The sequence below is a fragment of the Elgaria multicarinata genome, chromosome 23 (assembly GCF_023053635.1).
Source record: "Elgaria multicarinata webbii isolate HBS135686 ecotype San Diego chromosome 23, rElgMul1.1.pri, whole genome shotgun sequence".
NCBI lineage: Eukaryota > Metazoa > Chordata > Lepidosauria > Squamata > Anguidae > Elgaria > Elgaria multicarinata.
In genome coordinates, this window is record NC_086193.1 from 12,850,582 (window position 1) to 12,910,316 (window position 59,735).

At 48.7% G+C, this 59,735-nt stretch overlaps 2 protein-coding genes across 4 annotated transcripts; one reads left to right on the top strand and one right to left on the bottom strand.

The window, feature by feature from the left end:
- Positions 1 to 217: 217 nt before the first annotated feature.
- On the top strand, positions 218 to 12,617 carry REX1BD (required for excision 1-B domain containing). 2 transcript variants are annotated; one of them, XM_063146986.1, is made up of 5 exons: positions 218 to 275; positions 5,633 to 5,715; positions 8,293 to 8,497; positions 10,632 to 10,720; positions 12,180 to 12,333. In XM_063146986.1, exons 1-5 carry the CDS (start codon positions 273 to 275, stop codon positions 12,250 to 12,252), a joined length of 453 nt encoding a protein of 150 aa, XP_063003056.1. In that variant the 5' UTR covers positions 218 to 272; the 3' UTR covers positions 12,253 to 12,333. The 2 variants fall into 2 exon arrangements, with proteins under 2 accessions (XP_063003056.1, XP_063003055.1); XM_063146985.1 differs by lacking the exon at positions 10,632 to 10,720 and having other exon boundaries at positions 12,180 to 12,617.
- Positions 12,618 to 14,600: 1,983 nt separating this feature from the next.
- CRLF1 (cytokine receptor like factor 1) lies at positions 14,601 to 41,549 on the bottom strand. Of its 2 annotated transcripts, none has more exons than XM_063146960.1 (8): positions 41,492 to 41,549; positions 25,379 to 25,660; positions 23,152 to 23,281; positions 21,672 to 21,841; positions 19,595 to 19,752; positions 17,541 to 17,709; positions 15,637 to 15,821; positions 14,601 to 14,890 (listed from the first exon to the last, which is right to left on the bottom strand). In XM_063146960.1, exons 1-8 carry the CDS (start codon positions 41,544 to 41,546, stop codon positions 14,867 to 14,869), a joined length of 1,173 nt encoding a protein of 390 aa, XP_063003030.1. In that variant the 5' UTR covers positions 41,547 to 41,549; the 3' UTR covers positions 14,601 to 14,866. The 2 variants fall into 2 exon arrangements, with proteins under 2 accessions (XP_063003030.1, XP_063003031.1); XM_063146961.1 differs by having other exon boundaries at positions 15,633 to 15,821.
- Between the last annotated feature and the right edge of the window lie 18,186 nt (positions 41,550 to 59,735).

Here is a 59,735-nt window from a genome sequence, read left to right on the forward strand (position 1 = left end):
TGCTGCAGCTGAAGGAGACCCCTCTGTGGGGGTAACTCAGAAGGGTTTGGAGGCTAGGAAGCCATCAAGCCCGGTACGGTAGCCTACACCGCAGGGGTGGCGTAAGCTTGCCTCACCACCACCGCTTCCATTCAAATGGAAATACCATTCTAAATGGTATTTTTTTTAGGCTGAACCAGGAAATGCCGTATCTCGACAATGGGCGGAGTCACTCTACCCTTTTTGTAGCTCTGTGGTGAAGAGTCTGGGAATTGCAAGTCAGTTCTGCTGCAATGGTGAGCCAAGAGCGGGGGATAATGGGTCTGGGGGTTTTCTCTGCTCAGCCTTTCCTTGCACGGGAGGCTGCAGCATCTGCAAGGGTGGGCGTTGCAAAAAGTTAAAAGTGGGAGAGAGAACAGAAAAAAGGAGAGACCAAAAAACCCCCTCCAAATCAAGAGGCCTGTTGCAACAGCAAAACACATTTTTCCGTGTTGTGCAGCGCCTGGCAAGATCAGCAGTGGCCACGAGAGGGCGCGCGAACGCAGGCGGTCTAGCCCAGGGAAAGATGGAGAGTGCAAGACCATGCAGGTCTACTCGTCGGTGAGCCGGATGGAGCTTACCCCAGGGTAAATGGCTGCAGGGTTGCAGTCCTGTTCAGTACAATCCTGTGTGCATGTCTACTCGGGAGTAGCCCCCCTTGAGTCCAATGGACCTTACTCCCAGGTAAAAGGGTGCAGTGTAGTCCTGTGCATGTCTACTCGGGAGGTAAGCCCCCGTGAGTCCAATGGACCTTACTCCCAGGGAAATGGGTTACATGCCTGTAGCCCTGATAGTGCAGTTTTGTACATGTCTACTTGGAAGTAAGTGTTCAGTGGAGCTTATTCCCAGCTAAGTGAATACAGGATTATTATTATTATTATTGTGTAATTTATTATTATTATTATTGTGTAATATTTATAAGCATATAGGTAGCATTTTTGAGTGGAGCAGTACGACGATTTGTTTCCTGGCCGGCACTTAGATGGCTTTTTAGCAAATAAGGCAGCATATCAACGGTTATGAAATGAGTCCGTATGTTGCTGGCGGTGGGCATCGTCGCCACTGGACTGGCGAAGAAAGCCGGGATTCTAGATGGACCCACTCGGATACTGATCCAACAGGGATTCTCTTACGGCCTGCTCAAAGAGGATTTTAAAAAGAGAGATGAATTCACTGATGCCGTTCAGACAACACGCAAAGTGAGCCTCGCAGTTAAGCGTTTGGACCTAAATACGATGGCTTAGCGTGTCGTGTGAACCATGGTTTAGCCTGCTGTGTGAACCCTTCCTAACCATGGCTTAGCGTGTCGTGTGAACCGTGGTTTAGCCTGCTGTGTGAACCCTTCCTAACCATGGCTTAGCGTGTCGTGTGAACCATGGTTTAGCCTGCTGTGTGAACCCCTCCTAACCATGGCTTAGCGTGTCGTGTGAACCATGGCTTAGCCTGCTGTGTGAACCCTTCCTAACCATGGCTTAGCGTGTCATGTGAACCATGGTTTAGCCTGCTGTATGAACCCCTCCTAACCATGGCTTAGCGTGTCGTGTGAACCATGGCTTAGCCTGCTGTGTGAACCCTTCCTAAACATGGCTTAGCGTGTCGTGTGAACCATGGTTTAGCCTGCTGTATGAATCCTTCCTAACCATGGCTTAGCGTGTCGTGTGAACCATAGTTTAGCCTGCTGTGTGAACCCTTCCTAACCATGGCTTAGCGTGTCGTGTGAACCATGGTTTAGCCTGCTGTGTGAACCCTTCCTAACCATGGCTTAGTGTGTCGTGTGAACCATGGTTTAGCCTGCTGTGTGAACCCTTCCTAACCATGGCTTAGTGTGTCGTGTGAACCATGGTTTAGCCTGCTGTATGAATCCTTCCTAACCATGGCTTAGCGTGTCGTGTGAACCATAGTTTAGCCTGCTGTGTGAACCCTTCCTAACCATGGCTTAGCGTGTCGTGTGAACCATGGTTTAGCCTGCTGTGTGAACCCTTCCTAACCATGGCTTAGCGTGTCATGTGAACCATGGTTTAGCCTGCTGTGTGAACCCCTCCTAACCATGGCTTAGCGTGTCGTGTGAACCATGGCTTAGCCTGCTGTGTGAACCCTTCCTAAACATGGCTTAGCGTGTCGTGTGAACCATGGTTTAGCCTGCTGTATGAATCCTTCCTAACCATGGCTTAGCGTGTCGTGTGAACCATAGTTTAGCCTGCTGTGTGAACCCTTCCTAACCATGGCTTAGCGTGTCGTGTGAACCATGGTTTAGCCTGCTGTGTGAACCCTTCCTAACCATGGCTTAGTGTGTCGTCTGAACAGGCCCACTGATAGGTTTTCGGCAAGATGGAGGAACAGCCCCTCCGTGTTCAAAAGTAGTCTGTCGTGGTCTGACCCAGAATGTCTTCTGTTGCTTCTGGTTCTGTTGCATGGATGGGGAAAAATTCGCGGAAAATCTCGCCGCCGTTAGCTGCCTAAGCGGAACGACGTTTAAGACGATTTCCCTGCGTTTGATGTCCTGATAAATGGGTGTAACGTTTCCTTACATTCCTGTAAAGGCTCGTTCCTGGAAGACAGCGTGATTGGTCCATCAGTATTATGGATAGATGTGCTTATTTCAGGCAGGCTTAGACCTTCCCGGCTTGCTGCCCTCCAGGTGGTCCAGGCTGATTGAGGATTCTTGGAATTGTAGTCCGATCCCCCCCCCTCCCAATAGGAGGGCTGGGGATACACCAGGTTGGGAAAGATAGATTTGAGGGATTTATAACCCCAACCTCCTTCAAAGGCGGCTTAGGAAATGTTCAAATTCAAGTCAAATTTTAAATGGCACCTCGGGCTACCTCTGCTCGATTCTAAATACAAATAACCGGGCTTGTGAGTTTCCTCTGGAGGTCTGTTATGATTGCAAAATGGAACCTCCCCACACAGGCGTCGTCTACCCCAGACGACTAGTTGCCAGAGCCGAGAAATATGGGGAGGGACGTTGCCTTGCTTGCTGGAGACACAAGGCTGCCCACTCTCGGAGGCAGGATACTGGGTTAGATTGACCTTTTTCTCAGGTTCAGCACAGCCCTTCTGGGATGAGAAAGGACAGCTGATTGGAGGTGGAGTCGGGCTCCGTGAAAGATACTTTTGCAAAACCAGAGTTGATATCGTTCGTAAACAAGCTTCTGGCTAAACCTGGGGGGAAGGGTGATGGCAGGGAAACCAATTTATAAGACTGCGAGCATTTCTCACTTCTAGGGCCCCATTTCGGGGAGTCAAAAGTGCTGCCCCCCTCTGTGGCCTTGTGGTCATCTTTGCAGCCCACCCTATCAAGTAGGCCTGTATTATTATGCCCATATCACAGATGGGAAGACTGAGGCTGAGAGAGAGAGAGAGGTTGAGCAGTTTGATTAGATGGACCTAGAGAAACACGGGACTAGGTGGAATGGATCGATGGGTGGGTCAAGATGAGCAGCGAGGTGAAAAGTCATAGAATAGTAGAGTTGGAAGGGGCCTCTAAGGTCATCCAGTCCAACCCATCCAGTCCATCCCCCTGCTCAGTGCAGGAATCCACCCTAAAGCATCCCTGACAGATGGTTGTCCAGCTGCCTCTTGAAGGCCTCTAGTATGGGAGAGCTCACAACCTCCCTAGGTAACTGGTTCCATTGTCGTACTGTTCTAACAGTCAGGAAGTTTTTTCAGATGTTTTGTCGTACTGTTCTAACAGTCAGGAAGTATTTCCTGATGTCCAGCTGGAATCTGGCTTCCTTTAACTTGAGCCCGTTATTCCGTGTCCTGCACTCTGGGAGGATCGAGAAGAGATCCTGGCCCTCCTCTGTGTGACAGCCTTTCAAGTCCTTGAAGAGTGCTATCATGTCTCCCCTCAATCTTTGATGTGCAGCGCAGCGAGATTCGAATAGGGGACTGTGTTTATTTATTTATTTATTTATTACATTTCTATACCGCCCAATAGCCGGAGCTCTCTGGGCGATTCACAAAAATTAATGGTGTTGCCATTAACCACTAAGCCACTCCCAAGAATTTGATGTTAATTCACCGCCCCTCCTCCCTTTAACGTCAGAACTTATGCCATTTGGGTTCTAGACAGCCGAGTGGGTACCCAAACTAAATTCAAACAAGCAAACATCAACTATCTTTTAGGGGGTCCACTGGAGCCCCCCAAGAACTCCAGATCAAATGAGCCACCCGCAATTTAAAGTAGCTTCTTCGGATTTGTGTTAGCAAGTTCCTTTCGGAGCGAGATTCACAGCCAAGGCCTGCTCCTCCTGACCCCGGCTTGTCCTGAGATGGGAACGCTGGCCCATGTGGGGTTGGTTGTGTGTGTCAGAGGAGACTGAGGCTGGTTTTGTAACGGGTGATTAAACCTCCCCATCGCACAGACATGCGAACGCCAGCTGTCCGCTTGGGATCCCGGCCGCCAAGGAGCACCGGCAAAGCCTGGCGCCCACATGGATCTTGTCAGTTTTAATTGGGTGAAATATAGAGGGGGGGAACGCAGCTGCACCCCCCGGGCAGGGGTGTAAGCGCAAGCTGCTGTTACCGTCGGGGGTCCTTTCCCCCCCAATCTCTCTCATCTCCGTCCCGGCTTTGGAGCGCGCCAAGATTGTGCTCTGGGGTGTTCGGGAAAAGATCTCGGCTGTTGGGGGGTCAGGAGGTCACCGCCTTGACGGAGGAAAGCCACGGCCTGCCCGTTGCGCACCAGTGAAATTGGCTTTGGCACGGGATCGGCCGTGTGTGTGTGTGTGAGTGTGGTTGGCCTGAGGGGCAACGGCGCTTCAGTGCTTTTGCGCCCAAGCGAGCCGACGCAGCGGCCGTGGGGCGGGTAGAGGACTGCGGGAACTTTCCCTGCTAGAGCCCAGCGAAGCCCCCTCGGATGGGGGCGCGTCTGCAGGAGGCCCGCGGCCCTGCCAGGCCGTTGCGATCATCAGCCACGTTCAAAGGGCCCGGTGGAAACTTCTTATAGAGTGTGAGAGCGATCGGCTCTTGGCAAGGCAGCCGCGTGGCAAAGGCAGCCAAACCGGACGGCGTCCGTTCCAAGTTTTGCTGCGTTGCGCGTGTGTGTGTGCGCGTTTGCGTGCGAGGCCGGCTGGGTAGAGGGAAAAGGTGCCTGCACTCTGCCTCCCCTCTGTCGAACGCTTTGCACGGATCTGCGATGCATTTTGCCTCTCGGAGCGAAGGCGCCCAGCCGCCCTTCCGCCCCGAGACCTTCTGAGCCCAGGAACGGTTCCAGATTGTGAATTCGTTGTTTTCCAAATAAAAAGACGTTACTGTGCCGAGGAACAAGCGCCAAGTTTCGAAGAGGCGGTTTTCGTTCCCAGAAAAGGAAAAATCAAAACCCCGGCGCGTACAAAACCTGCTCGCTGGATCGGATCCATGGTCCGAAGCCCAGCGCCTGGTTTCTGACGGCGGCCGACTGAGGGCCTCTTCTGGGAAGCTCACAAACCGTTTGACGTCGTTTGTCTTCCCTATCCGGTCATCAGAGGTAGACGACCATGGGAAATGGAGGCTCTGCTTTTGCTACAAAGGAGAACCACCCTTTTGGGCATATGCCTCTCTTCTACCTTCTGTTCGTTTTCCTTCTTTCCCGCCTTTTGTAACCTCTCGCCAACTTCTTTCCCGTTTGCAGTTGGAGGAGGACGCGCAAGTCTTGATCCGCCGCTTCTACGCCCTGCAGAGCGAGCGCGTGGAGGCCTACCACCTCTTCGAGGAGTGAGTGCCCGTAGCCCTCGGGAAACCGGCAAATGATTCACGGTCAGGGGAAACGGGGGCGGAGTCCTCTGGAGAACCTGGCAGCGGAGGGAGAGATTTGGACACACCCACACCCCGCAGGCCACATTTAACTCCCCGGGCCTGAACTTCAACACCTCCGGTATAGGCAATGCGAAGCGAAATGGTTCAGCTTGGAAAAGAAGAAGCTAAGGGGAGACATGATAGAGGTGTACAAAATGATGCCTGGTGTGGAGACGGGGGACAGGGGACGTTTTTCTCCTTCCCCCTTAATACTATCACCCAGTGGGGACAGACCATGAAGCTGATGGGTGGGGGAGATTCAGGCCTTCTTCACACAGCGCAGAGTTAAACTAGGGAACTCACTACCACAAGATGTAGTAGTGATGGCCACCAATCTGGATGGCTTTGAAAGGGGGTTGGATCAATTCCTGGAAGAGGCGAAGGCGATCCGTGGCTACTAGCCCTGATGGCTCTGTGCTATCTCCAGTATTCGAGGCAATAAACCTGTGCGCACCAGTTGCTGGGGAACATGGGCGGGAGGGTGCTGTTGGATCCATCGGCTACTACGTGAACAGAGTGCTGGACTGGATGGACCCGATGTTCTTATAGGTGGAGCTGTTGTTAGAGGCATGAAATTAAAATAGTTCTTTTTAATTTTAATTTAAAAAAAAAACTTTAGGGAGAAGGACTAAAAAAAATGGAGGTGTTTTTCGCAGTCACCCGATTACCGCGTGCACAGGGCACACCGGCGAGACGCAGGTGGACGCTTCGGCCATGGCGGCGTCTTCACCCCGTAGCTCATTCACCCACCGTATTTCCACGCCGATCCGTCCATCTGGGAAAGAGGCCCAGCAGGAGGCCTGCTCCCACACGGCCTTTTTGTACACCCACCCACACAAGGGCTTTTTCTCCGGGTGCTTGATTGAGTCCAGATTTGCCAGACGAAACTCACCACCCCAACACCTGTCTTCTATTTGCGGAGCACGCGGGAGAACCCTGTGTGCGGATAATTTACTTCTGGGGATTGAGAATTGCATGGCCGACCCCAGCAACCCCCCCACGACTCCAACCATGCAGGCTTTTTGCGCTCCAGGGGGTGCGGGGGCAATGCCGCCGCCCCCCCGCCTCGCCCCGTCCCAAGGCGAACGCATCTCCGGGAGGGGAACCGTGGCTAATTCAATCAAGCGTTTCAAAAAAGCCCGGCCCGGGGAGATAATTCCCAAGGTCATGCCAAGGTGGAGTCTGTTTCCCTGTACGTGCAGCGTGTGTAGCTTGGCCGCCTTAATAGGATTCCGCGGCTGTCAGCCGTGGCTCTCGGGGCTTCGTCCGGCCCGTTTCTGGAGAGGACACTTGTGGACGGGTTCGTGAAAGAGTTTTAAAAGTTTCGCCGGAAGTTTGTAGAAGTCAGGGAGGGAACGCTCGAGAGCCTCCCAATCAAACTCACGCCACGCAACGGCTCATTAATATGAGGGACTCCCATGTTCCAGTGTGGTCTAGTGATTAGAGTTGTTGGAATGGGATTCGGGAGTTCTGGGTTCAAATCCTCCCTCAGCCATGAAGCTTATTGGGTAACTTTAGGCTAGTCACTGACTCTCAGCCTGGCCTACCTCACAGGGTTGTTGTGCGGATAAGGAGAGGAGGAGGTTTATGGGTTCCTTGCAAGAGGGAAACACACAGGATATCCGCCAGCTACGTCCCTATCTGGACAGGGACAACCTAGCCACAGTAGCGTATGCACTGGTAACTTCCCGCTTAGACTACTGCAATGCACTCTATGTGGGGCTGCCCTTGAAGACAACACGGAAGTTGCAGCTAGTGCAAAAGGCAGCAGCTAGACTGCTGGTGGGTACATCTTACAAAGCCCACATAACACCGGTCTTAAAGGAACTGCACTGGCTGCCTATACGCTTCCGGTCAGAATTCAAGGTGTCAGTAATGACGTTCAAAGCCCTAAACGGCTTGGGACATTGATACTTGAGGGAGCGCCTCTCCTTATATATGCCTGCCCGAGACTTGAGATCCGTTGGAGGAGCCCTTCTCCGCATCCCACCAACGCAACATATACGCTATGATGGGACAAGGGAGAGGGCCTTCTCTGTGGTGGCCCCCTGACTGTGGAACGCCCTCCCCTTGGAGGCCCGACTGGCGCCAACGCTGATTTCATTTCGACGCCAAGTAAAAACATGGCTTTTTAACAACGCCTTTGATGGTCAAATCCACTAAGATGGCACATTGTTTTAACTGCTTTTACTGCTTTTAAACCATGTTTTAACTTGGTTCATGGAATAATTTGTTTCAGCTGTGCATATTTATTGTTTTATACGGTATGCTTTTATCTGAGATTTTAATGATATAGGGCGGGATATATAGATGTTTTAAATAAATAAATAAGAAATAAATAAAAATATAAATGGAATAATAAATATATAAATACAAATAAGCTCCTTGCTGCCTGTTGTGGTGATAGCTACTAGCTAATGTGGATTATTTTTTAAAATAATAATGTTCCGCACCCCGTGTTTTGCCGTGTCCTGACCCTCTTACCTCCTGCCACAGGGGGCACCGGGCCTACCTGAGAAGCGGGCCCGACTACGACTTCGTCCGCTACCGACAACTGGTGCACGAGATCACCCTGGCCTTCAGCGGCATTTCGCGGGAGATCCTGCAGATCAAGGAGAAGCTGGAAGGGAGCCACCAGCGGCCAGACCTCGCTCAGCACCTGGGCCACATCCAGGAGAAGGAAAAGGAGAAACTGGAGTTGGTGAGACGTTGGGGAGGGGAGAGGCACAGGTGTCGTTATTATTATTATTATTACTGTTATTATTTGCAGTTTTCATCACCGCCATCCTTTATTCAAGGAGCACCGGTAGCTTATATCGCGTGTCGCTGCCACGTTATATTCACAGCAACCCTGCCCAGAATCACCCAGTGAGCTTCATGGCTGAGTGGGGACCGGAACCCGGGTCTCACTGGTCCAACGCTCTAACCGCTTCACCACACTGTCTCTCAGAAGTATGGGCGTTGTTAAGGAAGGGCTCACCTGGGTATGGGCCCCGGAGCTTTTTTAAAAGAATCTAGCAATGCCCCTGGCCCAAGCCAACTTAGTTGCCCTCTAAATGTTTTGGACTACAACTCCCAGGATTCCTGACCACTGACCATGCTGAATGGGGCTCATGGGAGTTGTAGTTCAAAACGTCTGGCGGGCACCAGGTTGTCTGTCTTTGCATTCTTGTTTTCCTACAACTGTGATGTAAGACCATTCTCCCCTCACCTCTTCAACCGCAATACCACACTGGCTGTGGTTAGGATTTCCCAAGCACAAGTGTCAAATAAATAATGCACTGTGGAGTTCAGGTTGCCAGCCAGCCAGCCATGCCCCTTTGTATCATGCACCATTACCCATTGCCCACAATCTTCAGTCACCATTCATTGTGTCCTCAGCCTTTATTCAGGTGTTTTGGGGAGTCCTGCTTCTCCAGCTCTGCAGGTTCCCTCTTGGGTGTGCATGGTAGAGTTTGGGCCACCTAAGTAGCGGCACTCACAGCTGGAACATCAGAAATAGAAGGGATGAATGCGAGAGAGAGCAGTGATAGATGAGGGGAAGGACACGATAGCCTGGAGAAGAGAAGGCTGAGGGGAGACAAGGTAGCACTCTTCAAATACTTGAAAGGTTGTCACGCAGAGGAGGGCCGGGATCTCTTCTCGATCCTCCCAGAGTGCAGGACACGGAATAATGGGCTCAAGTTACAGGAAGCCAGATTCCGGCTGGACATCAGGAAAAACTCCCTGACTGTTAGAGCAGTATGACAAAACAGCAGGAAAAACTCCCTGACTGTTAGAGCAGGACGACAATGGAACCAGTGACCTAGGGAGGTTGTGGGCTCTCCCACACTAGAGGCCTTCAAGAGGCAGCTGGACAACCATCTGTCAGGGATGCTTTAGGGTGGATTCCTGCATGGAGCAAGGGGTTGGACTGGATGGCCTTGTAGGCCCCTTCCAACTCTGCTATTCTATGATTCTATGAAGGAGAGAGAGAAATCAAATTTACTTCATTGGCTTAGTCCAGGGGTGCAGAACTTCCTTCAGTCCAGGGGCCAAATTCTGTCTAGGAAAAGCTCTCGAGAGCCATGTTTCACTTTGGTTGAGGCAAAAGGAATTGGGCCGAGAATACCAGCCTTTTTCTTACTGTTGGTCACTAAGTGTTAAGAGAGGCATTTCAACCTCATAGGGGGCAAAGGTGCACAAGATAGCCAGAATGGCGTAGTGGCTAAAGTGTCGGACTGGGAGTGGGGAGATCCGGGTTCTAGTCCCCACTCGGCCACAGAAACCCACTGGGTGACTTTAGGCCAGTCACAGACTCTCAGCCCAACCTACCTCACAGGGTTGTTGTTGTGAGGATAACATGGCGAGGGGGAGGATTATGTATTGGAGGGAAAAAGGCAGGATATAAATGTAATTAATAATAATAATAATAATAATAATAATAATAATAATAGCTGTGAAGCAGCCCAAGAGAAAGGCCGTGGCATCATCCGAACATGTGACAATACTCAGTTTTGGGGAGCCATTTTGATTTGGGTGTATGTGTGTCCACTGAATACCCTTTGCGTTCGTTTGTTTACTTATTACCTTGATATCCCGCGTACATAATTCTTTCTCTCCCCCACACTCGCTATTTTATCCGTCCCAACTACTCTGCGAGGTTTTATCCTTCCGGATGTTTTAGACTTCAGCTACTATCATCCCCAGCCATTCATCTGGAATGCTGGGAGTTGTCGGCCCAAATATCTGGAGGGCACTAGTTATAGAGAAGGCGGCTCTACCCATTACACCACACTGTCTCTCAAGGCGTGAGGCTCTGAGCTCCTTCTTTTCTGCTTCACTCTCCCTCACAGACGGCGCAGCTGCAGCTGGCCAAGCAAAATGTGCAAGACCACCCTGAGGTGGAGGCACACGCCCAAGAGGTGCGGGAGCTCAAACACAAGTAAGTGAAGCTTTGCGGTGGTAGGTTTGGGGGGTTTGCGGGACTCTTTTCACCAGCGTTCTGTGGTGGGCGGTAAACTCTTGCGCCCAGCCGCTAACAAGCTACAGCAGCTGACTGTAAGACGGCGCCTCCCTCTATTTTGTACGCAAATGTCTTTCAATCTAACTTCAGTGTTGGTGCCGGGACGGCGTTCTCTGCGACACCTGAGGGCCACAGCCTAGCTTAGGGGGCGCAGCGCCCCCTAAGCTGGCCTGTGGCCCTCAGGTGTCGCAGAGAACGCCGTCCCGGCACCAATATTGAAGTTAGATTCAACAACTGCTCACACACCGTTCTGACCTTCCGACACCTCGCCGCCCCTTTGGCGTCTGCCGCCTGAGGTGGTCGCCTCACTCTGCCTCATTGATTTAAATTTATTATTCCATTTATATCCCATCTTGCAAGGATCCCACGTCAGCTCACGTGGTCATCCTCTCCCTTTTATCCTCACAACAACAACCCGGCGAGGTAGGTTAGGCTGAGAGTCAGTGATTGGCCCATCATCACGCACTGAGCTTCAGGGCTGAGTGGGGACTAGAGCCCAGATCTCCGGAGTCCTAGCCCAACACTCTAACCACTACGCCACACTGCCTTTCAGCAGTGGAGGGCGGGATGCAGATATATCTGATTACGAGACGGCAAGTTTCAGCATCCTGTGCTGAGACAGATGGTGTGTCTTTAATGGGGACCTGTCTTGGTTGAAGCCACATCTCTCAGGGTCTCAACACTGCGACCACAGAGGTGTGTGTCTCTGTATTAAAATGGAAATGAGCAATGCACAATTAAATTCTGGGTTGAACCGTGACATCGTCGAGTGCAGCAACGTTCCCGAAAAGGAATGCCCCGTTTTGAGATGGATGTTGCCCCCCATTTTGTTTTGAGGTTCCCCCTCTATTTTGCACTAGCACCCATTTCTTATTCACACCGATCCCAGCACAGCACTTCTGTGTGGTCCAGCAAGGATGTTTCGGGGAATGTTGCCCGAGAATCCCCTTGTGGAGCATTGTTGCTGGATTTCCCACAATGCACAGCTCAGAGGGGCATCCTGGGAAGCTCCCTTGTGCCATAACCCAGGCGTCAGGGAGGGTGTTGGTGAGGGGGGCGTCATGGCAACTGTCAAGAGGGAGGGGCAGGTGTCTGCATGATTCAAACCCCCGCCGTAGAACAGCAGGATTGGGGCAACGATTTGGAGTAAGCACTCATCCATCGCGCCGATGCAGTCGGGTTTTGGGGAAGAAGAGGGCTCATAGGGTGTGCATCGCTGGGACTTTGAAATGGTTGAGTTCTCCCCTCCGCCCCGTCCCGTCGCCAGGCTTGCCTCTCTCGTAGCGTTTCATAAACAAGCGAAGGAGGCGGACGGGGCAGGATCTGCTAATCGGCTCCATATGCTGCTTTATTTATCGTTTCCATCCGGCTCACGCAGGCTAATTCAAACCATCGAGGCAATCAGCGAAATTCTCCAGGATTTCAAGTACGATTCGGAAGAGAGCGGTTGACAGGACGTCCCACGGGGCACGTCTGGGGAAAGATGTGGGGGGAGCTCACACGATCCCCACCGGCAAGGTCCGGCTCTCCCCTGCCCACTTCCCACCCGTCTTTTCGTGCTGACCTGCGGCGTGGCTGCCTCGCACACAGGCCTGACGCCACGGCGAGGGGCTGCGCTGGGTGCCGTTTGGCCGCACGCCCGACACTGAGACAGCCAGGTCTCGCTCTGAGCAACTCCAGTAAAGATGTCTCCTCTCGGAGTCTAGACTCGCATTGCCTGGTTTTGTGGGTCGAAGGGTGGTGATGTGGGGTGGAGGGGAATAGCTTGTTTACATTCTGGAATACAATGAATAAAAAGGCAGCCTCTCTCTCTTTCTTTTTACAAGTTTCCTTCTTGACTGTGCTGATTACGCTCGTACGTTCCCCTTACCCCATAGCTCCAGACCCAAATCCTGTTTCACAGGATGTGCAACCATTGGGGAGTGGGTGTGTTCATGGGGAAGCATTTTGTTGATGCAGATTGTTTTATTGATATTTGTTTGAACGGATGGCCCAGCCTGTCCGGGGGATAAACCCGCCCGGCAAGGGATAACCGCACCGGAACGAGAACATTTCATCCGATTCATTCAAGTTTCCCACCCGTTCCTAATTATAATCCTGAGCCCCAAACATCTAGGTCTAACTGAAAGTCTTTTCTGACCTGACGCCCACCAGACTACATACCCCAGTATCCCCTGACCAGCCAGTGTGATCCGGCGGGGTTCCGCTTACCTTCTTACAGAGGATAAGATTCAACAATGGCTATCCACCACGGGAGCTAGATGAGACCTCTCTGCTCAGAAGGAGTCTATCGCTAAACCTCAGATGCTAGAATAGAATCATAGAATAATAGAGTTGGAAGGGGCCTAGAAGGCCATTGAGTCCAACCCCCTGCTCAATTTATTTATTTATTTATTTATTTATTACACTTATATACCGCTCCCATAGCCAGGGCTCCCTGGGCGGTTTACAGAAATTGCAGTATCCTCAATGCAGGAATCCACCCTACAGCATCCCTGACAGATGGTTATCCAGCTGCTTCTTGAATGCCTCTAGTGTGGGAGAGCCCACAACCTCCCTAGGTAACTGGTTCCACTGTCGTACTGCTCTAACAATCAGGAAGTTTTTCCTGATGTCCAGCCGGAATCTGGCTTCCTGTCACTTGAGCCCGTTATTCCGTGTCCTGCACTCTGGGAGGATCAAGAAGAGATCCTGGCCCTCCTCTGTGTGACAACCTTTTAAGTATTTCATAGAATCATAGAATCATAGAATAGCAGAGTTGGAAGGGGCCTACAAGGCCATCGAGTCCAACCCCCTGCTCAATGCAGGAATCCACCCTAAAGCATCCCTGACAGATGGTTGTCCAGCTGCCTCTTGAAGGCCTCTAGTGTGGGAGAGCCCACAACCTCCCTAGGGCATTGATTCCATCGTCGTACTGCTCTAACTGTCAGGAAGTTTTTCCTGATGTCCAGCCGGAATCTGGCTTCCTTTAACTTGAGCCCGTTATTCTGTGTCCTGCACTCTGGGAGGATCGAGAAGAGATCCTGGCCCTCCTCTGTGGGACAACCTTTGAAGTATTTGAAGTGCTCTCATGTCTCCCCTCCGTCTTCTCTTCTCCAGGCTAAACATGCCCAGTTCTTTCAGTCTCTCTTCAGAGGGCTTTGTTTCCAGACCCCTGGTGACCAACCACGGAAGACTATGGATAGATTTATTACAGGATTTCTAAACCGCTCCCCATGGAGAGGTATCCGAGAAGAGAACAACAAATTTAAATATCCAAAACAACGCTGCAAAGAATAAAAATGGAAACATCAATAAAAGAGCAACTGGACTTTAGTTATCGAGCAGGAAATATCTGCTTGAAAAGTTGTCACCAGTTCTCAAAGTATCCTTGTTCAGGGCTTTATCACCTAGGACCGCAACCTTCAACCTGGCCCGGTAGCAGATGAACTGTTGCATACCCGGGTGTCATCTGAATGGTATGAATCGTTGGCGCGTATATGACAAACCCAGAAAGGATAACTAAAACATACGAATCGAGAATTTATTTTAAAAAGAACACTCGCACACACACACACAGATATATATTAGAAGATTGTGAAACTCTGGGGCCAAATTCGTCCCTTTTTCCTTCTCCCCTTCCAAATTTTGGGAGTGAACTGAAACCTCGTTTCTTATTGTGTTAAGGAGGGGGTCGTTTCTGCTTCGCGCTGGGATGGAGACCCCCGATGCTGACAAGGTTGTGCGTGGGAAATATAACCCCCGGTAGCCGCTGAAACCTCTGGTGGCATTTATAAAGATCGCCATGCAACGAGGTGGGAAAAGCCGGGGATGTTTACGGTTCTCCTCTCGGGGGCTCAAGAAGGAAACGTAGCTAAGATTTATTTGGTGATGGGAAGAGGTCATAGGTGGTAGGCTGGCTCCTTGCCATCTGGCAGAGGGGGCGATGGCACGCAGCACCAGACAGCATTCCTGCTTCTTCCTCTGCCCCCTTCGCTTTGCCTCCTCAGCGCATCCTAAAGGAAAACTGGGCACAGCGACCGCACTGGCTATCGGAAAACTCCGTGTTCCACCATCACAGTTTCGCTACGATTTATCGCCGGATAGGACCTGGGAAGAGAGAGGGCTAGGTCAGAGTGGCCCACAGTGGCCGCAAGCCTCCGGCCCACAGTACCTCATAGAGCCTCAGTTTCAGCCCCACTGTGGCTCGTGGGCTATAGTTTCTGGCCCACAGAGGTTCATGGGACTTTGGTCTTAGGCCCACCATATTCATAGGCCCACAGTTCCAGGCCCACTGTGGCTCATAGAACTACAGTTTCAGGCGCACAGTGGCTCATGGGATTTCTGCCTCAGGCCCACCAGGGCTCATAGGACCACAGTTCTAGGCCCACTGTGGCTCATGGGATTTCAGCCTCAGGCCCACCGTGTTCATAGGTCCACAGTTTCAGGCCCACTGTGACTCATGGGGTCATTAAAAAAATGAGGCGGATCCCTCTAGAACCCCTTTTAACTCAAGTACTGATTTGGGGCAGAGCTCCTGGGTCTGAGTACTTGTTTCTGAGCACCTCCGCCACTTTTTTTTTTTTAGAAACTAGCTCACTCTTGCAAGTATCCACAGTATAAGTTACTACTCCTCAACAGTTCTCACAAAAATGCCCAGGTAAATCCAAGTCAGTTTTTAATCACAGTATAAAGTTGAATCTCCCTTCCCTTCTCCTTTACCGTAGGCAGGTAGCAGAGTGGTCGCCTGGAGGCACTGACCACTTCGCCATAGGTGAGCGGCTTATTTATAGCCCCAACGTAAATGCACAACCCTCCAACCTTCCAAGGAGGAGAACGCGGAAATCCTTACCTACCTGGTTCCGTGTTTTGTGCGACTTCTGCAACGAGACGCGCCACTGGTCGTACATTTTGATGCTCAGGTTGGCACAGCCGTAGGAGCTCCCATGTTTGCGCATCCACCCGAAGAACTGCTTGAGTTCCCGGCGGAGCGTGTTGTTGTGTTCTCCGCTTTTTGGCTCACAGACGCCCGGTGTTCGCCCTAAGAGAGAAAGAAAGGAGGGAGGGAGGGGGAGAGAGGGTTGAAGAAAAGCGGAAGGTATCAATGCTCAAAGCGCGATTCCATGAGAATCCCAGTGTAGAAACTCAATCAACCTTTGTATACTGGAGATGGAGATCGGGGACAAAATACACATTTGATCCCGTCTACAGCACCTAACCCTTGTAGGACACATAGAATAATAGAGTTCAAAGAGGCCTCTAAGGCCATCAAGTCCAACCTCCTGCTCAATGCAGGAATCCACCCTAAAGCCTCCCTGACAGATGGTTGTCCATCTTGAACGCCTCTAGTGTGGGAGAGCCTACCACCTCCCTAGGTCACTGGTTCCATTGTCGTACTGCTCAAACAGTCAGGACGTTTTTCCTGATGTCCAGCCGGAATCTGGCTTCCTGTCGCTTGAGCCCCTTATTCCATCTCCTGCACTCTGGGAGGATCGAGAAGAGATCCCGGCCCTCCTCTGTGTGACAACCTTTTAAATATTTGAAGAGTGCTATCATGTCTCCCCTCAGTCTTCTCTTCTCCAGGCTAAACATGCCCAGTTCTTTCAGTCTCTCTTCATAGGGCTTTGTTTCCAGACCCCTGATCATCCTGGTTGCCCTCCTCTGAACCCAATCCAGCTTGTCTGCATCCTTCTTGAAGTGTGGAGCCCAGAACTGGACGCAATCCTCAAGATCAGACCTAACCAGGACTGAATAGAACGGAACCAGCACCTCTGTTTGGAAGCTATACCACCTCTTAACATGAAGGTCTGGTTTTTTGTTTGGTTTTTTGCTCTCATGGCTAATAGAGAACATTAGACCTCATCTCCATCCATGAATTCATTTGACTGTTGTTTTGCTTTTAGCATCACTACACTCACATCATGTGGTGGTGAGTTCCACAAATTCATGACACGTTTATCATTATTGCCGTCCTCTATATACCGCCACCTTTGCCAAAACGCCATCTAGGCAGCGCTCATCCGTTTAAAACAATTAAAGCTTAACACAATGGGCTAGAAATAAGGCAGGTTATAAAAGTTTAAATGAAAATAAAACAAATACGGATATGTACAACCCTAGAAGTCCTTCACTTTGTTTTTAGGGGGTGGGAAATCCCATTCTTGGGTTGCCTGTTTGACCATTTTTAAAAAGACATTGCCTGCCTGCTGTTGTTTCAACACACACACACCACAAACAAAACTTGTGTGCATTGAAAACGTGGAATTAAATGTGCAAAGAAAAGCTGGCAAATCACATACACACACACACACACACACCCCGACCGCCGCCATTCCCCCCACCCTAGGTCAGGTGTTGCAAAGGATGACGTTATATGCGAAAGCCGACATGGGAGGAGTGAAGGAGTTGTTGCGATGTTCAGGGCCAATCGCTCGTGGACTTCCCTGCTGGGAAATAAGGCCTCTAGCCTGGCTCCAGAACAAGAAATCCAGGTGCCAGGCATTCTTCAAGGTCAGGATCTCTCCAGAGGCTCTCGGTTTCCTTCCCTGAAGACGGCGCAGGTCACGGAATCGCTTTCTCCGGACGTCTGCTCGGATTTCTGAAGGCGACGGCGCAGACCCGGGCTGGAAGGACGCCTGGGGAGCCCGCTGAGAATGGAACCGCGAGTGCAGGCACCTGGCAGGGGGGAGCACGTGAACCCCACTTTCTGGGTCCTTGCTGACAAAGGGAGGGCGCAGATGGCAAACTTTGGCCGGCTCACCGTTCCGAGGCGTGGAGGCCGCTGTGGGGTTGCTCCAGTCGCTCCAGATGCCTGCTTTCTTCGAACCGTAGATGCCAAACGGATTGCAGCGAACCTGGACAAAGTAAACCGTGCCAGGCCTCAGCCCGGCCAGACGGCAGGACGTTTGATTACCCACGTTGTCCACAACCTGCCGAAAGAAAGCAGAAGGGCGTTCATTCCTTGAAGTGAGTTCCCGCCCGTCGATCCAGACCCCAAACGAACAAACCGCGAAGATGAATCTCACAATTCGGTTTACGGGGGCCTGACCGCACCCATGAGCACAGTTACCTGGGAGAAAGCTCCGTTGAATACGGGGCTGCTGACTACAGAGGTTCAACTTGCCAAATGCAGTGAGCTTTAGCCGAAGAGCACCAGCGAGTTGAAACACGGCCTTTAACTTTTAACGTGTCTTGCAAAGCACTGTTCCCATATGTAAACTGCAAGCATGAAGTAGGGGCTCCATCAAAGAAAAGAAAGGAAGCATCCAGGCATTGGATAGCAGTGGCATTAAGGGTAGACATGATTGGGCATCCCCAGACGTCCCTCCTCCCCCCTTGATCATCGCAACCTTCCTTTCGCTCTGAACCAGGCAACTCTGGTGGGGAGGAGGCGTTGGAGGAGACCCCACGACCTACTTGACCCTCTGGCTTTCTACCCGTCAAGCAAGCGAGTGGGATCAATGATGAGTAAGAGGTGGAGCAAAAGCAGCTGGTGATTGTGGTGGTGAGAAGGTAGACTCACTTGCCCCAAAACCTGGAACGGGCACTGCCTCTGTGGAATTGTTTGGGATCCTCCATTCTAAAGTGACACCCCAAAATGATATGACCTCATTCGCTTGTTGGCATCCCACCAAATGACATCATTGCTCCAGTTATTGCAGGGGGAGCCCTGGAACTGCATCCCCCCCAACCTATACATCCCTTTCTTTTTCCTTAGGTTCCTTCTCCCCTGCCTCCCACACTCCAGAATTCTGGTTTAACTAGAATTCCGGAAATAAATTCCAGAAATGGAGCAGGCGTGGCAACTCCGAAATCCTGTCTGTTTGCAAGTTCCTTTCCCTCCTGGTATGGGGGTCTGCCTGGATAAAAGTTTGCTAAAAAGAACCGCCACCAAATTGTGGTGAGATTCCACGTGTGATTTCATGACGGTTCCTTCTGTGTCGTGTCTCACTGTTGCGCAGCTGCGCACCTGCGCGTTGGTAAAACGGCGCACCAGTGAAGCATCTTGAAGTCCCTGCAGTCCACCAAAATACTCTTCTCTCTTTATTTCGTTATGCAATTAAAATGATCCAGGGGGCTGGAGCATCTCCCCTAGGAGGGAAGGTTACAACAGCTGGGATTGTTTAACTTGGAGAAGAGGAGGCTGACGGGAGACAGGACAGAGGTGTTCAAAAAGATACACGGTGAGGAGAACATGGACAGGGAGACATTTTTCTCCCTCTCCCATAATACTAGAACCCAGTGGGGTCATCTCATGAAGCTGATGGGTGGGAGATTCAGGACAGAACGAAGGAACACTTATTTACACAGTTAAATTATGGAACTCACTGCCACAAGATGTAGTGATGGCCACCAATTTGGATGGCTTTCAAAGGGGGTTGGATGAATTCCTGGAGGAGAAGGCTATCCATGGCTGCTAGCCTTGATGGCTCTGTGCTACCTCCAGTATCCGAGGCAGTAAGCCAGTGTGCACCAGTCGCTGGGGAACATGGGCGGGAGGGTGCTGTTGCATTCATGTCCTGCTTTGTGGGTCCCTGGTCGACAGCTGGTTGTCCACTGTGTGAGCAGAGCGCTGGACTAGATGGACCCTTGGTGAGATCCAGCATCAGGGATCTTATGTTCTAATAACAGCTTTAAGCTAAAAGATTCAGATATTTTTTGTTATTTTGGCCTAAGGCTCTCCTGCCTTTGGCCCCACCCACGAAGAAAAGAAAAGAAAAGGGCCAAAGGAATACGAGAAAGAAAAAGGAAGGCGTCACAGAGAGGTTGAACCGCACATGGGAATGAATGTGCACAGCGGCGACGGCATCTCACCTTCCACTCCGAGCTGTCCTCGACCCGGTACTGGATCTGATATTTGGCCTGGAAGAGGAAGTCCTTGAGGGCCGGAGGGGCACTCCACCGGACACTTAGTTGATCCTCTAAGTCTCCAACGCGGCTCACGTGGACATCCGAGGGCGGATCCGTTGTGACTATGGGGAGCAAAATGGGTGGGGAGGTGTGTATAATTTAAAAAGTCAGAATCCTGGAAAACAGTTATTGAAGGAACTGGAGGCATGGTCAAAATGCAGACGGCAGCGCCCTCAGCTCGGAATTGGTTCATGAGTTCTGAGCTCTCTCTGAATCGGGGAAGGAAAAACCTGCCGTGTTTTCGGAGACCCTCTAATGCTCGTGTGCCGTGACGGAGCTGCGCCTTCAACGGGCCAGCCAGGGTGGGCCTCCCAACGGCAGAGGTTCAACCTAAGCCAGTGATGCGTTTTGTAAAGGAGCTGAAAGGGAACCAAACCAGAGCTGGGAATCAAGCAGAGATGCATCGGGCACCCCCGTCTGTGCGGTCAGGCGTGTTGGTGGCCTCCTGATCGCACTTGAATTGTTTCTCCGGCACAGCTCAGGAAAATGCCCGGAGCCCAAGCTGTGATCTTGGCTCAGGGCTTCCGTCACAGAGGTAAGAGGAAACCAAGTTTGCAACTGTCTTCGTTGCCTTATACGGGAGAGATCTTCTTTCTACGGGCATGGGATCCCTCTCTCTCTCTCTGTGTGTCCCTCCACGTGCTATCACTGGCTTGGCCAGCGTGTGCAAGATTTGACCTTGGCAAGGGGCCAGGCTGAAAGGGAAAGGGTTAAGAAGGAACAGATGTCTGGAAGGGGGGGGGGAAGAGAGGAATACAGGAGAAATCCCCTAATTAGATCAAGAGCAATTCCACTTGGGTCTCCTGCTTCCTTCCTCCCCTTCGGGATGCAACGGACAGCCCAGCTCGCCACCACCTCCCACCCCAAACATTCCTTGGCTCTGCAAAGCAGGTCATTCGATCCCCCCTTTGTGTGATGTCACAGGTGCCCGGTGGTGACATCACACGCCAAAGAGCGCAGCTAAGTTCGGAATCGCAACAGCGCAGGTGACAATCTAACTCCAGGGTGATTTTTTGTCTTGCTTGGGGTGACCATAGGAAAAGGAGGACCGGGCGCCTGTATCTTTAAAAGCTGTACTGAAAAGGTCATTTCAGCAGGTGTTATTTGTGCAGCACTGGGAGCAATTCCCTCTTCATCACAACAGTTAAAGCTGCAGGAGCCCTGCCCTCTTTAGCTAGAGTGACCAGATCTTGCAGCTTTAACTGCTTTCATATACTAGAATGAGCAGATGCAAAAGATGGCAGGGCTCCTGCAGCTTTAACTGCTGTCATATACTAGAGTGACCAGATCCAAAAGAGGGCAGGGCTCCTGCAGCTTGAACTGCTCTGATATACTAGAGTGACTGGATCCAAACAAGGGCAAGGCTCCTGCAGCTTGAACTGCTGTCATATACTAGAGTGAGCAGATCCAAAAGAGGGCAAGGCTCCTGCAGCTTAAACTGCTCTGATATACTAAAGTGAGCAGAGCCAAACAAGGGCAAGGCTCCTGCAGCTTAAACTGCTCTGATATACTAGAGTGAGCAGATCCAAAAGAGGGCAAGGCTCCTGCAGCTTAAACTGCTCTGATATACTAGAGTGACCCGATCCAAACAAGGGCAAGGCTCCTGCAGCTTGAACTGCTGTCATATACGAGAGTGACCAGATCCAAAAGAGGGCAGGGCTCCTGCAGCTTCAGTTGCCGTGATATACTAGATATACAAATTTTGGGGGGGGGGATCTGCGCAAATCTCCCGTTTGGTTGCTGCTCAATTTGCGCGATTTTCCTGTTTGCGCAAAGCAAGAGGGGATTGCAGACTCGGGTGCAATTCGGGCATGTTAATGAGCGACGAGCGGAGCTTCGGAGAATCGGCATGGCTGAACCGGCCCTTGATGGCTCCCAGTTGGATGGGAGTGGGGGAATAATAGAGAGAGGAAGAGGAGATTTACAGGGGATTTTTATAGGGGGGTTGTATTTATATAGAAGTGTAGGGGATGCTGCTTACCGACGTCGACGATGTCCAGCATGACTCGTTCAGATATAGCCCATCCAAGCTGATTGGAGGCTTCCACCCAGATCTCGTAGGGCGTGAAGAGCGCCAAGTCCTTGGGGATGTGACAGGAGTACAGTCCGGCGGTGTGATACTCGAGGCAAGTGTTGTCACGGCCGTACCACCTAAAAAGGAAGCACAACCCTATTTCGCAATGCATTCTCAAGGCTACTAGCCATGATGGCTGTAGATGGCCTCCAGTATCGGAGGCAGCGCGCTGGGGGATACGAGCTGGCGAGTCCTGTTTGTGGCTTTCCCATCGGGGCATCTGGTTGGCCAGTGTGCGAACTGAAGAGTGGACTGTGGTCTGATCCAGTGCGGCTCTTCTGGGGTTTTTACGTCCCAGAATTGTGTATGGGGGGGAGGGGAGAATTCTGGGGAGTGGGTGCGAATCTCCACTCCTCACGGTGTTCCAAGGACCGCCATGTTTAAAGCCGCAAAACCCGGCAGCAAACGTTCTGAAGAAACAACCCACACCAGCAGAAAACAAAGCCTACAACTGCAGCTACAATCTTATCCGACAAAACACCGTCAGCGAAGAGCCAACGTGAAACAGTACTTTTTCAGGGCCTTCCTAAAAGCCTGCCCTGATGGAACATGCAGCAACTTCTCCCAGAGGCGAGGGGCCACTGCGGGAAAGGCCCTCTCTCTCATTTTGCTGATTTTAAAGTGCAGGCAGGCTGATGACGTAACTAAGTGACTCTCCTGAGCCTTAGGACAGGCAATCCAACAGAAGTGGGAAAATACCAAATTGTCAGGGGAAAGCCGGGAGAGGAGAAGAGGCCTTATCTAGAACCCCAGATCAGAAGTAGGAAATGTTTTTGGACTACAGCTCCCATCAGCCCCAAGCAGCACAGCCAGCAGTCAGGAATTGTGGGAGTTGTCATCCAAAACAGCTGGAGGTGACCAGGTTGTTTATATGGAACTCACTGCCACAAGATGTAGTGATGGCCACCCATTTGGATGGCTTTAAAAGGGAGCTGGGTAAATTCCTGGAGGAGAAGGCCCTCCATGGCTACTAGCCCTGATGGTTGTGTGCCACCTCCAGTATTCGAGGCAGTCCGCCTGTGTGCACCAGTTTCAGGGGAACATGGGTGGGAGAGTGCTGTTGCACCGTGTCCTGGTTGTGGGTCCCTGGTTGGCGACTGAGTGAACAGAGAACTGAACTAGATGGACCCTTGGTCTGATCCAGCAGGGATCTTCTGATGTTCTTATATTATTCACTCTTAATCTGACGGCCCCTTGGAATGCAGCCTAGATATAGCTCAGCCTTCCTCAGCCTGGTGCCCCCAGATGTGTTCGGACCACAACGCCCAGAATCTCCAGCCAGGATGCTGGGAGTTGTGGTCCAACCCACTTGGAGGGCTCCAGGTCAGGGGAGGGTGCTCTGTCCCGCACTTTCCATATTCCCTCCCACCCTGCCCTTCTGGCCTACCTCAATTTGTACTTAAGGGTATAATTGGTATGCAGGTAAGTTTCGCCTTCCGTTCCCGGGACCCATCGGCAGGTGAGATCTTTCAGGTTCTTGGACCAGCACGAGATGTTGGTTGGCTTCTCTGGTTTCACTGGAGGATGTAAACACACATACATTTATATATCGGTAATCAGAGCGTGCTGTTAAGAGGAAAACACAAACGCCCCCCAAACCACTGAAAACTAAGAGTTAATCTGTTTTTTGCTTTTAATGGCAGTAACGCCTCCCTCATTTGGCAATGCAAAAGAAAACTTCAAGCGTGCCCTGCAGTTTTCCTTTGGGTAGCAACGGCGAGGGCGGTGGATACGGGGCGGGAAGTTTTGCCGTTCCCATCCGAAGTTTCTGAAACTCTCGCCGAGGGGATCTTAAAAATAGCCCGCGATAAACATCTTTACGAATATTGATTCGGACAACTGTAATTTCGCAAAGCCAAAAGGGCTTTCATCTCTTGGAGGACCGTATTCCTCCCATCGAAGGCGATGGAAAGATGGGGCCCGGGAGGGTCTGGTAACCAACTCCCAAGACGAGAGAGAAAAAAGAAGAATTTAGCCTCTAAAGGCCCCAGAGCCCTGGACTGAACAGACAGGGACGTGACCATGCGAAGAATAAATGGATCGTTACAATTAGAAGAATAAATAGTTTGTGTCCGTGTGGAAACGGGGCAAGCAGAGAAGCATTTAACCCCCTCACCTCACGATCGCATCCACTCCGGCCTCCCTTCTTAGAAAGTTACCACCATCACCTACCATATCCTATAAAACAGGGTCAGACAACCTTTTGGGATCTGCGGACACCTTTGACACTTTGAAAAACGGTGCCAGGCACCACCACAAATTGATGCGGACGGCATGACCAGTCACAAAAAGTTGGGAACACCTGCCGCTCTCTTCATTCTGACTTTTCGTGGTCCGCACTACAGATTCTGACTTTTCTTGCCCCCCCCCCTGAACTCTGAACTCTGTTGCCCCCTCCCCACCAACTCCTGGATTCTTTTGGCAGAAGACTTCTTCCCTCACCTTTCTTGAAATCAATGGAGTGATGTAGAATAAATCCCCTGAGTTTGCCTTTTAAGATCATCAGAAGCGCCCTGCTGGATCAGACCGAGGGTCCATCTAGTCCAGCACTTGGTTCACACAGTGGCCAACCAGCTGTCGACCAGAGACCAACAAAGCAGGACACGGTGCAACAGCACCCTCCCGCCCATGTTCCCCAGCAACTGGTGCACGCAAGGCTTACAGCCTCGGATACTGGAGGTGGCACGTAACCATCAGGGCTCGTAGCCATGGATAACCTAAAGCCATCCAAATTGATGGCCATCACCACATCTTGTGGTAGTGAGTTCCATAGTTTAATTCTGCGCTGTGTGAAGAAGTCCTTAATTTGATCTGTCCTGAATCTCCCAGCCATCAGCTTCATGGGATGATGGGTGGGAGATTCAGGACAGATCAAATTAAGGACTTCTTCACACTCTTTCGCTTCTTGTATTTTCAGAGAGGGAGAAAAATGTCTCCCTGTCCATTTTCTCCACTCCATGCAGAAGCAATACATCTATCAACACCTTCATAGTGACCAATATTTAGCCGGTACCGAGAGTATCGGGATTTTGCTCCTGATATACAGCGCTGCTAACGAACCTCGTTGGCATATATTTGATTATTTTGCCTCATTTATCCTGCTTCAGCTTATCACAGGGAGGGGGCTTACGCAGTTTATTGAGGCCCTGCTCCCAAACCCGCCTAGAAAATGTATTTTGCCAGCGTCACTCCCATGCCTTTGCAGTCAGTCATTTTGAAATGTCGGGAAATGTTGCAACAGCTGGGAAACCCTCAAAATAATCAGGAGTTGGGGAAATTAAAAATTGGCCCAGATTTGACTCATCTGTCTGAGGTTCAACAGCCCTAGCAAACCCATTCTCCAAATGTCAAAATGGCTCCCTCCATGCCCAAAAGGGAACAATCAACGCTTTTAGAAGCGCACAAAATATCCTGACCCTCGCAACACAAACAAGCCCGTTGACTGAGCACACTCAGTGTACAAGGAACAGATTGGCCGTTGGAACAGCAAGAGGGGAAGTAATGGAGTCTTTTGGGAAAGGGTATGTCCGGCTGGCCGGCGGCAACCCAAACTGGCGCATTTCGTACTGCCGTTCCGCCTCGTGGGACGGCGAGGCAGTGGGGGACAGACGTACGTCCTACGTAGAGACACGATCCAGCCAAGATTACGCTGCCCTCTTTGCTATGGCAGACGAGATTATCCCCCGACTGTTGCTGAGATCCGTTCAGGTTCGAAAGGGTCACCGTCAAAGTGTTGGCCCCGACGACCTTGTAGGTCTCTGCCGGGAGCCGTCGGCCGTTCAGGGTCCAGTAGAGGTCCTGGGCCTTCAGGCCCGATTCAGCGCTGACAAAACAGCTGGCTGTTAGCGAAGAGCCAATGAGGAGGGTGGGGTCTTGGGGCGTTATAACGGCCGGGTCTGCAGCGGAAAGAAAAAAGAAAGACGGAAAGTCAAACTCTTTCTTTGCTCATCAGCTACATCCCCAAAATCATCTCGGACACGAAGTGTCGGGTCCCCTGTGCGGCCAGTAACGGCACGTGCGTACACCGGGCTGTGTTCCACCCTCTTTCAGCCCGAAATCCAAATTCCATTTCGGAGCTCTCGGGGGCTGCGTTCCAGAGGTGGGCGTGGCCAAAGCAAGGGGGCGGGGCCAGAGACAAAAGGCGGGGCCAAAACGCCAGCATCTTTTGGCTTAAAAGTTTTGGCCAGTGAGCAAGGGAATGCCAGGAGTTGTAGATGTGTTTAATGTACACAAAAAAGGTGTACATTAGGCAAAATTGTGTATAAAAATACATGTAGGTCAGCCTTCCTCAACCTGGGGTGCTCCAGATGTGTTGGACTGCATCTCCCAGAATGCCGCAGCCAGCTGGCTGGGGCATTCTGGGAGTTGTAGTCCAACACATGTGGAGCGCCCCAGGTTGAGGAAGGCTGATGTAGGTGCATCCATTTTCAAGCAAACCAGGAAAAAAAATATTCTGAGTTTCAGGATGAACCAAATCTATGGCTGGAAGAATTCTGAAAGTTTCAAGAAAAATGAGAAACAGAAGTCAAAATGGACATATTTATCTATTCCTAGTTATCATGGGCTCTTATTCCCTGCATTGAGCAGGGGGTTGGACTCCATGGCCTTATAGGCCCCTTCCAACTCTACTATTCTATGATTCATTATTAATGTTATTTTAAGGTGTTTATGGGTTCGTTTGTTTTTAAAAATGTCACTGTTTATATATTGTAACTAGATGGGTTAGATCCAGACTTAGTCCTACGCAGAGTAGACCCATTGAAATCAATGAGATGTAACTTGGGTGTAACTAAGTGAGTCCTAACAATTTCAATGGGGCTACTCTATGTACAGACATGTCTGAATCCAACCTGTTGTATTGGAAGCCACATTGTGAAGGTTTATTTTTATTATTTATGTCATTTCTTCCATTTCTATACCGCTCGAAAGCCAAAGCACTCTGGGAAGTCCACAAAAATTAAAACCTTAAAGTACAGTATAAAATCTAAAGTACGGAAGCTTAAAACCATGATATAAAAACACAACCAGAAAAAAAAGAGCAGAAACGCAGAGATTTAACATACAGATTTAAAACAGCTAAAGGAGTAGGATGCTAAAATACTGGGAAAATAAAAGGTCTTCACCTTGCTCAGGAAAAAATACAATATAGGCGCTAGGTGAACCTCTCCGGGGAGCTCGTTCCACAGCCGGGGTGCCACAGCAGAGAAGGCCCTGCTCCTGGTAGCCACCTGCCTCACTTCCTTTGGCAGGGGCTCACGGAGAAGGACCCCTGAGGATGACCTTAGGGTCCGGGCAGGTACATAGGGGAGGAGGCGTTCCTTCAGGTAACCTGGCCCCAAGCCGTTTAGGGCTTCAGATGTTAATACCAGTACTTTGAATCGGACCTGGACTGGCAGCCAGTGAAGCTGGAAAAGGACTGGCGTCAAATGGACTTATTGGTTTAACCATAGAAGGCGGCTTACAAATATTTTACACGGATAAATGAATCCTTTCATGCCATTTCCTTTCTGAAATCCACGTGCAGCATACTCTTTGCAAGGGAGAGGGATCTAGGGTGTCCTTTGGGCTAGTGCCACCAGATGGCGCTGCCTGACACACTTTCTCTTTGGGGCAGAGTCAAGGTGTTGTCTTGTGGGGGGGGCTCCCACTTTTAGGATGGGCGTAGAGAAACGTGTGTGCAGTAGTAGGGGGCGGGGGAGCAGTTTACGACAAGACTTCGATGCGAGTAACGGAGCGCGGATGTCGAAGGATTCCTGCATGTGTCCCCCCCGACGCTTTTCAAGCGACACTTAACGCGGAAAGATGGACGCATAAAAGCATCATACTCTCGGATTCGTCTTCAGAGGCAGCGTCAAGGGTCGGCACATGCCCAGGGAATGCGCCCCGTCAGGACAAGAGGCCCCTGGAGTTTCTCTTCCTTTTCTCTATGGCAACCTGCTTGTTCACCTTGCCTCTCGCCCAGACAACAGTGGCAGCGAGGAAGAGGAGCAGGAGACACTCTAAGGCCATCGAGTCCAACCCCCTGCTCAATGCAGGAATCCACCTTCAAGCATCCTTGACTGAAGGCTCCAGTGTGGGAGAGCCCACCACCTCCCTAGGTCATGGGTTCCATTGTCATACTGCTCTAACAGTCAGGATATTTTTCCTGATGTTTTGTCATACCGCTCTAACAGTCAGGACGTTTTTCCTGATGTCCAGCGGAATCTGGCTCCCTGTAACTTGAGCCCATTATTCCATGCCCTGCAGGTACGGTGGACACATTCCTCCTGGACAGCAGGTAGTCCTCTCTTTGAAGGCCTCTCCTGTCTGAACAGCTGACCAGCCCAAGTCTGGCTTGAAGATGAAGAACCCAAAAAAGAAAGAGTAAGGGCGACACATGTAAGAACACCTGGACAGAAGACTGAGCAATCATACTTCTCACCTGGTTACCGTCTTCCCTGCTGTGGTGAAATCTTTTGTATTTCTACTTCAAGTATGGCCCCTGTTTCCAAATTTGGATCTATGTCAGGGGTGTCGAACCTTTTTCATCCCCAGGGCTGAATTCCAGGGGGCCGCATTCCAAGGGTAGGCGTGGCCACAGGCAAAAAAGGCGGAGCCAAAAACCCAACAGTGCCAATAGGTTTTAGCTTATACCCCTTACTGAACCTTAAGAGAAACATTTCAGCCTTTTTTTAAATGTGTGTGGGGGGGGAACACCACCAAAACACCAAATGATCAGTGGTCATGGGAAAGGAGGCTGTGAATATTTGGGGTCGGGAGGCCAAATTGGGACCCTGGGAGGGCTGGCCGGCGTTTCTGCACCCCCTCATTTATCCCTTGCAATTGGCCTGGGCACGTTTTGCGCAAATGCTCTTTCGTCCTGTTTGCTGGCGGCGCCAGCAGCAGCCATCTTGGTTCTCTCGCTCTGTCCGAGACAGCCCGAGAGCCCCCCCTTTCCCCCTCTCTCCGTTGAGTAGACCCCATGGCCTTTGCAAACACTAATTGGGCCTTTGGAGGGAAGGGAGCAAGGAGAAAACCCTGAACATCTGGTACCACTCAAGCAAAGGCCAACCCAATATGAAGGTAATTCGTTCGGTCTGCTGGGACATCTGAGAACCCAGGGTCTAAGATTAATTCTACACAGTATGCCCTCGGCTGATCAAGGTTCAAGGGGGCAGGTGTGGGTTGGCTTCCCTACCACCCACCCGTTCGCTTTCCTTTTCGACGTCCCTCTATCTTGCCAGTTCGGACTCACAGCGTCAGAAGCGTCCCTCTGCCAACGTCGGAAAAATACGAGTGTTGGGGAGGGAAACGAAGGAGAAAGAGAGAAGGGTCCTTTCCCCCCCCCCTTCCAAGGGTGAGGAGCAATTGCTGCTTGATCCTGTTATCAGACAGGTGGGGGAGGATTTTTTTCATGGGCAGGACGAATCATTCCTCAACACGGCATTCCGGCACCCCAAAAACGGCACTTGTGCAAGGTGCAGCGGCCAGATTGATAACAGGAACCAGGAGGTTTGAACATATCACACCCATTCTGGCCCGCTCGCGTTGGCTGCCTGTATGTTTCCAACCCCGATTCAAGGTGCTGGTTCTCACCTTGAAAGCCTTCCACGGCTTGGGACCACAATACCTGACGGAACGCCTTCCCCGACTTGAACCTACCTGTACACCACGCTCCACATCTAAGGTCCTCCTCCAAGTGCCTACACCGAGGGAAGCTCGAAAGACAGAAACACAAGGGAGAGGGCCTTTTCGGTGGTGGCCCCCCCAATTATGGAATGATCTTGCTGACAAGGCCCACCTGGCGCCAACGTTGCTATCTTTTTGGCGCCAGGTCAAGACTTTTCCCTTTTCCTGACATTTAGCAGAATGTGCTGAGCTGAACTGATCCCGGATCTGTTTCTAGCTTCGGCTGACAGCTTATAGTTGTTTTTAGAAGTATGTTCTTGTGTATACTGTAAGTTTTTATGGTTTAAAGTTTTGTATATCGCTTTTAATCGTTTTGATCTTATGAAAACTGCCCAGAGAGCTTTGGCTATGGGGCGGTATAGAAGAAGAAGAAGAAGAAGAAGAATCCACAGCCCTGGTACCTTCTCCATAATCTTTTATAGAACTCACTGCATATCGTGACATTATAACATTTCCCCCCCCATGGTAGCTGACCATTGCAGAGGCAGAATATGTGGGTGTTGTATATATTAGAGTTTTTTTGGGGGGTGCAGGGAGATGTTGGCGCAACTTACGTGATTCCCCTCTTTTATTTCTGCATTTACAGTGACGATAAGTTTGTGCCCCGGCAAATGTGTTTGACTACAGGCGATGGTGAGACGAAATAAATGAGTTCGTGGCTTCATTTTCACCTCGCGAAGACCTCCCCCTAGAAAGATGGCAAGCGTTGCTACCCTGCTCAAAGATGTGCCTTCTGTTTGGCGGTCCCAATCCCCGGAGCCAAGGTTTGCAGAGAGACAAGACACGCGCCCCGTCTGAACGCAACCCTGCTAACGCCCGCCGGCCCGCGGTGAAAACAGACGTGCCTTCGGCACAGCGGGGAAAGGACGTGTTTTCGGAGGAATAGGCCTCCCTCTCGCTCCTCTCCCGCCCCACAGGCACAGACCCAAACATGTGTTTTAAAAGCGAAAGGTGTGACATTTTCAAATTGGAAACGTAAAACAGTGGGAGGATGGAGAGAGAAGAGGAGATGCCTGCAAAACACTTATTCCCGTCCTCGTATATATCTGCGAGAGGGGTTATTGCTTTCTCGTTTTAGGGAAGAAAAGGGGGGGGGCATCCATTTACTGATCAGGTGTTAAGGAACGGTGGAAAGTGAAACCACATTTCCGAGGTGTCGGAAACATTTATTCTTTTCGTTTGAAACGGCTGCAGGCTGCAGTTGTGAGTTGTTGATTTTTTACCCTCTTCATTATTGGTGTTTTAAACAGCTGGTGCAGGAGGAGGAGGAAAAGGTGGCAGCAAAGGTGATAAAAATAATTAAAATGGCCAGATTTGGGGCCTTCCCTTGTTATATAATAATAAAATGATGATGATGATGATCATGCCGCCGATGATGCCGGTCAAAGGGGGGCTGGGAATGTGAGACAGACAAATAGGTTTGGCTTTGAAGAAAGTCAGGAAGGAAATGATGTATTTTAATTGTGTGTGTTTTTAATGCGCTTGTTTCATTATCATTTTAATCAAGTTTTATTTGCGATTGCAAGCTGACCATCTGTAATATGGTCAATACCGTGATCCTATAGAAATAGTATGCTGGGATCAGAGATGAGGAATATGCAGATTTTTTAAAACTCAGTTTCATCTGTCTTTTGCGGATTTTGAATTCAGTGGACCGCTCGTTCACAGAATTGGGTTTTTCCTTCATTGCCTGAATTTGCGCAAATTTGCATTTGTTCAGATTCGCTCTTGTGAAAATTCTGAAACCCCTCAAAAGCACAAATCCCCCTAAATGTGCAGCTCTCCCCACCCCAAAAATATGATTTTTCATGCTTATGGTGAAACTGTGCAGTTTCAGCTGGTTTTTTTTAAAAAACAGGTTTTTCTGTGACTAAATTTACGCAAAATTCTGATTTTTTAAATAAAAAGTTTGCAAGTCTACCGAATCCATGCAACTCAGGGGAAACGGGCACGCTGATTAACCCATGGCTCGGATTCATGGAAATCTAAAGTTATTTTGATTTCTCTGACACCACTGTTACGCCGGCAGAATTGACAACATCTCAGATGAGCAGAGAGCAAAAACATACAACCGGGAAATACAAACGCGGCATAAAATGGCAGACGTGACGCACAATGTGTTCATGAAATCCCCCCATAGCCCACCAATCAGGAACTCTGGGGGTGTCACCCACACATACAGAGGCAGCCAATGAACTGACAGCAGTGAGGACACACCCCTTGTGCCCATCCTGGTGCTGCCACAGGCAAAAGGCCGCCACAGCGCTTGCCCACGTCATCATCCCCGATGGCACAGCAAGCAATGGCCCGGTAACACAAGGCCTGAGGCACCCCTACAGACAGGGGTTCGAATCCCCGCACGCCACACGCAACGGCTGTTTGGTGAGCACAACCCGCACAAAAAGGAGGAAGGAGAAGAGGCATGCAACAGAGAACGCACAGAGCTCAGCAGGCAGGATACCTGCTAAGAGCAAACACAGCTCTCCTGGGACAAGGGTTCAAGTCCCACACAGGGGAGGGGAAATCGCTTTTGCTAAGCAGCCAAGGGGAGAAGAGAGGACACGCCACAAGGTGAGCCACAGAGACAGGTTGAGGAAGACAGAGGGCACGCTACGATTCCTGTGCCGCACCGTATCCGGTACTCGGTTGTGATGATGCCAATGGAGCATTATTATTTTTAATAACCGGGGGCACAATATTTTCATTCCAAAGGGACGGATTAGGGATCCAAAGCAAGCCGGATTTCGCCCGTGGCCTGAGTTTCAATGCCCCTGTTTTACATGGACACAAGACCTTGTTGGTTACGTAACTGCCCTTTGGTTTTTCATTTGGGGAACAGGACGAGTGGGTTTCTAGCTGAGCTACCACATGATACTGAACCCACAAATAAACAAAGAACAATCCTACGAATGGCTCAGGAAGGGTGAGCTATTTCCTGAAACAGAAAGATTCCTAATAGCTATACAGGATCAAGTTATAGCAACCAAGAACTACCAAAAACACATCATAAGAGATAACAGTGTAACAACAGATTTATGTAGGAAATGTCATCCAAGCAATAATAGACCATGTAACAAGAGGATGTAACATTCTGGCAGGAATGGACTATACAGACAGGCACAATACAGCTGCAGAAATAATTCATCAACCACTGGCCATCAAATTCAACTTCATCCAACAACCTACACTATACTGTACATACTCATCCGAAACAATCTTGGTAAATGCAGATCATAAAATATACTGGGACAGAACCATTCATACGGACAAGACAATACCCTGCAACCGAGCTGACACAACAGTTATAGACAAAAAGGGAAAACACACGTATCTCATCGACATAGCAATACCTAATAACAAAAATGTTGTAGAAAAGGAAGAGGAAAAGAGAGAAATAGATGCACCACTGGCTATGGAAGTTAAAGAACTATGGCAACAGGAAAAGGTTACAATTATTCTGTTTGTCAGCGGCATCACATAATTATTATTATTATTTTTACAGAACACCTTCAGAAACTGGGCCTACCAAAATACATCCACGCCGACCTCCAGAAAGCCGTCATACTTAAAACAGGCTCAATTAGTCAGTAAATTCCTGAATCAGTAAAAAACAGCAGGACTTGGCAAAAAACTCCACAAATGAGAAAAGAGAGCTAGATGATGATGATGATGATGATGAAGATGATGAAGAAGAAGATGATGACGACAATGGTTTTTCTGTCAGCTGCGATTATTTGAGAGATCAAATTCATAACATTCAAATTTTACACATCTCTCTTTCTCTCTCTCTCTCTCTTTCTCTGACACTCTCAAGAAAAAAGGGGGGAGTCATTACTGTTATTTTACATTTCGGAAGCCGCCTCAAACACTGCAGATGTGGTAGGGGAGAAATCTTCGAGATTAATGAATCTCCGAAAGGGCGGCCACGTGCCTTTTAGCGTTCCTAGTCATAATAAGCATATATTTAACTCCCGTGTTTATTTAAATGGAAACGTCCCCTAATCCCCGGACATTTACAGTTCTGTAAAACATAATGGACATCCCTTCTCATTTGGGCTATCACGACACTCTGGGTCATCTTTAGAAAAGGGAAAGGGGCCAAAATCAACAAACACATAATTTTTTTGGAGTGGGGGGGGGAGGAACGCTGGAAAGAGTGAAGATTGCAGTTTGACTTCAAACTATGTGAATTGTTTGCATTTTTTTTAAAAAAATACTGATTGAGCTTGTTATTTATGGATGCATAATATTTACAGAGAGACGTCTGGTGCAGACGGAAATCAGGGTGGCCGCATGCCCTACTTTAGAGAAGGCTTTTGTGTTTGAATGGCCATCACAAGACAATTCTTTGTATGAAGGTGTCCTCTATTTAAAAAAGTGTCTGGTCCAAATCTAATTTGAAGATAAGGAACCCAAAAAAGAGGGAACAGAGGAAGCACTCTTAGCACCTGGATAGCAGGTGGAACAGATGTGCGGAAAAGTTGGTCAAACCCTTCCCAATTACTGGAAGATGCATTGTATTTATATTTAAATCATATTATATTTTTACTTATTTATTCATTCATTTTATTAGGATCTTGCCACCAAAATGGTGCATTATTGATATTATTGATGATAATAATAAAAATCATTTATTATATAATAATAACCTTGAAACTGACCAGACATAATAGTTATAGAAAAAAAAGAAAAACACACTTATCTCATCGACATAGCAATACATAATGACAAAAATGTAGAAGAGGAAAATATACGCTATTGACTATGGAAGTTAAAGAACTACGGCAAGAGGAAAAGTTCACAGTTATTCCACTAGTCATATCAGTCACTGGCATCACATCAAAAAACTACACAAAAAGCCTTTGGAAACTGAGCCTACCAAAATACATCCACACAGAAAGCAGTCATATTTTAAAAATGCTCAATTGTCAGGAAATTCTTGAATCAGTAAAAGACAGCATGACTTGGCAAAGCCCATCATGTCTGTCTAGAAAAACCACCATGAGAGAGAAAAGAGAAATTAATAATAATAATAATAATAATAATAATAATAATAATAATAATCCAATTTATGAGTCACTTTATAGCTGATGCTCTCAAGGCGACACATGCAATAAAAGCAAAAACGAATGATAAAATTGCATTAAAAAGGATTGCTTTAAAAGCAACAAGTCAGCTAACAGTAAAATGCAAACCTTAATTAAAACATAAAATAAAAACAAATAAATTAAAAGCCCCATTAAAACACAACAGTAAACGAAATAAACAGCACCCAACCCATTAAAACAGCACACACCTCCAATTCTTGCCACTATTTCTAAATTTGAAATGATAATTACCATTTCCACATTTGAATCGCCCTGTAGCAATTAACATAGGGAAATTTTATGCAAATCTACCTCCACTTCTGTCGTCTTCTTTTGGAGACGTGTGAGTGGCATCTGTTTTGGATCTGGTCAAGAGGGCAGGGCTCCTGCAGCTTTAATTGTTGTGATGAAGAGGGGATTGCCACCAGGTGTCACTTGCATACAAATGACAGCTGCTGAAATTCCCTTTTCTATGCAACTGTTAAAGATACAGGAGCCCGGTCCTCTTTTCCATAGGGTCACCTTACCCTCAACAAAGACTCCTGGCTCAATCCTGGACAAGTCTACTCAGAAGCAAGTACCATTGAATTCAGTGGGGCTTATTCCGAGTGGCCTCGTAGGCATCAGCTAAAAGGAAGACATGCCACAGCCTTCCTCACCTGGTGCAAAGTTAACCTGTGGGAATCACTGGGGCAAAAACGCAACAGCAGCCATTAGCTCAGCTTTGAATGGCCTGGGCCAATTTGTTGAAGGGGCGTCTAGCCGTAGCAGCTAAATAGAAGCCCCCTGTTCAGTCTATCTCAAGAGCACCAGTTGCTGGCAAGGATATTCCGCAGGGGTGGCAATGATGTTTCCGTGTCCTGTTGGTGGACGTCATGGAGGTATCCGACTGTCCACGGTTGGAAACAGGATACTGGGGACATCGACCGCCGATCTGACCACAGAGGGCTTTATTTAGTTCTTAGGAAAGGCAACTCACTAGGATTAGAAGCACAGTTAACTTGTCTGGCTGCCTGCCTGTCTGTCTGTCTGTCTCAAAAATGTTGCCTCCCACTTGGGACGGGAAGGCACTCTGCGTGTGCTCAGAGAGTCAACTTGTCTGTCTGTCCGTCTGTCTCAGAAACATTGCCTCCCACATGGGACGGGAAGGCACTCTGCGTGTGCTCAGAGAGGCACTCAGCCAAACGTGCCAGCGTAAGAGGGTGGGGCCTTCCATAAGGTATCTAATTTGCCATCCTTCCTCCAAGGAGTTCAGAGCTCTTGGATTCTCACCACAGTTCTGTGAGGTAGGCTAAGCCGAGTCCTTGGTCGAGAATGCAGACTTTGGTTCCATGCAGCAACACAGCTCAAAGTCTTTGCAGCACCTCTATACAGTTGGGGTGCAGAAGTTCATGCCCCGCCCCCTTTACTTTCAGCTCCGCCCACTACTGGCTCCCGAGAGCGTCTCTGGAATGCAATTCAGCCCTCGCACTTAAAGAGGGTCAATTAATATAATGCCAAGGCAAACCGCCTTTAGGTACTTTCTTATCTCCTCTCAGTGATTGTAGATAAGAGCAAAAGAAGCTTGCTGGTGGATAGGGAATTTCCACACGTGCTATCCTGTCCGTGCGTGCTATCCCTGGGTTAAGAGACCGTGAGTGGGAATTTGAACCCAGGTCTTCCCAAAATAACACTTTAGCCTGACTTTGCCACCCTGGCTGTCACATTTTTCTCGAGGTGTGGCCATGTGACTTTCAGACGAGACAGATCCTTGGGCCGTTTAGGGCCAGCAAATTCTCTCTTCATCACACCCCCCCGCCTCCCTCAACTCAAAGGGGCCTTGGGACTTTTGAAGAAAAGAAACCAGAGGTTTAGATTCCGCCCCCCCCCCCCCAAGAAATCATGTGATCCTACGAGCGGGATGCTGAGAAAGGACACGTCAACATGGTCTAAATGTCACGGGTTCTGACGCCATTCTCGTACCTACATCCTCCCCACTCCTGTGTTTCCCCCCACTTGGATTCTGCAGCGGACCCACGGAGTTATAAGGTACGAGGCCGCTTGATTTAGCGAGGGGGTGGGCCAAGGGAATTAATCGGAGCCTCTTGACCTCAGCGAGTAGAAGGAATTCTCTCGAACCAGCCCAGGTGTTTGGAGATCAGTCCCCGGACCGTGCCAGAACTCTTCAGTGGAATTAAAGAACAGGGAGGGGAGAACCCCTCGGTGTCGTGGTTTCCCGTCCGCTGGCAAATTGCAGCATCACCTGGGAGTGGAAGGAGGAACCTAATCCTGGCAGAAGCTTGTTCAGCATCGAGCAGCTAGACGTTAAATGAGCTTCCGTTGGGATTACGCTCCTGCAATTGCTTCCCGGCAATGGTGCGCTGAAGGCTGGGGCGGGGAGGGGGTGCCCCACGCGGCGTGCGGCCCACGTTTTGCCCACTTTTGATATTGCTAATAATAAATGCTGAAGAAAGGAGAGGTATCTGGGTATCCTAAGCAGTCAGCTTAAAAGGGACTTCCGTCCTACGTGGCAAAGATGGTGGAATGCCTCTTAAGGTGGCAGCTGTGTGGCAAAGATGGCAGAATGCCTCTTTTTAAGGTGGCACCTGTGTGGCAAAGATGGTGGAGTGCCTCTTAAAGTAGTGCCTGTGTAGCAAAGATGGCAGAATGCCTCTTTTTAAGGTGGCACCTATGTGGCAAAGATGGCGGAATGCCTCTTTTTAAGGTGGCACTTGTGTGGCAAAGAAAGATGGCGGAATGCCTCTTAAGGTGGCACTTGTGTGGCAAAGGTAGCGCCATTCCCCAACCTGCAAGAGTGTTCAACTCCAGCTCCCATCATTCTCAGCCAGAGTACTCTTAACTCCCGGGCGGAAAGGCCAGATCGAAATGTCCTTGTGCGCGTGGTCAAAACGGAGACCTTCCAGAAAGGGAGTTTGCATGTTCTCCGTGGGGCATGTTCCTGTGCGGCGATAACAGCAATATTTTTGAGAATTCTACACTCCTTCTCCCGTTGCTTTTGGAGGGAAAGAGGGGAAAGCCATAATCCCTCAGGAAACGGGATGTCTAGGAGGGCTCCTTGGTCAAAATTGCCCAGCCATGCACGACTGTCCTCGAACTCAGGTGTCGTGTCAGGACGGAGCCGACACACTGCCTCAGCATTAGGTTTCCTTCCAGATTCTCGTGGGTAAGTATGAGAAGGAACTGTTTTCCGGGACAATTTGTTCAGCTTAAGGGTGTCCAGCCGTCCCGACAGCGGCAGGAGTTTTTCTTGGCCTGGCTTCGCATCATGCGCTCTCGAAAAACAACGCCTCCTCGGACAAATTTCTCACCCTGAAGAGGAAGTGTAAACTTCCTGTTCTTCGACCAGACTGACAGTCTGTGTGTGTGTGTGTGTGTGTGTGTGTGTTTGCACAAGACGGCGAAGTTACGACCTCTTTCCCAACCATCACCTCTCGTCTTTGGGGAATCCACGAAATTCGCTCCAGGAACGAACGCCTAATTTTGTGTTTACAGCTCTCCGGGGGGGACGGGGACGAGGGAGGCTTGTGAAAGTTCACTCGCTCCTATGCGCGGAAAGGTTCCGTGTCCACTTTCTCCGCGAGATGTTTGCCATGAGTCAGGCAGAGTTCGAACCGAGACGCTCGAGGGGAGAGAGAAAAACCAAGCCGGGGTTCTCCTTCACATGTCAATTTACATTGCCGTACGGCCTGGCTAGTCCTTTAAGAATGCCAACGCATTCTCCTGCCCCTGTTTTGACCTCTTCCCAAATTTAAAAATGCCACCAGAAGAGTGCCTGGCAAAGGCCTGTGCCGTGGATGAGGATACGAAGGTGTTCGTTAATGGGATTAAGAAAGAGGGGAATTTCTTCCCCTCCACACTCACAAAATGTAGATCAAGATTTCTCATTGTTCTGAAGACAAAAGTATAAATGTATGATTTTTAGTGCGCAGCAGGGGGAACGGGACTTTCAAGGTACACATACACACAGAGAGAGAAATGTTCATTGACAACCTCCACAAAGTATATACTCTCTATCCTCACCATCATAGATTGTAACCTCCCGGTGGGCAGAGACCCACTGTTTACTGCTGGAAAACATAGCGGGTGGTGCAGTAGAAGCAAACATTCCTTTCTCCCTCTTCTTTTTTGTTTTCATTTGTTGAAAAGGGGAGAAATGAGATTATTGTTCGTAGTGAAGGAAAATTAGACCGCGTACAGAGTGGGTTTCTTATTGTCTTCTATAGGGGTAAGACTTGATTTTTGACTGAATAATATCTGGAAAGGTATGAGGTCAATTATCTATCATCCATTCCTGGGTAAAACATTGATTCTCTGTTATCCCTTATCTGGAAGCAGATGGAATAGATAATCTGTTTCCTCGTGCAAAATGCATTTCTCTGTAGTCTATTATTCAGGAAGCTGTGGTGTGGATTCTCTGTTGCCTTCCCCCCTTTTTTAAATTAGAAGATTTTAAATCCACTTTTTGGCCCAAAGGATGCACAAGGGTTAGTACTAACCATTTTTTTATTTTTATTTTAAAATGCACTTAAGTTATCTATTGCCCTCTAGGGGGGTAACGTCCTTCCTACCATTTTATCCAGAAAAGCGTAGATTTTCTATTGCCTTTTTTAAAAATAGAATTTATTTATTTTTGTATTCCACTTTTTGACGCGGAAGTTCTACGAGGTTGGTTACAGATCTGCTTCACAAATACACACTTTAAAAACGCCGTTCAGATGCAATACGACAAATCGGAGTGAAAGGCAGTGAATTCTCTGCTGCCCTTTATCCGGAAATATGGCTGGAGGATCCCATGACAGAATATGACACTTTTATTACTCTCTGATTAAGTGGGATTTGAAATATTGGGATGGGTGGTCATTCCCCCCCCCCCCCCGCGCACCCACCATAGGGAAATTGATCAGCTGTCTCTTTCCACTACAGTAAAGTGACGTTGATTTTCTCCTTTTGGGGTAGAAACAGTAGTACAATGGGCTAAGATTCACTGGAGATCTCTTACAATGACTTGGGGGCAATTCTGTTTTCATGGACAAGTTATAGATTCTCTCCACCACACCTATATTTGAGGAGGAACAGATCCATGAGGGTCCATTTTGAAGGGATTTAGTGCTGGTGGAAGCCCTAGAAGACATGGAATTTGCAAAGCAATTTGCATTGCAGCATGGAGGTGGGGGTGTATTAATTCTTACCAAAATGAAACAAGGAAACAAGTGGTTAAACTCAGTGGGTTGATCAAATCGCGATTCCACAAGAAAGAAAATGACCGCATTAAATCTGGATTCTCTCTAGGAACCTGGATTTAAACACTTCTGGGTTGCAGCAATAGGACGATAGGGTTTAGGATTAGAACTAACTAACACACACACACACACACACACACACACACACACACACACGGAAAAATAAAATTTATTCCAGACATAATGATGTATACCTTTGTTTAAGAAATGGAACAGCCTATTTTCATACCTCCCTCTTTGCAGGGAGGGACAACAGACAGTATTCCTCACCTGGGTGATGGGGGGGTAGGGGTTTTTTTTTGGGGGGGAATGTGTACCCCAAATCTTTTTTTGCCTGGTGGTCTGTCTGCCTTTTGTCTTTCTCCTTTCTAATTATATATGTCTCTGGTATCCTTTTGGATGCCAGCCTGCCTTTTCCCCCATCGCCTCCCTCAAGAATAAATAAATTCTTTGTTCCTTAAAAACTGAGAACACCCCCCCGCCTGCCCCCATCTTGCAAACATAAACACCGCAAGGCAGATTTAAAGAAGGGGGGGGCATTGCCTTTCTAAACTGTTCACAAGCAAATTTCCTAAAAAGGGACGTGAAAAGGGTTTGTGCGTGGACAATATTTTCTGTTTCCACCCCCTCTCGCCAGCCAGGTAGTTCCCTTTTTTTTCTGCGTGCCCATTTCCCCCATCCTGCAGCATGCTGAGATTTTAGTTTTCTATTAGGGGGGATTTTCATGCCAGATCCCCCCCTCCCCAAAAAAGGGGGGAAAGACATTATTTAGGACATCAATCTAGCTTAGGAGTGAACTGAAAAGGAAGCATGGAAATTTCTGTGCAGAAATAAAATATCCAGAGGTGTAAATTGTGTGTGGGGGGGAGATGAAAAGTAAATTTCTGACTTAATTTCACCTCCCCCTTTTAATACACACCCTAGAATACCCAAAGATGCATCAGGCCTTTTCAAAACTAAAAAACAACACCTTCACATATACACATTACACCCAATTATTTACACAGGAGGTAAGGGGGGGGCACCCAGATTTGGAGACAGGGGTGTGGAAGGATTACGCTAATCCTTAGAGGCATTTTAAAGAAAAAAGGCAGGGCGGGAAGATAAACCACCCAAAGCATTAAGATATTTTATTTGCTTTTTGTTCAGGGGGAAAGAACCACTCTTGGAGGAGTGGATTCCTGTTGGTGGATTTTTAATTGTTTGCCCTGGTTTTACGGTACTTTCGCTTGGCACGGCAAAGATGTATTATTCCCCCGTTTGCTTTTCACTTTAAACATTATTATTGTTGTTGTTGTTGTTGTTGTTATTATTATTATTATTATTATTATTATTATTATTATTATGTCCATGTGCAGCGTACTTTAAAAATAATCATTACAAATTAAAGTCAAGTATAAAGAGCACTCCAGAAATATTAAACACTAAAGCCATTTTTTGGTGTCTTTTAAAGGAAGGGAAGGGGCTTTTTAAAAAATATTAATAAATCACGGCTGGGGACCCTTGAAATCCCCCCCCCAAAACCCCCATCTCTCATCATAATCGCCTTCTGGTCAATCTCTATATTCTCTCTTCTCACCTTGATTTCCTATCACTGCCTGCTTGTGCACCCCACCGTCTGCACCCCACCTTTCTCCGCTCCTTAAAAATAATCAGATTTTTTTTAAAAATGAAATAACAAGGAGAGAGAGAGAGAGAGAAGTCCAAAAAAAGAGAGAAAAGTTCTACTTACACATCAGAGAATCCACCCGGAGGATTGACAGCCAGAGGAAAAATACTTTCATCATAGTGGGAAAGGGGGGGGGGGTTATAAAAAGATTGGGTGGAATCGTTTCCACTTCTTCTTCCAAGGACCCCCTCCCTTTTGACCCCCCCTCCCAAAAATCCCCCTTTCAGGTTGTCCTCACAAGCAGCTGGAAGGCGGTACCGCTTTTTCTTCCACTCCCCAAAACTTTTTCTCTCTCTTTTTCACCTCTCCACCCCAACAGGCAAATGTAAAGAGCTAAACAGGCGATTTCCTAAGCAAGTCTGAGCAGATCAGACTTGACAAATTTCCTTAATGTGCCTTTTATTCCCCGCCCTACCCCGCCCTAACCCGGCCCTGTGGGGTGTTTTTTTTTTTTAGGAAAGGGTGGGGGGTAGCTGGAGTTTGAATCGCACGAGCCCTTGCGCACACGGGGCGCACACGCACACCTCCCGGCCAGGGATCCACCCTGCGCCTCTGGGCTTGCAGGAGAGCCGCCGGTCCGGGGCTAAAAGTCAAGACCCCCCCCCAAACCCCCCCCCCCCAAGGCGTCTTTTCCAGACCCTTTCTTCGCCTTCTCTTTCTTCCTCTCCTTCTTCTGACCTTCTTTTGGAAGTTACTCAATCAGCCCGCTGAAAAGATCACTTCTGACTCAGTGCAGTAAATACCTACTCAACTATTTTGGCTCTTCTATTGTAGGGTGGATTCTTTTGTGTGTGCGTGTGATAGCTTTCCTTCTCTCTCTCTCTCTCTCTCTCTCTCTCTCTCTCTCTCTCTCTCTCTCCCCTTTTCTTTTCTTTTCTGTTCTCTTCCTGTCTTCCTTCCTTCCTCCTTTTCTCCTTTCCTTTCTTTTTCTTCTGTTTTCTTCCTTCCTTCTTTTTCCCCTTTTCTTTCTTTTCTGTTTCCTTTCTTCCTTTCCTTCCTTCTCTCTTTCTTTTTTCTGTTTCGTTCCATCTTTTTTCTCCCTTTCTTTTCTTTTCCTTTCCTTCTTCCTTTTCTGTTTTCTTCTTTGCTTCTTTCCCCCCCTTTTCTCTTTCTTTCTGGTCCTTTCTCTTTTAAGAACATCATTGAGCCCTGATGCTGGATCAGGCCGAGGGTCCAATCTAGTCCAGCACTCTGTCCACACAGGGGCCCAGCCAGCTGGCCATGAGCAGAACTCATTCTACAACCGGGGTGCCACAGCAGAAAAGGCCCTGCTCCTGATAGTCACCTGCCTCACTTCCTTAGGCGGGGTCTCTCGGAGAAGGACCCCTGAAGATGATCTCAGAGTCCAGGCACATACAGGAGGCGATATAAGAATATAAAAAGAGCCCGGATGCTGGATCAGACCAAGGGTCCATGTAGTCCAGCACTCTGTTCACACAGGGGCCAACCAGCTGTCGGCCAGGGACCCACAAAGCAGGACATGGGTGCAACAGCACTCTCCCCACCCATGTTCCCCAGCAAGTGCTGCACATAGATTTACCCTTCCTTCTTTCCTTTCTCCTTTTCTACCTGCTTTTCTTCCTTTCTCCCTTCTTCCATTTCCTCTTTCTTTCCTTCCCTTTTTTCTCTTCTTTTTCTCTTTTCCTGATTTTTTTCTTTTACTTTGATTTTTCTTTGGCTGTTGGAATGATGCCCTTAAAACAAAAATCTATCAAAGAAAAAAAAATCTACCCACCACCATCCCATTTCTGCTCTACAAGCAATCGTTGAGGGGAGTGAAAGAGGGAGATTCCATCCAGCTCAGCGACCCACTTTCTTCACCCACCTGCCCCCAAACCTCTTCACCTTGACCAGGCAGATGATCCGAGCACCAGACAGCTCAGTTTAAAAAATGTTTTATGGGCATGATAATGTTTTTATTAGGCTGACCTAGCTGTGCCAGCTTTGAAGTTACACAGGTCCCCACAAAACATACTGCCAAAGAGTTCTGTGTAAGTCAAATGCTTGCAGATTGGTTTGGGGTCTTCTTCTTCTTCTTCTTCTCCGTTGTCGTCATCGTCATCGTCGTCATCCCATAAACTCTTCCTGCTTCTGTATCAGTTACGAATCCTGTGTCACAATGAACATCCCTCTATCCTTAACAAAATTCTAGGGAAACAGCAGATTCTCAGAAGGTATCTTTCAGGATGGAATCATCTTCTTCATCATCATCACTTATATTGATCTACATTTTGAGTGTTCACAGCAGTTCACTTTTGACATTTAATAGGGATAAATGCCAAGTTCTACATCTAGGAAATAGAAACCAAATGCAGTTACAAGATGGGGGATACTTGGCTCAGCAATACTACAAACGAGAAGGATTTTGGAATTGTTGTTGATCACAAGCTGAACAGGAGCCAACAGAGCGATATGGCTGCAAGAAAGGCAAATGCTATTTTGGGCTGCATTAATAGAAGTATAGCTTCCAAATCACGTGAGGTCCTGGTTCCTCTCTATTCGGCCCTGGTTAGGCCTCATCTAGAGTATTACATCCAGTTCTGGGCTCCACAATTCAAGAAGGACGCAGACAAGCTGGAGCGTGTTCAGAGGAGGGCAACCAGGATGATCAGGGGTCTGGAAACAAAGCCCTATGAAGAGAGACTGAAAGAACTGGGCATGTTTAGCCTGGAGAAGAGAAGATTGAGGGGAGACATGATAGCACTCTTCAAATACTTAAAAGGTTGTCACACAGAGGAGGGCCAGGATCTCTTCTCGATCCTCCCAGAGTGCAGGACACGGAATAACGGGCTCAAGGGACAGGAAGCCCGATTCCGGCTGGACATCAGGAAAAACTTCCTGACTGTTTGAGCAGTACGACAATAGAACCAGTGACCTAGGGAGGTTGTGGGCTCTCCCACACTAGAGGCCTTCAAGAGGCAGCTGGACAACCCTCTGTCAGGGATGTAGGGTGGATTCCTGCATTGGGCAGGGGGTTGGACTTGATGGCCTTGTAGGCCCCTTCCAACTCTACTATTCTATGATACGATGATTTTATGATGGGGGGGAGAGATTTGTGTCCCACCTTTTGCATATGCCTCAAGGTGGAAAACAAAAATCAGTCCCATACATTGGGTGGGATCTTAGTCATACTTAGGTTAGTCCCATTGAACTCAATGGGATGTAAACTAGATTAATGCAAGTCTCACTGAATTTGGTGGATCTACTTTAAGTCTGGATCCAACGGCTTCTCTAGGTTGATCGTGCGCGATTGCATGATCTGATGCGCCGGATGGCTTTATAATAACTCCATTATCAGAGCCAGTATGACATGGCCGAGAGGGTGCTGCTGCACTCATGCTTGTGGGTTTCCTGTGAGCAGCTGGTCGGCCTCTGTGTGAACAGAGCGCTGGACTAGATGGGGCCTGGGTCTGATCCTGCAGGGCTCTCCTGACGTTCTGATGTCGTTCATTTAAATCTGAGATCAACATGATTTCGAAGCAAAGTAAAATTGCCAGTTGGTTTGCCCTCTTCTCCATCCAAGCCTGAAAAAGAATATAGAGCAAAGTTAAGCCTGCTTTTGAACCGTGCTTCCTGCCTCAATTAAAAAAATAGCGACAAGCACCATTCCTGCATTCTAAAGCATTTTTTCACTTATAATGTATAAAATTAAGAATTGCCAGCATGTGGGGAAGTTCGTTCGCTCTTCTCTTGCGTGATTAACTATCGTGGATGAGCTTCCTGATTGGCAGAGACTCATACAGGGTCGCAACGGGAATTCTGTGGATTCCTTGCATCGGCATGGAGTTGGACTACATGACCTCTGAGGCACCTCCCATCTTTTTAGCGCTGCGATTGAACCTCCGGAGGGGATGTGCCAGGGGGAAAGGTGAGTTTTGGATAAAGGCTCCTACCACAAAGATGCAGCGTTACTGCCACCCCAGTGGAGGCTGATGGGAAGAAACTACGGCCAGAGCAATGACTCATGCAGAGAGGCAGCGGGGCAACATCTCTGGGTTGGGTGGGACATTCTCCTGGGTGAGGAGCAGCTGAATGATCCAATCGTGTCCCATCCAGGTGCAAGGAATCCATCACACCCCATGCACAGAGGCGAATCGGAATGGGCAAACCCAGAACAGTGACTCAATCGGAGCTGCAACGAGCCACCTCCTCTGTGCCCAGCTCCTTTTCGGCTCATGGAATTTTGGCATGATTTTCTTTTTATCTCATTGCTTTCCCACGGCACACTGGCGGCCTTCTCTTGGGAGTCCCGGCTGGCATGGGGAATGAATGAGCTAAGATCTCACAGCTTTGGGACCGCGCAGACACGTGAGAAGCCGAAAATTGGCCAAAGACCAACTCATATTGGTGAGAGATTTTTTATTCTTTTTAATCTCCTTACACCGTCAACTTTGAGGGTCCCTGTGGTTGCGGGGGGAGAGAACTTTTGGGAAAATACATATACGTGTTAGTTCACCATATACATTTATGGGCATCTTTTCATGTAAAGGCGTGTTTGCGTCTCTTTGTATTAGAACTAACTTTTACACATTTATTGGCGCCTTCTAATGACAAGTTCTGCTAGTGTCTTTTTTAGTAGTTTAAGCCTTTGTATTACAGAGTTTCTTTTGCTCATCTGTATTCACGTATTGTTGGGTGTATGCATTTGTAAGTGCATATGATGGTTGAAACAACAAATAAACACTATTTATTTATTTATTTATTGCATTTTTATACCACCCAATAGCCTAAGCTCTCTGGGTGGTTCACAAAGATTAAAACCATTCGAAGTATAAAACAACCATATAAAAACGTGATGTGAAATAAAGTATAAAAGCACAACCAGGATAAAATCAGCAACAGTGTAGAAATATGCGTATTTGCCTTTTTTAATTCATTCCTTCCCTTCATCTATTCACGACAAAGAAAAGGCTGAAGTGCTCAATTCCTACTTTGCCTCGGGCTTCTCCCAAAAGCGGGTCTATGAACCCCCTGGAAAAAGTGAAGCAGAAGTTGAGGGGGCAGGATTGCAGTTTGAGATTGATAAACAAATGGTCAAAGAACACCTAATTTCCTTGATTGAGTTCAAATCTCCAGGGCCCGATGAACTGCATCCCAGAGTAATGAAGGAGCTAGCGGAAGAACTCTCAGAACCTTTGTCTATTATCTTTGCAAAATCATGGAAGACGGGTGAGGTGCCGGACGACTGGAGGAGGGCTAACGTTGTCCCTATCTTCAAAAAGGGCGAAAAGGAGGAACCTGGGAACTACAGACCAGTCAGTCTGACATCCATCCCTGGGGAAATTCTGGAGCAGATTATAAAGAAGTCAATCTGTAAACACCTTAAAATCAATGCAGTGATTACTAGAAGCCAACATGGATTTGTCAGGAACAAATCCTGCCAGACTAATCTGATCTCATTGTTTGATTGGGTAACCTCCCTTGTGGACTGTGGGAATGCTGTGGACGTCATATATCTTGACTTCAGCAAAGCTTTTGACAAAGTACCACATGACCTTCTGATTAACAAACTAGCTAAAAGTGGGCTAGATGGAACAACTATTAGGTGGATCCACAGTTGGCTACAGAATCGGACTCAAAGAGTACTTATCAATGGAACCTTCTCAAACTGGGGAGAGGCAACGAGTGGGGTGCCGCAGGGCTCAGTCCTGGGCCCAGTGCTCTTCAACATTTTTATTAATGATTTGGACGAGGAGGTGCAGGGAACGCTGATCAAATTTGCAGATGACACAAAATTGGGTGGGATAGCTAATACCCTGGAAGACAGAAACAAACTTCAAAGTGATCTTGATAGGCTGGAGTGCAGGGCTGAAAACAACAGAATGAAATTTAATAGGGATAAATGCCAAGTTCTACATTTAGGGAATAGAAACCAAAGGCACAGTTACAAGATGGGGGACACTTGGCTCAGCAATACTACAAACAAGAAAGATCTTGGAATTGTTGTAGATCGCAAGCTGAATATGAGCCAACAGTGCAATATGGCTGTGGTCCACACTGGCTGGTAGCTGATGGGAATTGAAGTCCCAAACCTCCAGAGGGCATCAGGTTAGGACAGACTAGGCTACAAAATCTGGTAGCAGGGGGCAGAACTTTTACTTGGGGAGGCAGGTCTTTGGCAGACAGAAAAGGATTCACCCAATCTTTGCTGCAGAGAGTATTGGAGCAGGTGATTTTGGGGAGCTTTGCCTTATCACAAGCTGAATATGAGCCAACGGTGTAATGTGGCTGCAAGAAAGGCCAATGCTATTTCGGGCTGCATGAATAGAAGTATAGCTTCCAAATCGCGAGAGGTCCTGGTTCCTCTCTATTCGGCCCTGGTTAGGCCTCATCTCGAGTATTGCGTCCAGTTCTAGGCTCCACAATTCAAGAAGGACACAGACAAGCTGGAGCGTGTTCAGAGGAGGGCAACCAGGATGATCAGGGGTCTGGAAACAAAGCCCTATGAAGAGAGACTGAAAGAACTGGGCAGGTTTAGCCTGGAGAAGAGAAAACGGAGGGGAGACATGATAGCACTCTTCAAATACTTGAAAGGTTGTCACATAGAGGAGGGCCAGGATCTCTTATCGATCCTCCCAGAGTGCAGGACATGGAATAACGGGCTCAAGTTAAAGGAAGCCAGATTCCGGTTGGACATCAGGAAAAACTTCCTGACTGTTAGAGCAATACGACAATTGAACCTGTGACCTAGGGAGGTTGTGGGCTCTCCCACACTAGAGGCCTTCAAGAGGCAGCTGGACAACCATCTGTCAGGGATGCTTTAAGGTGGATTCCTGCATTGAGCAGGGGGTTGGACTCGTTGGCCTTACAGACCCCTTCCAACTCTACTATTCTATGATTCTATGATCTGTCTATCATCTATCTATCCAATCTACATTTACCTATTGGCTGTCGCTCAGTGGAACAGCACCTTTATTTATAACCATGTGGACTAGAAACTTAACATTATTTTTCAAGGAAGGGCCGCCAATCAAACCTTGCTTTGCGGAAGGTGCCAGGTTTAATCCCAGGCAGTGGCGGTTGGTGTCTCTGATGTCAACAGGGCAGTGAATCCGCTCAGGTTTAAAGTCATACCTTGGAGAGGTCCTTTAGAGTTCTGACAGGTTCTGACAGAAACCCGGAATGGATTCAACCCACAGGCCCCTGTTGCCGCTAAATAGTTTGGACTTCAACACTCATCAGCCCCATGGGAAACGGCCCAGGGATGCTGGGAGTTGTAGTCCAGAACACCTGCAGGGGGAACCAAGTCAGGGAAAGGACGAAAGGTTTAACTCCAACGAGACAGCAATCTATTTGTCTTTTATTTATTTATTTATTTATTTATTTATTTATTTATTTATTTATTACATTTTTATACCGCCCAATAGCCGAAGCTCTCTATTTCATTTTTAAATGCCGGATTCAGGCTTTGGGTTCCAAAACCCAAGCAATGCAAAACAAAAAAACCCTCTCAGCTATCGAATCACATACAGCAATTGCAAATCTGGAAAAAAAAATATCCCCCTTTGGTTGCAGAACACTAATTGCTTTCCAAGGCTTTTTATAAAGTGCGGCATTAATCCTGCCAGAATTCGTCTAACGTCTCTCTCTCTCTCTCTCTCTCTCTCTCTCTCTCTCTGTGTGTGTGTGTGTGTGTGTGTGTGTGTGTGTATCTTGGACTAACTTAACAGGATTTTTGAGCCCTTCTGTTTTACCATTCATCAGCGCCATCGGCTGCATGGCCCCGATCCAATGAGTTAACAATCCTTTGAAATGCAGACATTCTGGAGCCCTTACCTGAATCACACCTCGGAGGCTTGGTGAGGGCAGCTGGCTAGGCGAAGTGATACAGCTTCGGATGGCGATGTATTTTGACTCAGCCATGAGGAAGAAAGTTATCCGTAGTCTATCCGAGGTGGGTTGATGGATCAACCGACCTGGATCCCAAACCCAAATGGCTATCAGACATCATAGAATGTACTAACTGTTGTGGAAAAAGATGGTTTGATTCTGCAGGGTTTTCTCTTTAATATGAAGGAAAAATAGCTCGTTTCCATGGTGTTAGACCAAGGGACATCAGTGGCTTAGTATGGACAGCATCTCATTAGTCCTGTGCCTGCAGCCTAACACAGTACAGCACATTCACCATTGGGTGCGGCAAGGAATGCGAGGGGATGTGTTTGTTTAATTTAATTTAAATTATATCCCCACCTTTCTGGCAAAGAGGAACAGCACACAAAAGAATCTGAATTAAGAGGTAGCACAGCATAACCGGGGGAACTTAGCATTTCATTAGCAATACTTGAATGACCCTGTATGACCAGTGCACATTTTGTTACTGTTTTGTTGACCCTTTATGTATTTATTTGCATTCTTGAATTTTTCTTTTCATGGAAGAGCCCCCTCTAGGAAATGTCTTTGATTCTCTTATAATAACAAGAATCAAACAAAATAGTCGTTACAACATCTTACTATTAATAACAACAACATTGTCTCAGTAATTCTTATTGCAGGCATGTAAGGTGGGCCAGTATCTTGTCCCCATATTATACAAAGGGAAGACTGAGGCTGAGGAGATGATGATGATGATGATGACGACGATGATGATGCCACCCACCCTGTCCATGACACTGAACTCGCTGCTTTCTGACATGGCTCTTAGCATCCATGCTACACAAATTCTAATCCAAGTTTTGTTCAATACTGAGCCCGTCTCCATTGCTCCTGAGCATATGCAGAGTTTATTTATTATTACAGTTACCCTGCCGTTTTTTCCTCTTGCGAGGCTGACACGATCCTCCTTCTCTCCGTCTGAGCCTCACAACAACCCTGCGAGGGAGGTTAGGCTGAGGGTCAGTGCTGGGCCCAAAGTCACCCAGTCAGCTTCAGGGCCGAGGGGAGACCGAAGCGAAATCTCTTTTGTCCTTTCGTTTTGTGTTCTCTTGTTTTCATCAGTGGCTAACCCACGTAGGGATAGATGGGGTTGGTTAATTCCGTTCTCTCTGTGTTTCGCAGACCGTCCGGCGCCTTTCCTCTGAGAATTTCGTTCCACTTGCACTAATGCGCAGCGGCGAAATCCTCTCCAAAGTTTAAAAAATGCTCTGCAAGCCGGTCCACTGAGGAATCTACTGGGCGGTTTTCTCCACCACCCGAACCCTCTTCCATGGAGAAACCGGATCTGATGACGGAGCAGCCAGAGACTGAACTGAACGTTGGCAACTTTGTCCTCTTTTAAAAATGACCCACTGGCCTAGAAATGTCTGGGGAGGGAGAACAGAGGAAATGATTAAGAAACTTTGTGGGGGATCGCAATTGTCTGTGAGATCAGGCGATGCAACTCTCCCCCACCACACACACACACAACATGCCACGTGCACGCAATGCCCAGAAAAGGGACAACGCGTCCCTCGCTTGCGCTGACTCACCCAGGCTGCCAGGAATCCCATGCGAGGCCTATTTTCTTCTTCCTCCTCCTCCGGCCTTTCGCAGGATGAATCACTCGGCCCACAGACCGGTGGCCTGCTCAGTCAAACAGCCCCCTTCGTGGTTTGGAGAACAAAGGTCAGAAAACCTCAAAAGGAAGGTGGTGGAAAGAGGGCCCCCAAACCAACAGAAACTTCTTCTCTTGGCTTCAATCTCGCTCCCTCTCGCTCCCTCTTTCCTTCCTAGACACTTTCGACAGCGTTGCCTCGACATGGATCAACGGTTCGACTTGATATACCACTGCTTCCTACGTTCCTTCCTAAATCCGCCCTTCCTTCAGAAACAGTTCCCATCATGCTGGCTGGAGGATGCTGAGAGGTGTACCGGTTTGAGGAAAGCTAGTGGAGGCAGACCAATGATCTCAGGGCCCCTTTTTAACCAGCCCTTTCTTTAGATTCATGAGGACTGGCAGCTTAAGTTTGATTTGGGGGAAAAGACCGCAGCCCGCTCTGCATACAGCCGTGTCGTACAGTGTCGTACGTCCGCTGAGCTTTTCTCCGGCTCACAACACAACGTGGACACCAGTTCCACACACGATTTACGCTTTGCATGAAGAAATCCAAAGTGCAGGCCGCTGTCAAGAAGGCGAACTCCATGTAAGGCGTCATTAGAAAAGGAATTGAGGATCAAACTGCCAGGATCTTACTGCCTTTATACAAATCGAGGGTGCCACCACACGCGGAATACTGTGCACCGTTCTGGTCACCCCACCTAAAAAAGGGTGTTACGGAGCTGGAAAAAGTGCCGAAAAGGGCGGCTCAAACGATGAAGGGGCTGGAGCATCTCCCCTAGGAAGGAAGGTGACAACAGCTGGGATTGTTTAGCTTGGAAAAAAGACAGGAGAGAGGTGGACAAAATGAGGCCTCGTACGGAGAATGTGGACGGGGAGACATTTTTCTCCCTCTCCCATAATACTAGAACCCAACGGGGTCATATCCCATGAAGCTGATGGGTGGGAGATTCAGGACAAAGAAAAGGAAGGACTTCTTCACACAGCGCAGAGTTAAACTGTGGAACTCACTGCCACAAGATGTAGTGATGACCACCAATTTGGATGGCTTTCAAAGGGAGTTGGATGAATTCCTGGAGGAGAAGGCTATCCATGGCTCCTAGCCCTGATGGCTAAGTGCCACCTCCAGTATCAGAGGCAGTCAGCCTGTGGGCGCCAGTTGCTGGGGAACATGGGTGGGAGGCTGCTGTGGCATTCCTGTCCTGCACGCAGCTTTAGAGGAGGAGTTTCATCCCTTCAAAATGGGGACGAAATTATGCAGAAGCCGGAAAGCCAGCAAAACAGGAGGAAAGGGGATGGGGTCACGGGAAGGGGGCGTGGCCAACAGGCAAAGCCAGGAGGGCTAGATTTGGGCAGGTTCGGCCCATAGGTCCACATTTCAACACCTCTGCCATGGAAAACCTACCAGTCGCAGTTTCTTTAGGTGACCCCAGACTTTGGGGATTACAAGAAACTGAAATCTCTCTCTCTCTCTTTGCTCCGTCAAACAGAATGTTTATTCCCATCCTGTGTGGCACCCCTCTGGCCTGCTTCTCACAGCCCGGGATGCGGCCCCAATCTGAGGCACGTTTACTCCGAAGTAGGTCCCACTGAGGGCGGTGGGGGGTTGCTGCCAGCGAAGCGTTGTGGAAGTTCGTCTTTAGCTCTTCTGCTTTTTAAGCTGGGGGAACTCTGGGATGGAGGAGGCAGCCAGATCCGGTCTGCATCCTCCTTTTAAAAGGACTGTTGGGGGAAATAAAACGGCCTAGCAATGCGAAAAATCCCACGGTTTGGCTGTTCCTACTTGAAAAGGCTGCTCACAAACGCCGGATTAATGGGCAGTTTAGTAACCTCCGCCCATCCACCCCGTTAACTCTTTTCTCGCCGACTAAGGCTGCGCGCAGAACACGGCATGGAAACTCAGGAGGGCCCTCAGAGGTCATCTAGTCCAACCCGCTGTTCAAGACAGGCTCTGCACTGCAGGGTTCAGTTCCAGGATCCCTCTGTGTATACCCATCAGCTCTTTCTCTTAGGAAGCTTCTCCTAATGTTTAAAAACTTCTCCCCTGCAAATTTCACCCACCGGACCTCGCCCTGCCCTCCGGAGCAACAGAGAACACGCCTGCTTCGTCTTTTGCACGACGGCCCTGCGGGGGCTTGGGGATGACTCTCACGGCTACGTCCAAGTCACGTGGTCCAGTCAAGGAGGAGCAGTTTGGTTTAGGTGTTCTGATCTTGCTGAGGTTATTTGGGATTAAGGCGCCCTGTCCTCTTTTCCATAGGGTCACCCTAGTTAAAGGTACAGGAGCCCTGTCCTCCTTTCTATAGGGTCACCCTAGTTAAAGGTATAGGAGCCCTGCCCTCCTTTTTATGGGTCACCCTAGTTAAAGGTACAGGAGCCCTGTCCTCCTTTCTATAGGGTCAGCCTAGTTAAAGGTACAGGAGCCCTGCCCTCCTTTTTATGGGTCACCCTAGTTAAAGGTACAGGAGCCCTGTCCTCTTTTCCATAGGGTCACCCTAGTTAAAGGTACAGGAGCCCTGGCCTCCTTTCTATAGGGTCAGCCTAGTTAAAGGTACAGGAGCCCTGCCCTTCTTTTTATGGGTCACCCTAGTTAAAGGTACAGGAGCCCTGTCCTCTTTTCCATAGGGTCACCCTAGAAGAATTTGACCTGCTCTTATGCTGCTTCCTGGCCCTGATGGATCTTAAACGTTGCAGTGGGGGAAGAGGGATGATAATAATAATAATAATAATAATAATAATAATAATAATAATAATAATAATAATGAAAGATCTCCATCTCACTGACATTTCAGGTGTTTGCTGCACCCAAACGAAGCCTGTGGGTCTCTGGGCCCGTCTCCAAACCCCACCCAGGTGCTGACGGCAAAATTTAGTTCCGTGACAGTTGTGAGGGGGGGAAACGCCGAGACAACAAAGAAGCTTAAAAGCCCTTGAAGTTCCTTTAAATGAATCCGGTGTTTTCCTAACGTCCGCCGTGTCGAAATTTGCAAACAAGGTCCACCCACGCCTTGCTTGAAGGTTTTCCTGGTTTCTTGAAGTGTTTCTGTTGGAACACGGAAGGCCAATTTTTTATTTTTTATTTTATAATTATTCTTCTTTCTTTCTCTCTAGGGTAGGTCCAATTGTCTCAGGTTGCCGCTTCCCTCGTCTGACCTGACGTTTCAGGATGTTAACATCGTTCTCAGCGACTCCAGTGAGTGGAAGGTGGGAAAAACAGACCCAGCCTGTCCGTTGAACCACAGTTCCCATCGTGGCGAGGTTACACATGGGTTTCAAGAAAAGCAGGCCGGATATCCCTGTATTTATCCATTCGCGAGTGGCGCACCCGTTCAAATGTTATGATAGCGTTGTTCAGTCACAGAATCATAGAATCATAGAATAGTAGAGTTGGAAGGGTCCTATAAGGCCATCCAGTCCAACCCCCTGCTCAATGCAGGAATCCATGCTAAAGCATCCCTGACAGATGGTTGTCCAGCTGCCTCTTGAATGCCTCTAGTGTGGGAGAGGCCACAACCTCCCTAGGTAGCTGATTCCACCGTCGCACTGCTCTAACAGTCAGGAAGTTTTTCCTGATGTCCAGCCCACAACCTCCCTAGGGAACTGGTTCCATTGTTGTACTGCTCTAACAGTACAACAATGTTAGAGCAGCCCGTTGCATTATGGGAGGTGAACGTTTATCCTTCCAATGTTGCGATATCAGTGTCTTGGCTGTCACAAACACTCAGGAAATCCGTTTGCGCTCATCGTACATTAACTTCCAAGAAACTGGAAAATAAGTTAGGAGGATGTGCATAACGTAAGAGCCTTTAGTGTGGTGGCCCCTTCCCTTTGGAACTCCCTGCCCCTGGAGGTCAGGCAGGTCCCAACACGAGGCTGCTTCTGGCGCCTCCTGAAAACAACTATTTCGAGAAGCCTTCCTCAACTAACTAACCACTGTTTTTCTGGTTCCTTCGTTTTTAAATTGAACAATTTTAATTGGCTTTTAAAATTTCCTTTCTTTTACTGTTTATACCTATGTTCACCACTCAGGAATCCATTTTGGATATGGAGCGGTGTGTAAATATTGTAAATAAATTACTAAATAAATAAGCATTCAATATGAGAGACAGTTCCAATACAAAGTTTATCCGTACTATGACCTCCTTGCAAAAGGAGGCAATTATCGGGCATTGCCGAAACGTATGCACAAAAAGAAGCATTAAGTGCATTACAGCAATTTGGTGAAACTGACAAGCCCTTATTAGAAAGTTGTTGTGGAGTCCAATAAACCGGAAACAAGGTGCATAGATACCTCAGGTACAGACGCTAAGACAACAATCACTTGATTATGCGAAATAGATGTCTGGATGTCTTTAAAAGGGGGTTGGATAAATTTCTGGAGGAGAAGGCGATCTATGGCTACTGGCCGTGATGGTTTGTGCTCCCTCCAGTATCCAAGGCAGTAAGCCTGTGTGCCCCAGTTGCTGGGGAACATGGGCGGGAGGGTGCTGTTGCATTCATGCCCTGCGTTGTGGGTCCCTAGCTGACAGCTGGTTGGCTGCTGTGTGAACAGAGTGCTGGGCTAGACGGACCCTTGGTCTGATCCAGCATCAGGGCTCTTCTGATGTTCTTAAATGTTGCAATTGCAAATACTGCCATCCTGCCACAACATAAAATATGGACATTTTAAAAACAATATTTAATGTGCCGCGGAGCGAGACCGGGTAAATTTGGAACTCCCGAATCCAGCGGAAAGCCTGGCCGAAGAAGATTTCAGGAGGAATCCCTGTTACGGAGCGTGACCTTCGTGTGACCAAAGAAGTACGAGGGAGAAGGGAAAGAAAGTCAGGCTGTAAATTTTCGGTTACCATAACTAGAAGATTTTTCCCATTAAAGGCCGAGTGGATTTAGTGCTTTTGGAGTCCCGGGGCTGGGAGCACATACCTGAATGCTGTGCATATTGTTAGCAGGTGCGCAGAGAGTGTGTGTAAATCTGCAACCCATTTCTGCTGCCCCATGCATGACCGCCTACTGCAGTCCGTGAATTGGTTTGTTGCCAACTTACCGGCACAAAATCCAGCTCCTCTGCCTTTTTTAAACAGAAGCCTTGTTTGATGGAAAGTCAACACAGCCTCATGACTTGCCAACACCTTCCCTTCAAGCTGCTTCTAAAGGCAAAGGAGCAGGGGCAAGTATAAAACAAAAAGTTGGCAACCCTTGTTACAGTGTGCCAGCCCTCTCCCCAGTCAGGGTTCCTCTGCACATCTAACAGCAGCATGTGGTTCAACCTCGTCCCCTCCAAATGTTTTTGGACGACAGCTCCCAGCATTCCTGACCGTGGTCCACACTGGCTGGTAGCTGATGGGAATTGAAGTCCCAAACCTCCAGAGGGCATCAGGTTAGGACAGACTAGGCTACAAAATCTGGCAGCAGGGGGCAGAACTTTTACTTGGGGAGGCAGGTCCTTGGCAGAAGGAAAAGGATTCACCCAATCTTTGCTGCAGAGAGTCTTTGCCTTATCACAAGCTGAATATGAGCCAACGGTGTAATGTGGCTGCAAGAAAGGCCAATGCTATTTCAGGCTGCATGAATAAAAGTATAGCTTCCAAATCGCATGAGGTACGGGTTCCCCTCTATTCGGCCCTGGTTAGGCCTCATCTCGAGTATTGCGTCCAGTTCTGGGCTCCACAATTCAAGAAGGACACAGACAAGCGCGAGCGTGTTCAGAGGAGGGCAGCCAGGATGATCAGGGGTCTGGAAACAAAGCCCTGTGAAGAGAGACTGAAAGAACTGGGCACGTTTAGCCTGGAGAAGAGAAAACGGAGGGGAGATATGATAGCACTCTTCAAATACTTGAAAGGTTGTCACACAGAGGAGGGCCAGGATCTCTTCTCCATCCTCCCAGAGTGCAGGACATGGAATAACGGGCTCAAGTTAAAGGAAGCCAGATTCCGGTTGGACATCAGGAAAAACTTCCTGACTGTTAGAGCAGTACAACAATGGAACCTTTGACCTAGGGAAGTTGTGGGCTATCCCACACTAGAGGCCTTCAAGAGGCAGCTGGACAACCATCTGTAAGGGATGCTTTAGGGTGGATTCCTGCATTGAGCAGGGGGTTGGACTCGATGGCTTTATAGGCCCCTTCCAACTCTACTATTCTTTGATTCTATGATCTACGCTGCATTTTGCACGAGCTGCAGCTTCCGAACTGTCTTCAAAGGCTGCCCCACGTAGAGGGCATTGCAGTAATCTAATTTGGAGGTTACCGGAGCATGGACGACTGAAGCTAGGTTATCCCTGTCCAGATAGGGGCGTTTCGTGCCTGAAACGGAGAATTGGAGGTTGCAGAAATGCAGGAATATCTCGCTTCCCCCCCCCGCCCGCCCCAGGTTTTGCAAAGGAGTTTTCCTCCTTTTCCCGGAGCTGGATTCAAGGAGAACTGCCAAAAAAAAGCCCACCCCGATCAACGCCCCCCCCCGCCCCATTTCGCCTGGGGCCGTCTCACCCGCTCTGATTCTCTTCTCCTCCCATGTGTTCCTCATTAGCCATTGGCACGCTTTGGGAAGACGGGATTTGGCGTGGCCATAAATTACGTTAATGAGCGCGGGTGCAGAAAGGTCGGTATCCACGGGAGGGAGATGAAAGAGAAAGTAGGGTCGAGGGGGGACGGCGTAGGGGTAGAGCCCGGCTGGCGCAGGTGGAAAGAGAGATGGGTTTGTTTCTCCATCGGCCCGGCTCCCAAGCATATGGGTTGCAACAGCACGGCCATAAATCTTACGCGTTGGCGGAAAATGGAGAAAGTCGATCTTACACTCAAGGAAACCCAGGAAGAAGCGACCTGCGCTTACTCCTGGGGAAATGAGAGCGTCATCACATGGGGGGGAGGGGGGAATCGCGTTTGCTTACCGTCGCTTCTCCGCCCGCGCTTTCATCCGTCATTACTTCCTCTTTCGAAAGAGGAAGTCAACACCACTCGCGTGCGGCCCCTTCGGTGGGCTGTTTTGATGGCTTCTCCCGCACCTGGCAGGGGATAGCGTCAACTTCCGTCTTTAAAAATGTCAGGTCTACTGGGGTGATTTTTTGTGGCGTGAAGAAGGCTAGGAAGGCCGGGAGGCAGATAATCCATGAGGGCCCAGTAACGAACATGCAATAAAACATGTGTCTGCTGGAGCTTCCAATTGGAGCTACTGCTGGGTGTCCGTAGCTCCTCCACAGTGCAGTCCCAGTAGGTCAACCTGGAGCGGGCGGAGCTTGAAAGTGAGAAGGTGTGGCTTGGGGTGGGGTCTAAGGAAAGGGGCGGGGCTAAGAGCCACAACACCCAACTAATGCATTACTGTATCCGTTAGCAATATTTATAGGCCGCCCTATAACGGATTTTCTTCAGACGGCTGCCAGATGAGGAATGCGCATTAGAGCAAGTGTTTATTAGCATGAATGTACATTAGAGCAAGGGCACATTAGTGCGAATGCACATTAGAGCATGGGCATATTAGCGCGAAAGTGAGTTAGAGCAAAGGTACGTTAGCACAAATGCACACTACAGCAAGGGCACGTTAGTGCGAAAGTGAGAGCAACGGCACGTTAGCGTGAATGCTCATTACAGCAAGGGCACATTAGCGCGAATGCGCACTAGAGCAAGGGCACGTTAGCACAAATGTGAGTTTGAGCAAGGGCACGTTAGCGCGAATGCTCATTACAGCAAGGGCACATTAGCGGGAATGCGCACTAGAGCAAGGGCACGTTAGCACAAATGTAAGTTAGAGCAAGGGCACGTTAGCGCAAATGCGCACTACAGCAAGGGCACATTAGCACAAATGCACACTACAGCAAGGGCACATTAGCACAAATGCACACTACAGCAAGGGCACATTAGCACGAATGCACACTACAGCAAGGGCATGTTAGCGCAAATGTGAGTTAGAGCAAGGGCACGTTAGCGCGAATGCGCACTACAGCAGGGGCACATTAGCGTGAATGCGCACTAGAGCAAGGGCACGTTAGCGCGAATTCGAGTTAGAGCCAGGGCACATTAGTGTGAATGTGAGTTAGAGCAAGGGCACATTAGCACGAATGCACATTAACATGAAAGCAACTTAGTGCTAAAGCAGACTCTCACAAGCGGAACAAAATCCTTGTAGATTTCTACAAATAATCTGATTCCATCAGATGACACCATGAAAGATGTCCGAGACCCTACGAAACCCAGCCGGAGCGGGTTCGACCCAATCCGTATGTCTCTAGGTCAGCGTGGCTCCAAAGTCCTTTTTCCCACCCAACAGCGTTTAGCTTCCAAGGGCTTTGGTGTTGTTCAATCAAGGTTAATGACTTTTGCTCAGCCGGACATAAAAATTAATGAGGACGTTGTTAAACAGACCAGCAGGGGTGGGCGGCTTTTGGCACGGACTGGGACCATTAAAAGTTTCACAAGCCAAGATTAATCCGGTCTTGGTGGCAAAAAAGAACAGGATGAGACCAAATGGAGAGGCGGCGGGGGGGGATGCCTTTTCTTCCTTCCCCTCTGGCGAGGGGTAGATAAATAGCCCGTCCCTGACCGCATTTACTCCGAAGGAAACCTTTTGGTTGCAATAGGACTCCCTTTGTCAAGGAGTACAGATGAAAAAAGGGGGGAACCACAAGGGGGCGTTGCTAGGCATGGGAAATATTTAGGCCCCGGGCCCCATTGGACAGAAATCTTCATGAAATCTGCATATGCAAATTTATATCGATATATGCAAACTCATAAAGATTTCTTTACATTTCCCAGCAGGCCAAAGCAGCCAGTGGGTTTCCGATCCAACTAAGCGCAAATAAAAATAAATTCTGCTGTCATTTGCGCCCCCTGGAATCAGATGATCC

What these genes read in the sequence shown, in the direction of transcription:
- REX1BD (XM_063146985.1), top strand. An exon ending in GCCTACCACCTCTTCGAGGA is followed by an intron (nt 5,716 to 8,292) that starts GTGAGTGCCCGT and finishes CTCCTGCCACAG; the next exon opens with GGGGCACCGGGCCTACCTGA. An exon ending in AAAAGGAGAAACTGGAGTTG is followed by an intron (nt 8,498 to 12,179) that starts GTGAGACGTTGG and finishes CGGCTCACGCAG; the next exon opens with GCTAATTCAAACCATCGAGG.
- CRLF1 (XM_063146960.1), bottom strand. Translation starts at nt 41,546, where the DNA reads ATGATGAAAGTATTTTTCCTCTGGCTGTCAATCCTCCGGGTGGATTCT. An exon ending in CCGGGTGGATTCTCTGATGT is followed by an intron (nt 25,661 to 41,491) that starts GTAAGTAGAACT and finishes TTTCCGCTGCAG; the next exon opens with ACCCGGCCGTTATAACGCCC. An exon ending in GGCCTCCACGCCTCGGAACG is followed by an intron (nt 15,822 to 17,540) that starts GTGAGCCGGCCA and finishes TTTCTCTCTTAG; the next exon opens with GGCGAACACCGGGCGTCTGT.